The 72,089-nt window shown below is 40.4% G+C and overlaps 2 protein-coding genes across 2 annotated transcripts in view; one reads left to right on the plus strand and one right to left on the minus strand.

Annotated features, from left to right (window-relative positions):
• The first annotated feature begins 21,258 nt into the window (after nt 1-21,258).
• On the plus strand, nt 21,259-42,357 carry fam110d (family with sequence similarity 110 member D). The gene is made up of 2 exons (XM_075466750.1): nt 21,259-21,342; nt 37,697-42,357. Exon 2 carries the CDS (start codon nt 38,390-38,392, stop codon nt 39,743-39,745), a length of 1,356 nt encoding a protein of 451 aa, XP_075322865.1. The 5' UTR covers nt 21,259-21,342; nt 37,697-38,389; the 3' UTR covers nt 39,746-42,357.
• Nucleotides 42,358-67,957: 25,600 nt separating this feature from the next.
• Nucleotides 67,958-72,089, minus strand: part of LOC142380833 (uncharacterized protein C1orf232) — a 4,205-nt gene continuing 73 nt past the window's right edge. The window contains exons 1-4 of the mRNA XM_075466751.1: nt 71,777-72,089; nt 69,819-69,896; nt 69,443-69,549; nt 67,958-69,114 (exon numbers count right to left, since the gene is read on the minus strand). The exon at nt 71,777-72,089 is cut by the window's right edge and continues 73 nt beyond it. Coding sequence (XP_075322866.1) covers nt 68,769-69,114; nt 69,443-69,549; nt 69,819-69,896; nt 71,777-71,857 — 612 coding nt within the window. The 5' untranslated portion in view covers nt 71,858-72,089 and the 3' untranslated portion in view covers nt 67,958-68,768. The remainder of the gene's footprint in view (nt 69,115-69,442; nt 69,550-69,818; nt 69,897-71,776) is intronic.

A 72,089-nucleotide genomic window follows, 5' to 3' on the forward strand; every position in this document is an offset into this window, starting at 1 on the left:
TTTAACAATGTCCTGACTCAACCTCTGCTCGCTCAGTTGCTGAGCGCGAACACAAAGCTACCTCTACGTGCAGTCAGCCAGAGAGAGTTGCTTTAACAAGTATCTCGACATAGTGGCTCTGTATTTCACCACTGCAGTTTTCATGTTTAATTCAGCATCATAAGAAATTCCTCTTTCATGTTTTATTAAATAGAATAACCAGTTACTAGGACTGTTTTCACCGTATAATCATGTCCTCACAGAGCAGCTTCCTCTGAGAGATGTCATAATGTTTGAGTTCTCAGTGTGAAAATCTATTTATTCGTTAGTATTGAAAATAACACAAAAAGCCTGCAGATTCCACTTTGGTTACATGGCTATACTTCAACTTTATTCAACAAAGTACTGCACTCTAATACTGTTGCATAAGTGGCATTATCATATTATGATATATCTATATACAATTTACACTAAAATACTAATAATTTACACAACCTAATAAATAAGTCTATACACTAAGAATTTCTGTAGTTGTTAATACGTAGTGAAATGTCTCAGCCCAGTCTTACAGGAAAATGTTAAAAAGGAACGTTTGTGCACATGTTGAAAACAGCAGTGTCACAAATAGTGATGCAGAAGTTCTGACATGGTAATGTTTTACATTGGCTGCTGTTTTATATGTTACAGTGTTCATGTGACGTGGTGCCATCCCGTAACCATTTCTTTGATTTTAATATGCAAACCAAACCATGTGTGCAGTGCGCATGTTTGCAAGTATTATTGAAGTTAATTGAAGTGAACTGAAATTAAATTAATTTGATTAAATTGAATTTAACTGAATCAAATTGACTTTCATGCGTGAAAGGTCAAACTACTTCCACTGATTGCTAAGAGTGGCATGTTAACAGCACCTTAGAATATCAAACATAAGCTTTTATTTGGTTATTAGAAATAATCACTAATAATGCAAATAATCAGTTAAAAAGCTTGTACTTTGAATTGATTGCATTTTTACTGCAAAAAGCTTTGCATTTCAGTCAAGAAAGTAGCCAGAGCAAAATTATAGAGCAGGTTTATTTCAGAAATATTGGTTTGTGCTTTTTGACCAAGACAATTTGAGTTGCGTACTGCTATATTTTTTTTATATTCATCGCAATACAGTATAACCTGTTATCAACAAAGCAATGCTATGACGAATAGTTACTCTGGAGGGGAAAAAAAGTATATTGCTGAGAGTTGGTAAGAAGAAAGAATCTGAAAGCAACGTCCTGACCAGCGTCAGCAGAAGGGAAATGGTTATATGTTGCCTGAGAGGCTTAAAGGTAACATACTTTGAGAAAAATGATCATCATAATCCAGAGCCATAACTAAGGAAAGAAATAGACATAAATGTGTTGTTGTTTTGTTTTTTTTTAAATTGAAAAAACTTTTTTAATACCACTCCTGCTCTCTTCACATGACAATTTATCATCATCACAACAGACTGGCTGACAACATCTCATATGAGCAAAAAGAAAACAGCAGTTTTCATATTTTGCTGCCATCAAATGGAACCACTTGGACCAATTGCAACTGCTAATCCTCATAAGATGATCATACATTTTGATTACTTTCTGCATTATCGACTGTATATTGTACAATGAAGAATATGTACATAGAATAATTATTATATATGTGGCACATATACTGTATGACAATCAAATAATGGTCAATAAATATCAGTCTCTTGTAGCAGTGTGAGCTGTGACATTGTTAATGTCCTTTCAACTATGAGATGTGAGGACACATGGTTCCTTTATCATTGACAAATACGTTTGACTTGACATAAATAAGTCCCATTTGGTGAATGACCCACCAGCACACACTGTTGACCTTTCTGACAAGACTATGTCCTAACATTAGCCTTACAGATGAGCAAGGGGATTTTCATAAATGTCAAAACACTTTCACTCACAAAATAAGATCTTGTTTGTTCATTTACACACACACGCACACACACACACACACACACACACACACACACACACACACACACACACACACACGTATACACATACAGCAAAACACAAGTCTAAGAGTGAAAAAGATTAGAGAGGGAGTGACCTCGTAGCTGGCCATGACACCACTGTACAGCAGTGTAATGTCTTGGCTTCAGTCCCTCTGTTCCCAAAGGCATTTAGTTTTTCTTCTGCCCAACCTGAGATGCTTTCTGAGTGGGAAGACAGGCTGTAATTTCCATGGTGATGAGAATTTTTCTGACTGAAATTCTGGATCCTTGGTGATTGCACCATGGTACCAAACCTCTGTTTTTAAACACCGTCACTCTTTAGTAAGCAGTCATTTACTCTTGCTTTGCTAAATATGTCACCATACACCGCCACCCTCTTTAATCAGTCCAGCAGTTCTCAGTTTTAGCCACATATCAACTTTCTCTGTGCCATCCCAGGGTGACGAGTCAGTTCTGGAGTTTACTGCCTCTGCGACTCGTATGGAAACCACATGTGACCAGCACAGTGATTGTTGAGTCTATAAAAGGAGCAGCCCACTGCAGAGAAAGAACCGCAACTCCTTCTTCACTCCATTTTCAGTGCTGGGATGACAAAAATATATAGGTCCTCTCAATTATGCAGGGAATTATTTGCAGGAGAACGTCTTCTAAAGGGAGCTAAGGGACCTATTCAAGCGTACTAAAACTGGTTTACAGACTCAGTTCTACATTGTGATGCCTTGTTTTATGAGGGACAGAGAATGTGAAATAGTGTAACCCTGCCCCTGAACATATATATAGTTCACAGACAGAAGCAGGAAGAGCGAGCCAGCGCAGCACAGGACCGGCCACATCCTTCCTGGCTCTCTCTATATCTCTGTCCAAAATACTCTACATCTGAATTATGCTTCCTGAGCAGCAGTGGGAGCCGCTCCAGGAGATTAATGCTTATTGTTCATTCATTTCAAATTAGGCTTTTGCAATGCCATCTCTTAAAATATTGGAACAAGAGTGGACAGTAAGCAGCATTATCAAATGCAGTTAAGGGGATTGTACAGACAAACCATCTCACACAAATGCCTCTCAGAGCTGTTTGAGTATTGATAATTAAATTCTTATAAATTATTGATTTGTTTTGTTAACAGATTAAAAAGTAGTAGAAACCTCAAGGATGACATATTTTCCAATCACTTCAACCATCTTTAAATTAATATAAATGAAATTCAAGGATGAGCTATAGCCAGTCATGAAATATCCTGATATTTCGATGATATTAAAGGGGTCAATTTTCTGAGCTGTGTGAAGCTCTTATGAATGTAACTGCTGTCGTCTTACCTGCACCTGGCAGCAATCAGAGAGCTCTGAGTTTGAAGAATAAGAGGTTTTCCTGACAGGTGAGCTAAAGCCTAAAGCTATATAGAAAGGGGCCACCTTTGAAATTATTCAAACATAAAAGAATTCATTGCAGTTTAAGCAAAAGCTTTATTGTGTATATTTACACCTCTTCACTCCTGAATAGAACAACTGTTTACGCTTCCTCCAGCACAGATTGTCCTGGTAACAACACATTATGCGTCCATAAACAGTTTATGGACGTCCATAAACAATCCAGGTTGTTAAAGACATTCAAGACAGTGTGGTAGATATACTGTTAACATGAGATCAACTAACTCAGCTATCCCTTGAGCCTTTGGTTGTATCTTAACTTGCTAAGTTGTAACAGTGTGACCTATGTACAGGACCTCTGTGACATGAGAATACAGTATTGTATGGGGAGGGAAGATCATAACTTCCATCTTTGATCATGTCAGTCATCTCAAGCAATGTGTCATGTATCAGATTCCTTACCTTTGTGATGTGTTCAACAGCTCCAGTAAGAACTTGACAGTAAATGTTCATTAAATCAAAAATTAAGTGTTTACAACAATTTTGGGTTACTTTTCACTAAAATATCATTTTCAAGAGGGAGGTAATGTTGTAATGATATGGCCTAAACTATGTTTAATTTTACATTTAAACAGTCTATGGGCATTCTCTGTTATTAATAAATGTACAAAAACTTGGTCCCTAAAACAGGATACATGTGTTCACACATGCATACAGTACTTGAATGTTTGCCTCAAAGCACATGAGCTCATACATTAGCATTTGCCCATGTTCCTGCATGCGTGTTCACCTCTTTTGCCCTCAAGCAGCACAGATAATGTCAAGAGGCTGTGGAGGCTGCTTCTGTGTGGGGAGCATGACTCAGCATGGATGGTGATAGGGAAAGACAGCTTTGCAGCAGCCGGGCACGGTGCAACATCAGACACAGTCTGGATTTTAATATTGCATTAGAGAAGCGGAGCTGTCTTGGCCAAGCCATGGAATTCCATCCCAGCCCAATGCCTTATTCAGGGGAAATCAGCCACTGTATGCTGAGGTGTGTCTGTCTCTATAAATGTGATGACATGTTAGGTAGGTGTGAAGTGAAAAAAACTGAGCTCCTGTTTCTCAGTCTGTCCAAATAGTGGCTGACCACAGACCTGCATTATGGACCAAACCCAAAACCACAAAGCCCAATGTGTGAAGCACAGAGGCGTGTGGGTGCATACAGCCATAGGCTGGGCTTCACTCTGCAAGACTGCAGTGGAGGGATAACAATCTGCCTTTCAAAATAAGTCAAATGTTAGGAATTCCTGAGGGAACAAGAACATCGGTTTATTATATTCACATCCAAAAACAAGTGAACTTAAAGCCAAATTTCTAATGAAATTAGAAATATATCATGCTTTTGCTCTCAAAGTATGAAACAGAAAATGGAGAATTCAGCATCCTTTAACAGTAACAGAAACATGCCTGAGGCACGTGAGGAAGCTCAGCCAACATCATCCAACTCGACAAAAATTACCGCAAAACACAAGTACAAAGGCCAAGCTACAACAGATTAACCATTAACCACAGCAGGTATTGTGCAAAGTGCGACACTCACATATTATAAACCTTTCTAAAACAGCATTCTGTTCAGTGTTCATTTGAGTCACAGCTTTGAACAATGCCCACTGGCACGTTGGCTACCAGGGGAACAACACAAAAGACAAACAGTGCTCTGTAATCAGCCCTGCCCACTGATGAATTCCAAATAAAGATGTCATGCACTAGACAAGTCCATGTGGAAAATAAAATCTTGATAGGAACTTTGTCTGTTGTAAAAAAGAGGAAACGTTGCCTCAAGGTAGGAGAAACAGGCTTTTGAGTGGAGCCCTCCCAGCTGACTCAATCTGAACAGTGAAAGCGCATGATTAATCTCAGTTACAACAACACTCAATATGCTGTTGTGTATAGTTGTTAAACCTTAAAATCAGGGAAAGTCATAGAAAAAATGTTGTTTTCCTAATTCTCATTGGAAATTGAAAGGAGGTTCATCCAGATGTGTTCATTCTCTGCTGAAAGGGAGAAACACTTTTTTTTTTTTTTTACTATCTAAACCGCATCTTCTCCATTTTAAGACAAAAGGACAGATTCACAAGACCTTTTCTGAATGAGCCATTGTCTCGGGTCTCCGGGCCAAAGCAGCAACAACAATAAAAGAAGATGACAGAAAGAAACAACAATTGCACTGTTTTTGAAAGAGGAGAAAAAAAGGAGAGATTGTGGATGTTCTTCACATCAGCGTTCATAAGACAAAGAAACATGTCGCTTTGGGGAACTTCAACCGCAGACCTTAATACTGACGACAACAAGGAGACTGTGTGATGTGGTGTGTGTGCATGTGTTTGTTCTTTGTTGAGTGGAGTTGGGTGGAGGCGTGTGTGAGATTTTCGGTGTTCTGTATCTGTGGAAACACATTTATACATAATACGAACCATGTCACGTAAAAAAAGGAGCACTTAAACAACTTAATGGGCCCATGTTTGTGTTAAGGAAGACTGACAAAGATCACAAGGCTGCACTTTATCTCTACAGTACAAAACTCAGCTTCTCCAATTTAAGATCACTGCATGCTGTATATTGTATGATTTTACTGAGTTCTGGCCAAGATTTGAGCTCTCTATGTTATACTTTATTCACAAAGACTAACTTAGGGTTGAGCCCTTACACTAACAGCAGTGCATTATACATGCAAGCGCACAGAAAGCCCCACAGTTCCTAAATATTACATATATGGAGGAAAAAGATCCTTATCAGTGTCTAGTTTTACAGAAAAATAGTTTGACTGCTGACACTAGAGGAGTTTCTCTGTCTGGAATTACTGCCTGGATGGCTTCATTCCATAAAACAATGTGAAAAGTTCAAGTTTTTACACACAGAAATGATTTTATTACAGTCCTTCTAGATTATGAGATTTAATATGTAAACCACCGACTAAACAACTGAAAATAAAGGTAAACATAGACTGAATCCTAAAACACCATTTCAGAGTAAAGCCACTTTAATACATCGGTTTTTGGGCCAGAATCCAAACTCGATTGTTTCGTTTGACAGTTACGTGACCTCCAACTGCAGGCTTAGTCTCCTCTTAAATGTGATGCAACTGTTGTTCTGTGACATAGAACTTTAAATGTGATGATACTGTGCATGTATTTTAATTGTCCAAAGCTGGAAATGACATTGGTTGACATGGACTATCAAGCATTGCAGCCTGGAGTGAGCAGCAAGCTGTCAGCGCATGCTAACGCTAATGTTCGCAATTTGTTATTGGGATTTTTCTTACCCCCTGAGAATGCCTGAAATAGTACTTCACAGATGTCTTCGCAATGAAGGGAAGATTCAGAAATCAGGCTCTGAAAGCAGCTTTTTACCAAAAGCTGATTTGTTCTGATGTGTTTAACTGCTTTTGAGGGTCATATTATTTACTTATTAGCACAGTGAATGTAATAGATACAGCTCCAGTCCATGCATGTGTAGACGGTTACTGCAAAAATTAAAAGATTAATAGGTGCACATGATTTGTGTCATAAATTTTAAGTCAGAGCTGTGGGGAGAGATGTCATCTACAATTTGTTCTCAACCCAAAACAACAAGATTAGCGATTAGATTAGACTTAGATTTAGTCTACATCTATCCTGCTGGTGTTTATTTATGTGACATGAAACTGTAAATATTTGGCAAATAATTATGAAGCACATCTGTATTCAAGTTGTGTCTGAAATTTCTCAGCAGCTGGTCACTCCTTCCCCTACTGAGTCCTGTATACAGTGAACACTATGATGTCCACACACAGCTCGTGCTCCTCTCTGGAGTTATTTTTGTGTCCAGTAGCACAAAAACACTGCAAAAATCTCTTTAGTGGACATTAATGAATAGATTTAGATAAAGTTTTCATGACTGTTTCTTGTTTTGCTTTAATGTATTTTGGATGTTTTGACTGAGATAGGTTTCTACAAAGATGACACTGCTGTTGACACTCTCATTTTAGACAGTGAAGTCACATTATGGCTACAGTATACGTTGCAAAAAGAGACATGGCACTTTACAATATAAAGATTATTCCTGATAAAACCCAGAAAAGAGCCATTTCAGGGGGTTTAAATAGCTTGAATATATTTTAAAAATGCAGCTTTCAAAGAAATGAATGACAAGTTAAAAACGTTCTGGCTGTTTTCGATAAAGAATGAGTAAAAGAGAGCACCAGAGGGAACACGAAACTCTCTCTCACTCTCTCTCTGTAATTAGACTCAGAATGACTCATCAAAGTACAGATTACTAGATGCCTGACAGTCCTTACATCGGCCCACAAGGAGCTGTCAGTTTGAGGTATTTCATCATTCAAAAGAATAAGTCCCTTTAGCACTGACCTGCAGATACTCAGTCACTTGCTGTTACATGCAGAGGAAGACATACACTGATTCATTCATAAACTAACACACTTAAACAGAATCAAAACCGAAACATTCAACATACAAACCCATATTTACTCTGATATGTCAAATAAAACTCCAGGGACTAAGCAAAGTGGTGGACCAACACAAACACTTCTCCCCTTATCTCTTTTCATTCCCTTGCCTCCTTAACTCTGGTGTTTTGCTTTTCCAGGATTTTTCCAACTCCTGCTGACACAGCTGCGAGCCAGTCAGGTTGAACTCCCACTTGGGCGATCCTCGTCTGACTGTGGGTGTGTGTTTGGCCAAGTGATAGAGCTTTAAGACACAGTGTTTAGCTATAAAGAGACACAAATTCCTCTTGATAACAGAAGGAATTTGATCTTACATTTCTTATTTACTTTATTTTGTAAAGAACTCAAATCATCCGTTTTACCACCATCAGTGACAATAATTTTCCCAGGATTAAGTGACAAGGATATTTTGAGAAAATGTCCTGCACTGATTCACAAGTATTGTTAAGGCTCAAGTTATTGTCTTGATAACAAAATATCAGCTTAACAGTTAAAAAGAAATAACAACTCATGCAGCCAAAAGCTAACAAGGAATTGAAGCAATATCAGGACTGCCTTCCTCCTCAGTATTTACAAATGACCAGATTTCCACTAAAATCCGGCTCTTTTTTAGTTACTGTAAGTATGTTTCACAACCATTTGCATTCCACTTTTAAATCATTGAACTTTTTCAGGTGTGCTCGGTGAGGTCACTGTAAAACTTGCTGTAAATTTCCACTAACTGTGTCAACAAGTGGAGGATTAAAGTGTCAGGATGGTAAATAAGGCCCAATACATGATAGATGGTGAGGACATTTTCTGTGTGTGTTCTGGGTTGTGTCACTCAGTCCCTAAAATGGGCCTGTCTTTTCCTGGGAGCAATGAGACGAAACCAGTGAGGGTCTCTGCTTCCTGTTTATAGCTTCACTGTTGTTAATGCTTTGTCTCCTGAGACACAAACAAACTTCCAGCTGATAAAAGGAGCACTAGTAGGGTTAAGAATAACAAGAAGACAAACAGATTTGAAAATAAAGCGTATTTCTGACACAACTTATCTCTTATTAGTGATATCAGAACAGTAATCTTGTAGTGTTATCTGTAAACATGGTGCTACTTGTATTCCTGAAACTTTTTTTGGCCTGTTGTGTCAGTTTTGAAGACTATGAATGATTTCTTTTTAACTTTACAGAACAAAAAAAAAAGTTACAAGTGGATGAGATCAGCTGCAACGGAACGGAGAGATAGGCACACAAAATGTACTGCAACTATATTTTCTGAAGCAAAAAGAAATATACCTTTACTGGCAATAGTACAAGGGAAATTATGTGAAATGGTTCCAGCAGGAACAAGTACATAATAGCAATAAATAAGATAGAATTGTAATGCAGAAGGCACTGACCGACACTGATTTGTGACTTTTTGAAAACAACCTGCAAGTAGAAGGTCTGTAGCAAAAGGCAAATAGGAGGGTCAGGCTCCGTTTGACCATGTGTTGAGGGCATAAAGTTCACAGGTCTCGGACCAGGGCCTTACTATTTGGCCCCAAACAACATCAGATTGCCAGTTGAAAGATGATCAATACTCTCACTTGTGGAGTCAGTCCCACAGTCAGCTTAATGATGAAACAGGAACCCTCAAAACACTAAAACAGAACCAGTTTAGTCCATTCTCACTTACATACAAACGCTCATTCAAGACCCCTTGTTGTCAGACAGGTGAACCCTGTTATAACATGCAGGGCAACACAAGTGTTCCATGCAGATGTAAAATAAAAAGTTAGTGAATGTCTCAGAATGAGAGCATGCAGCCTGGTGGAGCATGATTCATCTTTGACTCATGCAGCTTCAACTGGCAATTTAAATGTTACTGTCAGCTGATTTTATTCCAACGCATAATTTGTATATTTAATTTGATCAAATAGTGATATCTGATTTCAAGATAAACTATCTTTCCATGTACTCCATGGCAGCTGCTGGGAAATATTTACATTTACTGCTGGACACTCTACACACACAACATGCAGCACAGTTAAGCCTCTGGTCAAGCGGCAGAGTGTTTTGTAGATTTATCGCTGCCTGCAAGCATTGTCCAACTTCCCCTTTGTGTCAACAACTGCACACTGGGCAATGGTCCTTATAATGGTCACGTAAAGGGTGTGAGTGTGTCAGATCCTGGCGTCAAAAGCAGCTGTGTCCAGTTTAACGCAGGCTCCTTGATTTAATGACCACATGACATTAGGCATGGGAGTACCCTGAGGTTATCAGTGGTTGGAGCCAGACTGTGAGTCTGCCAGCCAGGCCTCGCCCCCCCCCCCAAGTCTCACTCCTTAATGCTCTCTGCACCCCTCGGGGAAGCTTGGACTGGTCCTCCAGCTGCTGATTAGAGGTACTAAAGCTTTCTGCTGGAGCTCCGGTAGATCAAAGACCTCAGGATGGTGGGCAACTCAATTAAAAAGCCCGGCCTAATCAAAGCTAAATTCAGGAGATCCAAATTTCAACTCGCACCAATAGCTATAGACAATGTGATTTTGATTAAGATTGATGGAGCTGGGAAAATCCATTCTCCTCGAAACTCCACAGGGTCAGGAGCCCAATGGCCCTGTCACACTGTTGCGTATGAGAGAAGCGTATGAGTTGCGTATGAAAATTAATAATATAATTTTCATACGCACGAAAAGTCCTTGAAAATAAAGAATTGTGCGTATACTTACCGTATTGAACCTATGAGTAGCGTATGAGTAGCGTATGAGTAGCTTATGGTCAGCGTATGGCCAGCGTATGTCAGCGTATGAACAACGTATAACCAGCGTACTCTGCGTATGACTAGCGTATGAGTAGCATATGGACTGCGCATGCCCAGCGTACGTTTCAACGCGCCTATATCAGCAGCCTTTCCACATTGCTCCATTATTGCAGTAGACGACGCGCTATCAACATCTCTCGAGACATTCATCTCGATCATGCCCCCCAGGAAGCAATCGTCGTTTGCCCGGGTCCTGGGCCGAGGCCGAGGTCGAGGAAAAGGCAAAAAAACACAAGAATCATTCTCACCCAAACCTGCTGAAATGCCTGATGCACCTGCGGCTGATGAGTTACATGCTTCTGAGCGATCAACATCCCCAACTCCTCCTCCTGACCGCTCCCGTGAATCGTCGGTTGCCTCAGATATGTCACCTTACCATACACCTTCATGCCAACGTATGGCAACTTATGTCCAGCGTTCTCGACCTATCAGTAACGTACCTATATCGTACCTCTAGCGTATTCAGCGTATGCCTAGCGTGTGCTTAGCGTATTAACTATACGCTCGAATACGCACAAAAGTTTTGAGCATGTTCAAAAATTTATTTCTGCCTCAGCGTATGCCAACGTATGCCAGCGTGCTTGAAACGTATACAACCTATGCCTAACGTTCCCCTAGCGTATGTCAGCGAATACCAGCGTATGAGTGATAATTTTCATACGCTGGCAATACGCTAGTGCCATACGCAACACTGTGACAGGGTCATTAGACAACCTCAACGACTGACAGCCTTGAAATACTGGAGCTTAAAGACTGCCAGCATCAGGGTGACATTTGAACAAAACAGAGATCTATGAGTGTGGTGAGCTCTTGCAAGGTTGCAAACAACATCCCCAAATTGTTCCCTAATGGGACACATTATGAAAAGCTCTCTCTTTGTACCCACATGTACAAAGCGAACTAGTTAACATGAAACGTTTATTCGGGTGGAGACACATCTCTCAAGTGACTGTAAATTCGCTTGGCTAGGGCCACAAACTCATTAGCAACAGACAGTCGCTAAATGGAATTAACATCACATGAAGTTGTAAATTCAGATGGTGTGTCTGATAAATGGTTGTCATTTAAAATTGAACTCTACCAAATGGAAGAGTAGAACATTAAAGAGTAGCAAATCTGAGCCTTTGGCTTCTATCCATGACTTGTGGTTTTATGGTCATTTGGACACAGATTGAACAGCATCCGACGACTTGACACAGATGCTGTTTCCCTGTTACTGTCCTCATCAAACAGTCCAAAGACCACTTTGGCACTTGGGTGCCAAGCCTTTGGACTGGCAAAAAAAAACGTTGCTGCAATCCAGTTCTCATTAAGAGGAGCAACGTGTGGTGAACACATGGCCGATCCAAATGTTTGGAAGCCCACCATTCATTAAATATGAACCTTGTTCAACGACACCACATGTTTCAAATTAGATAATCATGCTTACTCGCTATCTTCCACTCCAAAACCATTTGAGTATGCAGCGCTCTGCTCCAAATGATCTCTTCACGTTTAAATCAACCACATGAAACATCTACGTGTGTGAAGCTGATCAGTTACAAACAAGACACCAGCGAACCGTGCCACGCCACCACAGCTCATGTCCCTACAAGGTGCGTCCACTTAGTCTCATGTTTTGGGACAAGATAGGTGTTGAGAAGCACTAGTTTACCCACATCCGACCACCTCACTGTTCAAAAAAGCAGTGCCGCTCAAAGGAGGTAAGAGCAAACCCACGCATGTCCCCACAGGTTGAAACCCCCCACATGCAAAAAGACCTGTGTCTCCTGTTGAAGGATGAGCACAAAGGAAGGCCAGACAACCATCCCTAAGGGGACAATGGGGCCTCTCACAGGGCTACTTATATTCCTCAACACCTCTGCCGCAGAACATGGGATGGGACCTCCGTCTTCCTGCTGGGTGAAGATAAATCAGAGAACTATTGGACCACAGAGAGACGAACAACATCCTCTTTTAGTTGGATTCATCCAGGGTTAAGTAACAACAGGAAAAGTTGTTGGAGCATGACTATCCTTAGATGGGACTTTGTTTAGCTTGTTCACTAACTGTGGGAACTTGACTCAGTCTGCAAACCATCTCTTCCAAATGACCTCTGCATAGCGTAGCTCGTTAGCTAGCATACAGGGGCCATATATCATCAGGCAACAGAAATACATGTGGAAACTATTTTCATTTTACCTGATATCTCTGCTGTAGCAGTAGCGATTAAGGTGGAAGTGGCCTGTTTAGGTGATGTTGAGCCCTCTGTAATGTTACTGACTGGTAGCGATAAAAGTCTGCACTTTTTCTGTGCCAGCTGTTAGACACATTTTGGTGACTTCTTGCTTTTGCAATCCAAACCTCTGAAGTCTGTCGGGTGTCCAATAAACTCTCGCTGTCTGAATTCATCCTCCTGTACAGGATGGAATATTTTCACGCATCCTGCAAAAACAGAACCACAGCGTGAATCAATCTTACGTGACTACTTTCCAAAGGTTTATAGCCTGAAATATAAAGGGCAAGCTATGCAATGCACTAACAGGTGTAAGAGTGGTGGTGGTGTGACACGATAGATGCATTAAAAATGTATCTTTTTTTTTTTAAATCTTTGTTTTCCCTTGATGTGTAGATTGCTTGTTTCTGTTAAAAAAAACATGGGGGAAGTTTAGATTTTGACAATACAATATATATGGAATCGTAACACGAACCTAAAGTTCGATTTACGGTTCTTCAGTGAATTAACACAAGACTTATGAAAAAGATGTACAACCATCAAACCAACCAGAGTTTTTTTTTTTAAAAAGGCACCCTGCTATTGATTAATTGGCTAAAAAACTTTATTTTGTTGTTTTGAGGGCCTTACATGCAATAACATCGCTGTGCAGCTGGACTGGCTGACAAAACAGGACAATAAAACTTGGGCTACAAATAAACAAAGTCAATTATTTCTCTCATGAAGCAGCAATTTCCTCAGTATATCTTTACATAATAAATATTTGTGTGATGCTCTGGGAAAGGTGTAAAAAAAATTGCATATCTTATATTTAAAGTTGCTTTCTGATACTAAATAAATTCAGAAACGGCATCGCTTTAATATCAGAGGATTTTTGTCTCTTTTGAGTCTGACACTCAAAGTACGATTGTCTAACTTTTGGCCTTCTTCCAACAAACACCTCAGTTTTTACAGTGTTAAGTGTTTTTGCAGGTGTCTGCGCTGCCAACCAGACACAACACTCTCTCCAGTCATGCAGCTGAAAGATTAATATAGGAACATTAAGCCTTTACTTTCCAGTATTTGTTTTCATAGAAAACCTGTAGAAAACGTGCTATCTGGGTTGTTTACGTGGAGCTCTTTTGGCTGGACTGACCTCTGAGTTTCACTTCAACATTCTTTTCATACTGCCAGCCCCTTCTCTGGTGAGGCCCATTGACGTCTGGTATTGTTACACCACAGGAGAGATTTTCTGCCAAAGGCTACGAATCCCAGAGCCAACTGGAAATACCAGGAGAATTTCTCCCTTTGAGATGAGACAGCGGCTGTTCACCGTTCCTTACACAAATATTGATCTTTAATTTTGGGAAATATTGCACACTTTGAATTCCTTACGTTTTCAGGCTATGTATTATGACTGTCCTCTTCTGCAAACAATACGACAGAGCCCTAAGCTGTCCAGAGGCATCTCAGCAAAGGGCTGAGATCTACAACACAGGGCTTTGCACCTTGCCAGAATTTGGGCAGACATCAATCATGGCAGTGGCATGCTGGAGCTTAAAGAAAACAAGGCTTTAATGTATGTCTAAACTGGCCAGGCGCCGGGTCAACAATTCTGACGCCTTCAAGACTGTTTTAACATCTTCCTCTCCTTCTTCTGCTCTCAGAAAGATAGTAAGCATTGAAGCAAAACAATGCCAGGACATGGCGCTACTCCACCAGATGTAAACCCCAAACAAAGGTGTCATAACTGACAGGACAGGGGTAGAGGTCAGCAAGAAGGGCTGAATAAACAGAGGTGGACATAGCAAGTGAGCACGGTGAGGGAAACCACCGGCTCAGGGCAAATAAGTCACGACACTCAAGTTGAGATCAGAAGAGGACGGAGAACCACGACCACCAAGATCTTGAGTTACTGAAAGCTTTATCAACCTGTGGTGGTGAACACGAAGTGTTGTCTTTTAGAAATCCTTTTGTAAATTCGCAGTCAATTTTATTGGATGAATAGTGCTGCCTAGGTTATTTTAAGTCATAACGGGGTAACATTTTATTTTAGGATGTTTTGCAATGTGTTTATGTCTGCTTGATCATGGAGAAAGTATCTTGATGGAGCAAATAAAAACTTTTGGATAAGGTTGGAAAAAGTTTGAGAACTTTGGCTGCACACTTAAGAGCAGTCAACACTGATTTGTCACAGGGTTGTGTGTGCTGACTATTTTACAAGTGATAATTAGATAATATTTTCCATATCTGTAATGTCTTTCTGAAGCTGCCAATTGATGACATTTGTGCTGAGGAGGCAGCAGACATTTGTTGCAGTCCAAAAAGAGGAGAGTAGTAAAAGTGAGCCTAAATGCTAAAGCTGCATGAGATTACCAAAACAACGGAAGAAGAGGCTTATTGTTTCCATTATAGAGGGCAAATGCAGATTTTTGGGAATAATTTCAATAATTTGAAGGTCATCCTCTAGGATTTCACCACTGAAAGTTAACGTTATCATGACAGATAGCTCACCCTTAATCAATATGAGAATTACCATATATGCAAATGTGATATATCAGGGTCATTAGCATAAATGTGACCTTTTTTTTTCTCTATGACATCCGAAAGAAGTCACAGATCAGATCAGAAATAATGTTACAGTAAATGCAAACTTAGTAAGCAATCATATATGGATTAGGAAAAAAATATACATAAATCTAAATCTATGTTGTTTGAGGAAAAGATGTATTGTGAGAAATTGGAAATAGTCACCATACAGCTTATTGTGACAGACAAGTCACTCACTGAGAGGTTGTGCCAATAAGAAGCAATGGATGACTCATCTCATGATCAAACTCGAGTTGTATTTTTCATTCCAAGACAAATGGCCCCTGTCATGTTCGAGCAATACCATAACAAGTTAAGGTGCCCTATTTTTTTAACTTACTCATCTACAGAAGACATAGTGCAGCTACATCAAATGGACACCTTAGACTATTACCTCTGGGCCTCCAAAATAGCCACCACATGGCTCAGAAAGCTCTCATCAGGCACAGCAATGCAAGCAAATGGTCCAAGATGGGCCGGGCAGGAAGCTGGCCAGAGTGTGGTTTTCTACCTTTGAAGTGTCATTAATCCTCAAGGCTGTGCATGTATGTGTGCGTGCGCGTTCTTGCGCCACTATCTTTATGAGAACCAACTTGAGTTTAAGAGTGAGGACGAGAAATTATGGGAACACCCCCCCCCCCTTCCATTTGCCTAATACAGTGTGTCCTCTGATGTCCCTTTAAAGCTCATAAGCTTTAAAAAGTGATACCAACATTTAACTTTTCCACAAATGAAGATGAATTTATTTTAAGCATCTGAAAGCACATTCATGTTATTATGGGATTGTAGATACAGAAATGCTACTGGGTGACACTGAAAGGTAGAAAGTACATGACAAGTCTGACAACCACACTTTTAATACCTCCATGTTTCATGGATATCAGTTTCCACAAGTTATATAAAACTAGCATAAACAGAAGCTGCAGCGAAGGTCCCGAGGGAACTAGTCTAAGGGTGACTTACGCAAAGATGCTTAGGTGCTCACAGCCCGTTCACTTTTAAATCTGTGGATAGACTTGAAAGGAGCATTAAATGCAAGTTGGCATCAGAAATTACACAACCAGATGTCTTTTTCTGGAGGAATGGGCAAAAATCATCCAAACAACATTTGAAAAACTCTTAACTTGCTATAAAGACACTGCCTTTTTCCTTTTTATGGTATTTAGAAGCTAAAAGAATGAAATAAACTAAAAAAATCTACCAATGAATTGTAAATGTGTCATCTTCAACTTTATGCATTTTGGGGATTGGGTCACCCTTTAACTACTTGCCTGTTCACAGGAACAAAACGTTTGCATCCAAAGATGATTTAATCACTTTGGTGGTGCTTCAATTGTCTTGAACTCTTAACGTAACTTTTCTTGGTACTTTGACAGAATAAGACTTTGGGTGGCTTAATAAAAGGTCAAATGTACCAATCAGATGTAGTTTGCAGGGAACATTTGTGAGAGGGTGGGGGTAGAGATGTTCTCTCAACTGCTTGGTGCCATCAACAACTACCAGTGTGATCTTTCACAGCATTGCAGATCCTTTTGGACGCTGGATGTAACCCTGTCATCTCTGACGACCTCTCAGTATGGGATGTTTCATAGCTTTTGTAGGATTATCACCCTGGGTTAACAGGGTGCCAGTCGGTCTTAAATTACTGACTGGCACCAGGAATCATGCCAAGAATTAGCCACGCTGGCCAACCACAACCCCGCAGAAGGAGAGAGATGGAGGATATGTTCTCCTGGAGGCAGGAGCGGCCACTTGCCACCTCACACACGACGCTCATCAGGAAGTGTGGCTTCCTTGCGTTGGGGCTGTTGGGGCAGAGGTCAGGGAACGGGATCAGTAGATCGTGTTACAGCTCCCAGATGTGGCAGAGGACAGGCACGGCTCCAGTCTTTCAGGTACCCCAAATGTAGCGTGACTGCCTACTCAGCCTTAGTTCAGAAAGTGGAATTTCTATTCCGAGAAATGCCGTTCCTCAGTTCACGGGTGTGTATTGATCTCTTTTTAAAAATCTGTATTACTTTAAGGCTTTGTTAGGCTTGTCTGCTATTTTTAAGCTTGACATTTCCATATTCTCCCACCTTGACTCACCAGTTTGATGCTTTCCTTGTAAGCTTTAAGAGCTGCTCTCTGGAGCTGTTTTGGTCTGTTAAATGTATCTCAAGGCCAATGCAGCAGAAAATACAGCAGGAGAAGACAGTTTGTGTATGATTTATGCTCCACGTACTATGGCTCATGTACGCCTTAGCCCGGCTCTGTTTTGGAGACTGTTTATATTCTCTGTAACATATTTCCAGTGGCTCTCGTGTGCTGTGCTTCCTCACTGGCCTGTCTGCGCTGTCAAGAGTGATGAGCTTGGGAATGAGAAACAGGTGTGTGTGAAATGCGGGGATCGCTCCTTTATCTTACCCTCTTCCCATCTCTCATGACCTTTCCGAGCCAGCAGCATGGAGCTATGTTATGGCAAAGATGGTGGAGGTAGGAGTGTGAGCAGAGAAAACAGAGGATGCTCAGAGTGAAAGAGCAAGCGATAGATCAGTTCACATTTGCTCACAGCACCCAACAAAAACAGCTATAAGGTGTTACAAGAGGTCAAGTATTTATAAAATCCCACTGCAAAGTTGACTAAGGGGACCAGAGAAGTGTTCCAAGCTCAGTAGATCATGTTTAAATAATGTTTTATTGTGATGCTATCATCACTGATTACATTAAAGGTTTAAAACTGCTCAGGTCCTGTGTGGTAAGTGGTTGTTGTGAGGCTATTAAAGCTTAAAGTCCATGACAATAGTGTGTGAATTGAACTGATCTATAAGCTAACAACAGAAGCACATTAATGATTAAAAGACAATAGGTCAGTTATTTAATAGGTTGCACAACCCGTCAGTGTTCATTCAAATTACTCTGACGATTAATCAGGGAAATGTATGGCTCTAACATAAAGAAATAAAGAAACCTAATAACATAGGTTCAGTAAAGAGTCTGACAGCTAGATGAGATCACATTTAAAGGTTGATTTCAAAACCTCACAGCTACTTGCTGGGTTTCCATTTCTGTTTTTGATTTGGATTGAGAAAAGGTAAACGAAAAGGGCCCTGAATAGGACGAAGTGGGTATGTTAAAGGGATAGTTCGGGATATTTGACATGAATCTGTATGGCATCACCATAACCAGTGTCGTGCATTCAAACTGACTTACCCCCGACAGTGTCCTGTGAGCCGAGTTCTTGTCCAGTGTTGGTCAAGGCGAAAGTAGTCCGGCTTGTTTGCTGGGGTCAAGAAATTAGCGCGTTTTTCTTCCCAAAACAGTACGTGTGCTAAAGAGTGATTTATTTCATCACAAAAACCGAAGCCGGCAAAAGTCACTCCTCGTTATCACTTGGGCCCTATACTGTCTCTCATTGTGTATCAGTGCGCACGTCATTCTGACCGCGAGCTGTGCGCACGAGTCTTTCTGTTCTTTGGCAGTGCTCAACACTGTCTTACTCTGCAGACAACTGGCCATCGGGTCCAGCTGGTCTGGGACGCCTCTTCCAGTTGATCTTGGGAACATGGAAAAAAGTTCTCAGACGCCTGCATTCAGGAGTGCAGGGAAGTCACCGTTATTTGTGATGCAGGCAGCAGCTGTCCCGCGGCCGCCGACATCCTCATCTATGGAAAGGTTTTGTATCTGGGGCATAACTAAATCCCACTCGTGGCAGCAGTAACATTCCACCTCTGTCTGCATTACTTCGCACTTCAAACAAGTGCACCAGGATTTGTCAGCCACCCTGGGTATCGCAGCTCCAGCAGTGGCTCCAGCAGTGGCTCCAGCTTCTGTTTCCATCACTTCTCTGTCCACCCTCTCTCTTTCTGCCCGATCTAAGTCCATTTGGCGAACTTCCTCCTCAGTATAAACGGGTTCATAAAGATACCCCCTTGGCTCTGAACGGAAGTCAATATGTTCCTCGTCGCTCTCGTTGTCAGACATCTTCCCGAGCAGTAAACAAAGTGAACTCGTGCGCACAGCTCGCGGTCAGAATGACGTGCGCACTGATACACAATGAGAGACAGTATAGGGCCCAAGTGATAACGAGGAGTGACTTTTGCCGGCTTCGGTTTTTGTGATGAAATAAATCACTCTTTAGCACACGTACTGTTTTGGGAAGAAAAACGCGCTAATTTCTTGACCCCAGCAAACAAGCCGGACTACTTTCGCCTTGACCAACACTGGACAAGAACTCGGCTCACAGGACACTGTCGGGGGTAAGTCAGTTTGAATGCACGACACTGGTTATGGTGATGCCATACAGATTCATGTCAAATATCCCGAACTATCCCTTTAAGTGAATGAATATCACTTGACGTGGTTTTTGCTTGTTTAGAAGACTTGATGCTCTTTGGGGGGAGATGGAAAACCTTTGCATTTGTATCTGACTAAGCAAATGGCACAGCTCACCAGCTCTTTCTAGTCTGAGCTGGCAAACAAAAACCAAAAGCCATTTTCACACATGAACACCAGAGATTTTCAGAGGGTCATGCAGAAGTTTGGTCTTGACTTTTCCAGGGATGTTGTTCACATGTGTTCATCACAGTAGTGTGAGTTTCTACTGGGGAGGTGCTGTCACAGTTACAAATGCAAGAGGCAGGATATGGGGGAACCCCTGTCTATAGCCCACAGGAGGCAGCAGGGGATGCAGCAATTAGGCTGTGGAAATCACTGTGCCCTTTTTTTTTTTTATAACAGCCCATGAGGAATAGCGGGTTAGGCTCCTTGTTGTGTTGATATTAATACCACATGTATCTTAAAGTATTCAACAATAGCAAGGAGAAAGTGGAAAGCAGTATTCAGGTCAGCAGAAAGGGGTTTGAAGAGGCAACTGTTCCCAACGTGCACACACCCTCACTCCTCTCCACACAGGTAGTAAATGCTCTGGCATATTTGCTGATATGTTTACATTTTGTTGCATCTACTGATATTCTAGATCTTTTATTTTGGGGTATGGGTGGAAAATCTCAACAAGAAGTCCAGAGCAAATGATCTGCGCATTCCACTGAACTGAAACATCTCTTAAACATTGTAGGACCCCAGTGCATGAGTGAAAACAGCTCTACGTGAATAAACATGATGTAAGATCCCTCATATTCACAGAAATAAAAGTATTGTAAGTACTAAATAAAAGAGCTCTTAGTTTTCCTATTGTGGATGTCCATCACAGTTTTTTCTTCCTAAAAGTTTCGATCGTGACTACTACTTCTTCTACTGAATTATAACCACTAGTATTTTAGCCTATAGCGCCACCCTCAGGTGACTCTGCGAAGCCAAGTTTGTTGGCTTCAAACCACCTGATATACATTTAACTTTTTGGCATCTATCAAACGATTTTCTTTGATTTGAATGGAAACTAGATTGTTATGTTTTCTACTTCAGTGGATAAGTTGCAGCCTTCCTCTGGAGGAATTTCCACAGAAACTCTCATAAGAGCATTCTTTAAAGATTATTAAACATTTCTTTTTATACATCAGATGTTCAAAGTTACCAAAACATGCCTGCAATGACAACAAACGTATTTCGTATCTTTTTTGCATTGTATCTTTTTGCATCACCCATTTACCAAAGTTCAGAGAGTAATTATAGCTACTGTAAAATGCAACTAATACTACTACAATCTAAAGGGTTGATTTATTATTCCCTTATCATTGTGTTATAGCTGTTTGTCACCTTCATCTCGACTGTAACGCCCAACCCCATACGGTTCCACTTTACAGCCCCTCATACCTGCCCACCCCCTCCGCTGTGAGGAGGTCGGGACTCCTTCTTTACTGCAGCTGCCGCGCAGCGCCCCGTCAGTGCCAGCAGTCCGCGCAGAGCGCAGCGCCACGCAGACCGTCTGCCACACGGAGGATCTCTGCACCTTTACTGGATTTGAAAGACAGACAAGAGTGGATAACCTGAACGTATACGGTGAGCACAGAGAGGACTGTCTTTCTTTAGTTGTCTGAGTTAGATGGCCAACGAAGACGTTTGAGCCAAAGCTGTTTTGTGATTTACGGATTGGGAAGTTTTTTCTGGATACTGATCACGGTGGTAAGAATTGATCCGTCCGCTCTGATCATATGTTATTATTTTTTGCACTTAAGTGTAGTCTGCTCCTAAAGTGTGACAGTTTTATTTTTATTATAATAGTAGTTCAGGGTGCTCACACTTTTCTCTTTTGCTCGGAGACTAAATGTCACTTCTGAGAGACTCATTGGTGATTTCCATGAAAGTAACAGGGAGCTACTTCAGTTCATTGAACTATAATTAAGTCCATTCCTAAATTGGCTAAATATACTCTCAGCTCTTTTTAGATGATTACCGCTGTTTGTCCTGTTAAGAGTCTTGTTTGAGATCTTTATGGTGTGTTTACGGCTTGCGCCCTATAAGGCAGTTTCTCCCTGTCACTATTACTGTGATGGATGGTTAACTGTAAGTCTTGACGAACAGCCCATAAACAACAGAGCAGGATTTTGATTTGAACCGAAACAGATTTTTGAGAAGTCGACAAGTGCGTCAATTCATCATCAGCAGTGTAAACTTATTTGTGGACCCCCTGCTTTAAATCAGCCTTGAAGCCCAGTTTAGCAGCATGGTATGAAGATAACTGACCCCTGAGCTGGAGTACAGTTGACATGAGGCAGCAGGTTTATGGCGTCTAATCTTTGATCTACAGTAGGCTAAATATCTTCATCTGGATGAAATTTGGCAAAATCTCCAAATGAGGCTCTGCTTCTCAAGCTATTAATCAGGAAGAAAAAGACAGGGAATCTTTATAAGTTAAGAATTATTTTTTTTTACCAGTTATAGCCTACTAATAAAAAAACAATTCAAGCTTGTTTTGAAGAGTAAGACAGTTGAGAACTTTCTAAAGAACAAAAGGGAGTAGAGGAGGGTTGTTATCGAACCTACCCACTCTAAACTGAAAAGACTGTCATGTCCCGAAGAGACAATCATGCGCCCTCAGGGTCAGCTCCACCTTGACCCACCTCTGCCCCTCCAGCGCTGCCTCTCTGTGTAAGCATCATGAGTTGGTTTCATCAGCAGTGGGGTCAGGAGCATAAACAACTTAGCAGACAGACTAAACAGACCACACATGTCCTCTAAACACATTTATCCTGACGTTCATAGGTGAGCACGTGTCAGTGTGGTGTGTGAGCAGCCGCGGGAGGTTTAATTCATGCTGTTTGATGCAGATCATGAGCTGGCAGAGCTTTATTCTCTCCTTCCAAAGAAAGAGGTGATCTTTTCGGGAGACACCTTGGAGGTAAAAAACAAAGACTGACAAAGCAGTCTCCCCACCAGGTCTTTTCAATAGCTGCCGAGGAGCTTTTGAACATCTTTAAGGGGCTTCAGTGATGGCAGGAGATAAATTGTTTCAACTTATTTTTCAGCATCGTCGTTTTTCAGGCTCTTGTTAAAATGATCTGTTGGGAGGTAGCGTTACCTCAGCTCTTGTTTGAGTCCCACATACCTTATCTGGCTCAGATCCACATCTGAAAGCTACAGTGAGTCAACATCAATCCTTCATATTGCACATGTTAGAGCACAGGATACAAGTGTCTGTCAGACTGTAGACCCACCTTCAAAAATTACAGTGTAGAGCGGTTGTAAACATTCCAATTTTCTAGCTAGCGTCATGTTGGTGTGTGCTAATTTTCCAGCAGTGCTGCATCTGTGTTTGATGCTGATCCCAGCGGAGCAAACAATAATACTTCCTCCGGTTACACAGCAAAGAGCCCAGAGGTGCAGAGCTGTTCGCTGCCGTCTCCACCTGGGGTGTCGACAGAAGTCCTGACATTAACATGATAAAATGAAACGCTATTTAGATTTTTTATGTTCTTGCTTGGTTTACAGCACCAGCAGGGATGCTGATGATGATGTTAGTGACGCAACGCTCAAGCAAGCTTGCAGAAACATGTTGATTTCATAACTTTTAAGACAGTCTGGTTGCATGTCCTACTCATTCACCTTCATGCTCACACCACATCATAACCATCTGAAAAGGAGCTCAGAATCTACCATGTCAGCGATGTCTGCGTGATCAAGTGTGGAGACAAGAATAGACTCCTCTTCTTTTAGTCCTCTATTTTCCTCTTTTCTAACATTTTTGTTATTCCCTACATTATTTTCTGAGGTTGTGCAAGTATATAATCTGATTTGTTTGAGCCACATCAGTGCCAAACGTAGAGAACAAGCGGAAGCCACAGGATATTTCATGGTTTTAGTTCACAATGGACAAGTCATGTGTTTCTTATCACTCAAAGTTCAACCCTACCACAGAAACTTTCAAGGCTTGGCTTTGCTTCGCTGAATTGTGCTGTCTTAAATTCACAGCCTTTTAGGGAACACATCAAACATTTGTTTTGTTAAGCCCCCTTTTTGTTGTAGGGCTACATGTAAAGACCCCCACGTTATGGCGGGAAGCTCGAGTTTCTAATTAGAGGGGAAAATGTACCCTGCTAATGACATCATCTCCCCTCTGGTACTAGGTGTATGAGTGTGTTGTTGCACAGCAGCTGGTTTTAGACATTTGACGTTCACAGCAGTGTGAGACTTCAAACACACACACACAAACCGTGAAGCTTATAATTTAACTTTACTGCCCCTTGTCGCCTTGTTTGGACCATTGTGCCAAAGATCTGTTGGAACGTCCTAAGTGACTGTTTTCAGGAGAAACTCTTTAAAAAAAAAGAGGAAGAGATTGTTAAAAACTCAGCTTCTCAGTCACTTCCAGCACCAGAACAATGCGTTCTAACAGGTACTCCATGATAAAGTAATGCCCACTCAGACAAACGACTGCTGGCTGAAAGGAGAAGTAAAACCAACCATCTACGCTACCACCTGGTATTTTCCTGTTTTTAAAGCACAGAGTAGAATCATTTTCACTGAAGTAACAACTTGATGAGCAAAGACTTGCGTTTTCAAAAAGGACGAGTCTCTTTTTGGGCTTGAACTTTCATGTGGCTTGTCTTCCTTGGAAGATCTACAATGCCTGCTTGCTCATTTGTTTCCAGAAATCCCAATCTCCTCCAAATGTTTGAATCTAACTTTGGAATCATAACTCAGATAATCATTGTCGTGATCCATCGTGTCATTCTCCGAGAACTGAGCCCAGCTTCTGCTGTTACATCATTTCCATCTCCATGGGCTTTTGACTCAATCCATAATTCATCAGAGGCAACGAAATCATGAAACATGATCTGACAGATCTCCATCTCCTGACAGTCCCCTGTGTGTGGGTGACAGCTGTGAGAGCAGCCCTTCCCGCCACAGCTCTCACATCACTGTAATTGTTCACAGCCCGACCGAGCGCCTCTGTAGCTCTGCCACATCCCATCACACTCAGCAGTGCCACGCTGTGTCCGCTCATCCGTGGAGAAGATGACACAGGCCTGGACGTTCCCTCTGACACGGGAGGAGATAGTGGATGCCCCTCCACAGACTCTTCCACTTGTTCTCTGATTCTGACAGAAGCAAAGGAGGAGAGGAGGGCCAAACGGAGGGGTCCCTCTCCGCAGCACTCGGGGGCTGTTAGTGGGAAAACAGGTCGGTTGATCAGTAATGAAAGAAGACAGCTGGCTGGTTCAGTGGAGGTTAACAGCTAAGCGTAAATGGCAGTGAGGAAAAACAGGAGGGCTTAGTTTAGGGTTTTTGTGTGGAGGGTTTTGGGTGAGTTCTTTTTTGTATTTTGAAGGTTCTGGGAGAAGTTAGGGCTTTTTGAGTGGGATATGGTTTGGGATAATTGAAAAAGATTAGTGCTGGATGTTGGTCTTTGGAATCCCACTGGATATTTGGTCTTTAATGGACCCTTTCTTGGTATTCTTTTTTTCAAATTTACATGAAAACTTCATTCCAAAAAAGTTGTGTAAAATGTGAAAAAATGTTAAGCTGTGCCTGAACCAGAATGCTATTATCTGAAACTCTCATAAACCAATGTTTTATTCACAATAAAACATAAAAATCATATAAAATGTTTAAAGTGAGACATTTTACTGTTTCATAAAAAGTTTGCTGGCAAAAACACTTCTCAAAAGAGTTGGGACAGACAAGGCCCTGTGTAGCATCTTCTCTTCTTTTAACAACAGTCTGTAAACATCTGGGAACTGGAAAGACCAGTTGCTGGATTTTTTGGAGAGGAAAAGTTGATTTTAGATTCTAGATCTTCAACGATCTTGGGCCTTCTTCTGTTTTTGCAGATTGCTGAACTTCTGCCCATTCATTTTAATTATAAAGACTCCACTTATAGGTGTTTCCAGTGTTTCCCATACATTGAGGAAACTATGGCGGCCCGCCATAGTTTCCTTTTGGCCGCCATAGTTTCCGAATCCCAATCGTTTGAAACACAGCGATTTTTTTTTTTTTTTTTTTTTGGAAACACAGCGATTTCCTCGAAAACCAACCAATATGACTATACAACAGGTGAACTAGTAATTAAACATGTCCTAAAGTGTGCAATGTCAGAGTTTTGAAGTTTAGTGGCAAAAAAGGTTTATGTGTTATTAGTCGCTGTCGGGGCGATTGACACACGTTATAGATTAGTGGGTGCGCGTGCATAAAGATCATGCTGTAATCATCGTGATTTCATTGACAAACATATTTTTTTGACCTATTTATATTCTGAGAAATAATGTGAAATTTGAGCAATGACGAGTACACTAGTATGTTGTCCGGTATGTTGCTTAAAAAAATAGTAAGCTCAATAGTTTCTGTTTAAAATAAGGTGTTTCATCCGTCCCGCATGTGTGGTTCAACCATCCCGACCAGGCGGAGCGGGGTGAAGTTGGTTTTATATTCGACATTCGCCTATTTTCCGGCTTTGTAATTGTAATAGCGTCACGAAAACCGCACAAATTAGCCTCAGGATGGTATTAATATTTACAGAAAACTAAGACTAACATACCACAGGCTTTATCAACTCACCAAAGTAAGCCTGAAAGATCAGAGTAACCGCACCGAATATACTTCTAAGTGAACTACGGCAGCCGGAGCGCTTAGGGACCGTCGCAAAAGTGCAACGCCTTTTTTTGTTCTCACTGGATATTCAACCAATGAACACCAAACCAATTCGGATGGGTTTGTGAACTCACTATAAAGCTTTCACAGTCTTTTAGTTTCCAGAAAAATCATTTTAGGTAGAACATTTACTCAGTGTGCATAGTTAATTCCATTTTAGATTTTTATTTTGTAATAGCTCTCTTGTTTTTAAAGATATCAACACCAAACCGCTTCTGATGTGTTCCTGAACTCATTGTGTACTTCCCACACCCTTTGTTATCAAGGAAAACCTTTTCAAGTTTCTCAAAAAGGCACAAGTCCTCACTGTATATGATCCATTCATATTTTTCATGAAGTTTAGTTTTAACCTGTAAATATTTTCTATTACAATTGTTATCATTGGGTTTTAATGACAAGATGAGGTTTCCTCATAAGCCCACAAGGGTTTCTGACATCTCCAGCACACATTCCTTTTTTTTAATTTGTTGTGTTTTATTGTGTATTTTTTTGTTATATTTGAATGAATGTGTGCAAATCAATCAAATAAAATAAAATCTGCAGTCGCACAAATTTACGCCGCACAAATTCACGCCGCGTGAATTTACCCCCCCCCCCCCCCCCCCCCCCCATAGTTTCCAAAAATTCTGTGGGAAACACTGTGTTTCTCTTCAAAACACTCAATCTTCTGGCCTTTTGTTGCCCCTGTCCCAACTTTTTTGAGAAATGTTTCTGCCATCAGTTTTGTTTTACTTTATGTATAGTAAAATGTCTCACTTTGTTTGAAATTAAGTGACATTTTTCCATCTTCTATTGTGAATAGATATTGTTTTGTAGGATCATTTAATCATTGCATTTTTAATCTCTTTGCTCATTTTCTAAGCTTCCTAACATTTTTAAAAATTTAGGTTGTAATAGATGTGGCAGTCCGCTAAACGTCACAGTGTCACACTGGCAGCCTCTGAAAGAGTCTGTTTTAACCCAAAACATGATTTTCTCCAAAACCTCTACACTAGTCAAACATCAACTGAGACTGTAAAGTGAGAGTCACAAAGTAACAGATTCACATTTATCTCAAATCCAGTCTCCTGGGTGAGAATCCAGCAAAAGTATTGTCCCACCACCAGCACATCCAGCTCTGCAGATGGAGTTTTCTTGGTATTCCTTTAAAACCTCGTATATATGTTTGTTTGTGTTTGGTTGTGTACCATTTAAGCCGAGGCCTTGCGAAATGAGATACTGTTGCGTGTTACTGTAGGGTAGGTCCACTGCACGCTTCGCTGTAATATCGCGTTGGTGGATGGAAATGCTTTTTCCCAGCGAGATCTATTTCTGTCCTAATTTCCTCGCAGCTTTCTGGAGACAGAACTCAGCTGTAAAATTTGAATAGTCATGGGGTTGTTTGCTTGTGTTTTCAGCTGTGTCAGTCCAATGTAATCCAACTATACTCACACATTCCTGATGCTGCAGGGGAGTTGCATTCGTTTTCTGACTGTGAAACTTTCAATAATTAATGACCATGCTTAGACTGCTTCTCTTCATTATTTTGTCATGATTATTTAATGTTTTAGAAAACCAGGGTGTTTCTAGGGCCGTCATCCATAACTCTTACACAAAAAAACTCTTTCGCTGCCAAAAAATGATGGAGTCGTACCTCACAAAAAACGACTGACTGACCATCTCTCATTTGCTTATCCATTCATGTGTAATTTAGATGTGTTCTTTACAGATGGCATTTTATATTTAGGCAGAAGTTGCTCTCATTAAGCATTGCTCTGTCGTGCAGATAATAAATCAATACTGACACATTTAAAGTGGTGCACAGTGTGTTGTTACACAGAACGAGGGGCTGGATGTGGTTTGGCACTACAATCACAGATGACCCGGTGTTTGGGGACATGGCACAGCTGGAGCAGCTTTAAGCCTTAACCTCCTCCAAACAGACCTGTCACAAATACTCACAAGTCAGTGCTAACCTTTTACTGCTCACATCAGCAGCATGTGTTAAGAATAACTCTGCAAATGTGGTGTGAGTGTCCTTTTGGCAAGCTGGTGTGTCTGTGTGAGGTAAGGGAGGGATTATGGTGATGTTACACAAGTTTAACCTCCTTTTAGCCGTCACGAGAGGAGGAACACACAGGTGTATGCCTTTACACCGCTGACTGTTTTGGCATTTTAGTTGCTCATTGGAGCCATCATCCATCGAATCTGCACCTTTTATACCTCTGTTTAGGCAGACATATGTCTGGCAGTGTGAAAAATGTGCCGACTTAGTAAAATAAAACATCTGGCGGTATGCCAGACAAAGCTGTCTCTCAGAGCATTCACACCAGCTGAGAGCTTAATGAGGGTTCACAGTGTGAGAACAGAGCTTCATAATTTAAGACTCTGGGAGATTGAGGGATGTGCCCAGATTTATGCCTCTGTACTGCACTGTATAAACAGACAGCCTGTTTTTGGGGAGGGGTCTGTGTTACCCTGAGCTGCACAGTGCATTCCCGGTTCAGGGCTTTGCTGTAACCACACACACACACACACACACTCAGCAGGTCACTGTGGTTTGTATTGCTGGTCACATAAGCCAGGCTGCCATGTGGAGGGAGTAGTAGTGGTGGTCATAATTAACAAAACAATGCCGTCCAGAGCTGCGGTGCCTGCTTGATGCATGCCAGATCTGGGGGCTTATTGTACAAACTTAGCTCATCTCTATACTCTCTCCTCCAACAGGCAAGTGATTCATGCACAAAAGTCTTCAACCAAAGACATCATTCACATGATAGAAATAAACGTCTAAAATATTTGCAAACACTCAGTTGTATCAGATAAAGCTGCAGCTAAGGGCTTTTGTATACCAAGATTACTAAAGGCTCCCTGCTGGGTGTCCTCGCATCTCCAGCGATACATCAAACAAAACAGCACTTGAACACACTAACAAAGATGACTTCACACTGCCAGCCAGGACGTCCAGCCTATGCCTGTGCAAGAAGACAGTATCTATGTTATATAATGAGGGAAATGTAAAAAAAAAACGTGTAAATTTAGAAAGAGAAAAAAAGTCAACATGACCGCATGTGCTTTGTGTTTTTCAGTAATGTCAAACAGAATCCCTCTGGAGTCATATTTATCATTTTGCATTCAGTTTCTTCATTCCATGTGGACGTGTTGTTTTGAAACTTGTTTTTGAGGAATGAAGATGACAAATTAGAAGAGATCGTGTGCGACATATTATGATAGATATTTGCCTCCTATTATCACTGATGCTTCTCTTCTTGTGCCCTCATTCGCTACACTGAACAGCCAATCAGAGGGGGGTTGACAAAGTTCGATAATGATGCACATACCAAAAATACAAGAGATGTGCTCCTGACAGCCCTGACAGTTGATTGTCAGTTGTTGGGCCCTTAACGCGTTTTCTTTTTCAGTTAATCTGCCAGTTTTTTCTCAAACAAAATAACAAATTCTGCAAGTTGTTTGATAAAGTTTCCATCACAGTTTCCATGAGCATTCAACACAATCTAAAACCCCAATACATTTTTATATATTATCGGAGGACTAAAACAGGAAATATTCACATCTTGTGTGTCAAACTGAGAGGTATATGTACTGTATCAGTGCATGTGCTTGATGAGCAGCTTCAACAAATGAGTACAGTTCTTATATAACAGGTCTATGCTCAAACAAAGTGTGCTGTTAAATATGTGTCCTCACTAAAGACTGTTTGTCTGTATTACTGTGCTAGTAAGACTAATCTATAACTGGTTGTTCTGTGCTGAATAAGCCATAAAAACGCTCATGAATAATTTGACAAAACAGAATAAAAAGAGGAGAAGCCCCACTGAGAACTCTTGTAAAAAGGTGTCTGCAATTTGTCTTTTTGGAACCTCTGCTGAGCTGTCTTGGTGTTTTCCTCTGATCATACATTTTCTTTATGGTTCTTAAATGAGGATCCAGATACTCCTATCTCACTGTGAGCACATGAAATCATCCATCAGCAGCTCAGTCATCTGCGGTGGCGTCAGCACAGCTTAACATTCCTGTACATGCAGGCAGGTTCAGGTGTCTTTGCTACAGTGTGGATTGTTTGATCTCCATTCACACAGCAGCTGGAGCAGAGCTAAATTTAAATCCAAAATTCAAAATGACACTGGAGCTGCTAATATACTTTGAATCAACTCAAGGTGTTATTTCATGAAAAATAAGTCTTATTTTGGTAGTTTGAGTCCAAACTTGTGTGCTGCTCCTTTTTTTCCCTTTAAAAGCTGCAGCTAAAAAAGCAAACAGTGACTCATAAAACTTTATAAGTCAGCGCCTTTTATTAATCAGCAACAAAAGAACCCTTCCTGAGCCTTACGGAAATAGAAACTTGCCCAGTTTGTTGATAAAGGGAAGACTGAACGTGAACGTGTCATCTCTAAGCTTATCTCTGCAAGCACCACCTGGATGTTACAGCACCGACAAAGTAACTGAGTGTGTAATCAGTGTAAAACTGCAGATTTACAACATCACAAGTTGAAGCAGTTACGGAAATCTTACAGCGATAATTCTCTTGATTATTACCTCAGCTTTGAAATGAAAATAAGGAATGAAAATAAACTTTCGTTGAATAAAATTATGTTGCAATTTTGTTACTGAACCTTCAACTGTTACAAGTGTTAAAAGGTATGGAACAGATTATATATTTACCATTTAAGTACTTAATAACTCTTATAGTTAAAGGTCTCCAAATAAAGTGACGACTGAGTTTTTCACCTATGGCCTTCATCCTTATATACTTCACATAGAGTTGTATAATCGCAATCAGTGTTCAAGTGCACGCTTTGGTGTTGTGACCCAGTGCTCGACTGTCCCTGCGAGGATTTGTTTTGAATGACAAAGGAGCTGCAGTAGTGAGTTAAGAGCCCATCTTGTCCATTTTATGGTTTTGGGAGGAGGCTCATTCAGGTCGGGGTCCCTTAAGACGTCCCGGGTGGCTTTAAAAACCCTGGTGGCTAATGGAGCTGAAGGCCTCATTGATGATAGGATTTAGAATTGGCTACCAGGCTTTGTTTCTGATGGGGGCAGTACCTTATGTACCCCATGGCACCATCTCTTACATTATATCATCACCATGTTGTCCTTTTCCCTCTCTAGCTAATGAGGCAGAGCAGCCAGGTCAACACTTATCTCTAGACCTGGAGGAGGACCATTGTTGTGGGCCATTAATAATGCAAAGAAAGGCCAGCATGTCTCTTTGTTTGGAGGATAAACGAGGACACCTCCCCTTCTTTCACCCATCTCCATCACAGACTTATTGAGTTCTCTGTCTGTAAAGTTAGATAGCACTCATAGTCATGAATCATAGCAAGTTAGTGAGAGACGCTTTTATTCACACTGTAGAGAATCAGTGTACAGATGCTTCATTGAAACATAAAGACGTCTCTGAATGAGCTTTGGTTAAAGTTTGAGCTCTGAGAAATTGGAGGCAATTAGTGCTAATTGTTGTACTGTCATCCTTAATAGCTGTGCCAGATGTAAGAAGAAAATGGTGGAGAAAGAGAGGAATGCTGTTAAAGGTGGCCGGTTGGTTCCTTGTCTCATCTGTCCAAAGATTAATTTGACTGGTAAGCGTGCTGAATACACTCCCAAGAGCTTCAAATGTGGTCCCTGTGAATTTATTACCCTCTTATCTCGTGTTTACCTCACTGAATACATAATTCACTGCGGAACTTCCTTTAACCTTCCAAAGCCGGCTGATTCTTCTTTGGTTACACCCAACAAGGTTCGATGAGTTTATTTTTCTGTGGGTTGTGAACCAAACAAACGCTTCCCAGAATTTATTTATGTTTTTGCAGTTTTCTGGTTTATTTCTGGGGCACGACTTTCTCATTAAAAAAAAAAAAAAGAGGAGCTGCATGCTTTTACCTGACAGTAGATGTAAACATTGTCTGGTTTGTTCTCCCAGGGGATCAAATCTATGTGGCACAAACAATGCAGCTGATTAAAAAGAAACACTAAGTCCACGCTCCCTCCCCATGTCCGAGCGTCTTGATGCAGGATGGTGCAAAACATCTGGTTCCTGTTAGCTGAAATGGGGCAGCAAAGCCTCCCCTGCAGCCTGGGCCATCACAGAGAGGACAAGTGGGAGGGAGGAAAAGAAAAAAGCGGACAGACAGACAGATTAGTTTTAATGAAGAACTCAGAAACTGAAGGCTTAAGACAGAGGCCACACACTTAAAAGATGAATGGAGCATCCGAGAGTTAGTGTCCAGAAACTGGTCGAAAATCAGCCCATTAGGACTACATGTCAACTCACAGTTGCTTGAAGCATTTCCGGACAATTGCTCTGCACTAATAGAATCCTGATTTTATAACCACAGAGTCATCTGACAAAATCCCCATTTCAGTAACTTAAAGACGTCTGGGCAGTGAATTCAGCTGTACTTACATGTATGATTATCTTTTATGGAAAAAGCTAAAAGTGGCAGAATGTCTTGAACATTTTCTCACTAAATCCACAGTGTCAGACATACTTAGTTAATAACTTGATTCTGCTGCTGTGCATGCATACTGGGACACAGACAGTGGTCCAGTTAGATTGGCTTGTCAAACTCTAACCGTAGCTTTTCTCAACGGTGCATGTAAATATACTGGCTGAAAAAACATTTTACATTTCAAGTGACAGCCGTCTTGACAAATAGCCATCAGCTCAGATTTCAGGTGGCGAATGCAATTTTCTGGAAAAAAAACAGGTCTTAGGCATTATTCCTGGTGCATCGATAGCAAAGTGTAAGATTCTTCTTGAATATTGACTTATTTTCTGCAGTATGGACTGAAATAAGTCTACCTGAACTGGTTAAACACACCACTTTCCCATCCGTTATCATGAGCACAACCTGTAGGTCTTTCAAGAGTAAAGTTTCAAAAGTTTGCATTCTTATAGCCATCTGTGTCATTATCATATCTCTTTTTCTCCCCAAAAAGTCATGAATTGGCTTTAAGTCTCTGAATTACGACCAGTTGTCCTTAATAGTGTCTAATGTGTCTCCCGTAGAAGCAATCCTCTCCTTGACTTGTGAAGAAGTTAGCAATTCTGTTCTGTTTTGTTCATCATATTGTGACCCTTAAGATTTGCAATCCCTTCACACATTGGGAACTGCTCATCTGTTTATGTTATTACCTAATATATAAATAATTAAATAAATAAAAAATAAATAAGCACTTCTCAAACATAAAGCTTTTTTTCTCTTTTTAAAGTTAACACAATGCACGTTGGCCCGAGCTGGACCAAAGCTTTTGAAGATTGCACTCAGATACTGAGAGCAACATTAAATGGAGCCACAGACAGAGGTCAGACATGTGTATACAACAAGGGAGGGAAATGAAAGGGTAGTGAAGCAACAGACTACAGGGAAAGAAGGCTCGGTAGCATCAGGAAGGAGAAGGTGGAGCGGTGTTGGCTGTAGAGATGAGAGAAAGAAGGAAGGGTTCAGAGGTTAATTACAACCTAGAGTGAGAGACGAAGGAGGTCATGAAAGACAAAAGAAACTCTAAAGCCATCTCACGGTTTTCACAAGCAGGAGAAGGTGCTGAGTACTAATTTGGCTATGGTCAATGGAACTAAGTACGGCTTTTGTTCTCCAATTGTGTGTGTGTGTGTGTGTGTCTTACTCAGTTTTGATTTATGTTAAGCTAAATTCATAATGCATCAGTGCATTAATGTGTGCATTTTGCAACATTTTTCATGAAGACACTGTGTCCCAAAGAACCAAAAACTAGCACTGTGACTCAGATTTAGTCATGTGATCTCTAAGATAGCACTCAGAGCCAGAGATAACCCCTGGAAGCGTCTGGTTCCATTTAAGCTCTTAATGTCAGATTCAGTGATTGCACTGAAGCATTACAAGTAGAGCCCTGGACATGTATCAGAAGTAGGGCAAATACGGATATTGCCTATATTTTCGCAGGGTATTAAGGTTATGATCTCTGTGGGGATTAGTTCCTTTATTCATATTGTTGTTTGCATTCTTCATGATATTTTTTGTGGTTTTAACCCCATCTCCTCTCCGACATCTATATTAATAACTTTGTTTAGACTCTTGGGGCGATCATCTCCTCTAACCCCTCAATAGCCTTAGCCCTTCACTTTTCATTTTGAAATCAGTTGGGGAACGGATTGTTCACGCACTGTAACCCCCATTACTACTTCCTCTTCATTTTCCACACATTTATCTTGCCTAGTGCCCACTTTAGACTCTTTTTTTTTACTTCCACACCTGTTGTGGGACATTTTTCCCGGAACCCTACCTAAACAATGGTTGGCCTTCCCAAACTCCAACATCTGGAAAGCTAACCAGTGTGCCAGAGCCCCCCCTTCCTCAGGTGATTTATACTAATATGCCATTTGGCATGCTCTGTGAGAAGTGTGGAGATTGAATGAAGTAAAACATAGTGAAACGTTAGCTCACCTTCTAAAGTATCAGCAATAATTTAGTATTTAGTAGTAGCTGTAGGACTGATATGAACAGAGCAGTAATACAGAGCCCAGTAAGAATAAGGGAGTATTTTAAGAAGTTTGAATTCTATTAATCTAACTGACCATCTTATTTTATGGAGAAAATTAAAGTAAAAGTAAACTTTTACAAGGGACTTTTAATAATTTCCATAAAATAATGTCTACGCTCTGTGCTTGTAAACTGCTGATCAACAGATGAGCTCAGACTCCCATAAACTTTGGCTGTACCAAAGCAGAATAAGCAATGCAAAATGGGATTCTTATCCTCATCAGTAGGAAGCAAGGCACAGAGTGGAATTATCTCACCCAAGTAGTGAGAGCTGTTAGTAATGTAGTGCAGGTGGGACTCAGTGTATGCCAGAAAGTGAAGATTTTTAACATGCAGTAGATGTTGTGTTTATTTTCAAGTGATACTTCAGGTTTTTTAGAGTAAAGTTGTATGTTGCACTTATGAGTAGTTATTGCAGAAAACAGCAGTCGACCTCTTGGTTTGGAGAATCAGGGAGGAAAGTACAGCTACTCAGAACAAGGCCATCAGAGGAACAAATTTTCTCCATTTAAAACAAAGCGACTTAATCTAAAGCTATTTTGTGGAGTTGTACACTGTGTCACTTTTGCATCAGACAGTTATGTCACTAATTTCTCAACTGAAGAACATCTTGGTTCTTGTCAGACTTCTTGGATAATTTACTGCCTGGCATTAGTTTTGCAAAGAAGATGACACACATGTGTGCTTCTTCAGGCTTTTCACTCATTTTCGCAGTCATGTAGTTGTTTTTTTGGGATCAGACCAGCAGAACTGTCAGCCACAGCTGACAATTCAAAAATACAAAATATCCCTTTAAGCCAGGCCATGATGTCTTACTACACTTAAACTAATAGTTTTTAATGCCCAAACCTAACCAAACAGTGAAACTAAAGATCAAATCAAATTGAAGCGTAGACATTATTTAGTCGAATGGGAAACTAACTTTGTTCTCCTGGATGACAGTCATGTATGTAGTTCTACATCCACAACCTACAGCCTCCTACAAGCCCTGGCAAAAAATACAGAATCACCATTCTTGGCCAGCTTTTTTTATTTTGTAGAAAATGAAAAACATACAGATATGGTATTTATTTAGAGGGTGATCATTCTGGCTTTGTTTCAAATAAATGTATTAAAATGTGAAAAAGTTGAATAAAAATCATAGCAAATATTTTGTTGCACTTTCTCTGGCTTTCATGACAGATGAAATTTGAGAAGTAGACCTCAGCAAGGCTTCATTGCCCTTTAAAAGTACTAATCGCGTCTTTGATGACAGTTTCATGAACTGCATAGCCTGTAATCCTATATGCAGTTATTTTTTATGTTAATGCAGGTTGAAATAAGAGAGTTTTGTCCCAAAGGACAAATGGGTAGATTATGTTTCATGATAGTTTCACAATCCACTGTAAGACTTTATTCCAATTGACTAGGAAAAGCTAAAATAGCATTTGATAACACTTGAACCCGACCTGAGGGAACAATAAGCCCAACATAACACCCTCCTGCTGTCTAGCACAGCACAATGAGCATTTATCACCCCAGACAGACCACGAACCACCTGTGCCTCTGGGTATTTATGACAGCTTCAAGTTTTTAAAACCTGTTTTTTTCTTTTTGTATGTGTCGTTTCCACACAGCAGACTGCTTTTGAAAAAGATGCAGAGTATCAAAGAGGAGCTTTTTTTTTTACTTTGTGCTGACAAACACATTATGCTCATGGGCACAGGCACAAAACAAGAGCAGACACACAAAAAAACCCTGACTGTATGCAGATATATACACATATGCACATGTACATAGACACATGAGAACTCCGCTGGGATGTTTTCAATCTAAATATACTCCCCTTATAGAGCCTAGCCTGTTATAGGCAAATGTGCTCCCTCTTTACCCTCCAAATCCTCGTACTGCATGAAAACATAATAGACAAAAAGAAAATTCTATAAAAAACACAAAACACAATAAATAACAAACATGGCAACAGATGTCATGGTGACAGGAGAACTGTTTGGCTTAAAGTGATATTAAACTTTTGTAGCCGCTTGTTAATTTGGAGAGCTGTGGCTATAAAAACGTGCATTAGTTCATTTAAGAACAACTTTAGTGGGTTTGATTTAAAACTGACAGATGGGTGTTTAAGTTAGCAGCTACACCAGTCTGAACAAATTTCTGATAGATTTCTGCCTCTTTGGTAACTCTTCATGTTATGTCAATGCAGAGGCTGTGACTGACCAATGGATTAGTACTAAATCAGATGGTTTTTAGTGGTGCTAAAGAAAAAAAATAGAAATTTAGTTTTTAGTATTTAGTATTTTGAAATAATCTGCTTCCCACATTTTTTTCCAGTAATTAATAAGATAGGATGTTGTAATTGCTTCATGCCACAAAGCTGAAACAACAGGCCTCACTGAAGATGAAAATGAGTCTTACTGCCTTCCTGTGCAGAAATTAGATGGAAGCAGACATGTCATCATCCTGTCTGGTCAACAGACAATGTCTTATTGGTTTTTTCATCTGATAGTCAGTGGACTTTGTGAGTGACTTTTCTCATATATGTATAAACTAGATTGTAAGTAAATGCTCAAACATGTCAGCTCTGTATTTCTGCCTGCTCTGGACATGCAGCTCCCTCTTGCTTTAAAAAGTCGCAATCAGAGCTGAGCTTTAGATGCCGCTGTCCTTTCTGCCATCTGGTCTGGGCTGCCTGCCCTAAAGAGCATCACATCAAACTAAAACCACTCTTTCTCTTTCTATCTGTCTTTCCTAAGGGTCTGCACAGGTGAGGTGAGGACGCGACCTGCTTCTCTGCCATCTGTCCATCAGCGGACCGAGTGCCTTGGTGCCGGCCACCCTCAGGTCAACTCATCCGGGACGGGTGCCAAACAATAAAAGTCTTGACCTGGCGTCCCTTAAAAGGCCTGCACAGAACAAATATTTGAGGCCATTATATCTAATTTCTCCAGGCAGCCGTCACTGAAAAAATCAGCAGTGAAGGGCGTTTGGAGACAGAAAGGAAAGCAAAAGCGGGGGAGGAAGAAGTAATCCTTTCAAAGTGCACCCTGCCTGCTATTTCTGCTGCACTGTGGGCAGGGAGCATCTCATTTTGGAGTACTGCTGGCTGACAAAAAAAGGACTTCCCTGTTTCCTGCCTATCTGAATGCCTGTATAAATACTGGATAGATATCAATTTGCCTGGGCTCCTACTCCACCCTACAGAGAGACTGTAAGCTATCTATAGAAAACATCACAACAAAGTTGGACTCTGTGGTCTCCTGAATTGCTACTTGTCTATTACCCTTCATAAAGATTTAAGAGCTGTGAGAACAGGAATGAGAGCGGCCGCAGCTCTCTCCTCTTAGAGCCCTCTCCAAAACCAGCAGCAGCTCTCAGTGGGAGACCGGAAGCTGCGAGTCAGTTCAGGGGCTGCAGTTTTGATGTCTTTCCCAGCTTAGTGAAGAAACATGAAACCCCTAACACCAATCGGATCCCCGTCTCCATTGAGGCTCCTCAACAAGGGTCCAGACTACCTGCGCAGGCAGATTGATGGAGGAGGTCACGGCCGCTCCATCAGCGCCGTGGAGAGGCTCGAGGCTGACAAAGCCAAATATGTCAAGAGCCAGCAGGTGATCAACACCAAACAAGAGCCTGTGCTTGTTCCCTGCACCACCCCACCACCACAACCACGGCGAGCAATTTCAGTCCCTGGCAGCCTGACTCCGCGTCTCCCCCCACGCCGCTCATCCAACACCCCCTTCTCTACACTCTCTGGCTCCTTCACCTCCAAAGATGAAAATGAAAATGATGATGCCAGAAAGGAGAACAGACGGACTTCTGTTGATATTGAAGCACGTAACAGGAGTAATGTGAACTATGTGATGCTTCCCAGCCCCAGGACACCTGGAATAAACACCTTGGTAGCACCACACAGTGCCCCCGTACTGAGACGGAGTACAGGTAAGCGGATGCTGAGACCCGACTCTCTCGTCATCTACCGTCAGAAGAAAGAGTGCAAAAGCCCCAACGGTGCTACGGTGGGAGAAAACAATAGCATAGAGGTGAAGGGCTACAGTTTTGTCCGCCGCCTCTTCCAGGGATCCATGAGAGAGAAGAGTAGTGGAGGGGAGGGCAGAATCCAGAAGATGGTGATTGGTGAAGAGAAAGCACCGTCACGGGATGGCGACTCACGCATGTCTTGGACCAACGATAAAGATGCTATGGATGGTGGACCAGGTAGCAGGAGGTCAAGTAAAACTGACCAACGAAGCCCAGATTCTATCCCCAGCCCTGGGTTCAGCTGCACACTTGAACACTCAAAGAACAGGTTTACAAATGGCGCCAGGGACCAAGTAAACAGTGGCATCACCAACGGCAACCACTCAGGTAACCATCATAATGAAGATGACCCGTGGAAGCGTGCGTCGCCACCCGCACCCAGAAGGAAGTTTGGGGAGTTGCAGCGTTCCAAGTCAGAGCTACGTCTGCGCTGCTCTGTAGCATTATCAGAGCAGGATAACTTCTTTGACTTCTGTGGGCTGGACATGGACATGATAGAGCGTCTGGGTCGGGAGAACTTCCTCTCTGGTGCCAGCTCTATAGACACGCTGTCATTGGCGCTTCGCAGTGTGGGCGGAGACGGTTGTGGTGGCTCAGAGCCCAGTGAGTTCTCCCGCCGCTCAGGAGATGGACTGTTTCAGGAGGAGCTAGCTGAGCAGCTGCCCACAGGTGTGTCAATCATTGAGAGAAACGCTCGTGTCATCAAGTGGCTTTATGGGTGTAAGAACGCAGCGCGGGAAGGACCCAAAGAGTCAACAGTTTAGTATGGGGACAAGGATCTATATGCCATGGAGTGCTGAGTGTCTGCAGAGTTTACTGATATCTTTCCACATAAAAACATTTTTACCAAGCGAGAGGGAGCTTTTCAGTTAAATCAACAGGTGTAAAAGCTGGTTGTGCAGGTTGTAAATATGCTACACCACAAACCAAGAATCAGGTGACCAAAGAAATTGTAGAATTTCACTAGAATTTTAAGTGCATTTACAGACAATTGCTTTATATTTACAGTGGATTGTCAACACTATATTACTCTATTTCATGATATTCACAGTTCCTGTTGAATTAACATACATATAAATTGACAGTAGATAACTAATTTATTAGCATAAAATGGTATTTCTTGACAAACCAAACTCTCGTTTACAGACACCATGAGTGTGGAGGTTTGCAGGGTTGATGGCAATCTCTGTTAGTTTAAATAAGTGTGTTTCCGAAAAAGGAGGTTTGGGATTGAAAAGCAGAAGTACGATGTGTTTGGATTGGACAGCAGAAGAACAGCCCAAACACAGCCATAATCTGCTCAGCAAACTTCAATCTCAGTAGAGTTCCTGTTTCTACAACCAAAGTTGGTTCAAGTCAGAAAGTGATAAAGCAGTGCAGAAAGGTTTAATGATGTTCATGATAATTATTGGAAATATTTAGATTCCTTACTAATATGCAAAGAATTGGTGTTTTGATGACTGGTTAGGGTTTTTTTTGTGATACTCCAAAAACTGCTCTTGGTTTTGTACTTTTTTTTTTATCTATTTATGGGGATTTGTACAAAACAGATAAATAAATAAAAAAGAGACACAATTTATTTAATTCTCTAAATGAACAAAAACAAGTTGGTAGATATTATAAAATTATATAAAACCTATTGTCACTCTACTCTGGAATACTGTAATTTAATGTAAATGACAGTAAGTGCACTGCAAAATAACAGTAAACTTACTTTTACTGGTGTCTCTGCTTCCAGCATATTGCTTTTATTTTAAGACGTAATTGGTTGCAGTGTACTCAGTTCTGTTTTTTTTTACTTCAAGCAGCAGTACAAACCAAAACAGCAGTCTCATTATAACAAGCTGCAGCCTTCAAAATGTTACTTTTCTGTTTAATTTCAGATTATGGTCTGCATGTAGGATTAGCATTTCATGGCATATACGATTCCCTTTTGTTCCAGGTCTCCAAAGACACTGTTTCTTCAAAGTAGAACAGCAACTGCTAATAGTTATATCCTGTCAGAGTGATATGTTGTATTTATAGATCCTATGGAAATGTTGCATCAGTATAGACTGTTCTTACTGCTAAATGGAGCGGTTTCTCCCAGCATAATGTGTTGGTATCTGTGAGTGTGTGTGAGTGTGTGTGAGTGAGTGGAATGGACATGAAGCCCTGTCCATTTTAGATCCTTGTCCGTCAATGACAGAACTGGATTTCGACCTGATTTCAAATCCCCTTAGAAAGTGTATGAGAGTATGTTTATCTGACACGTGCATTCAGGTTAGGACACCAACACTCCCCTTTAATGATTAATTTAAAATGGAAAACCACTAAGCTATGTTTTTTTTTTTAAACTGGGAAACTGTTGTTTGAGTGTGAAGTGAACCATAAGTACCTCATTCGAATCTGTCCCAGTTTAGTTTGTGTGAGTGTTTTTGTTTTTTTTGTACTCCTTAAACGCAGGCGTTGGAACAAACATGCGAGGCACCCCTGTGGGGTTGTTAATGCACTGAACTGGACAGAGGGAGAGAGAAAAAATATATAGAAATTTAGCTGTTTAACACTGAGCTGGATTGAAAGGAGCATCTGCTCCCTGGACAACAAGAAGCCATGCTTGGCCAGTAATTTTTGTCATTTTTATTTCATTTCTTCAACCCCTTTGTGAGGGTCAGTGTTCAAGAGTCATTTGCGACAGAGTCACTGAGTTTCATGCCTCTGAGAAAGTCACTGCTGTGCAACTTTAATCTTTCACAAAAATGATAAACAGGGAAATACAGATTGTTAATGGGCAGTGAAGCAGTTTTAATCTCCAAAAAAATTTGTTCAAGATTTTAAAAAATTCTCACAAAATAGTAAATTTGTGCCTTTATGCAGAGAAGCTCAAGCTGTAAAATGTTTAAAGGATTCGCTTTCACCATCTGGCAGTTTAAAGATGTTTAACCTCCCCAGCTGTGCCATCAAAACAAGCAGGGGAGGCTGCAGCCGCCCTCCTCTCACTGATAACCAAAGATCCTACCTCACTTCATCTATTTTTCACTGGCTCTAACTTTATCTCAATGAAAGGTCATTTCCATTGCTTGCCCTGGCGGATGCCACTGAAACGTGTACAGGGCAGAGGTATGTGGGGGTGAGACTGGGGGGCTTTGTGGGGTGAGTGTTGCCAAACTCATGGGCACTGTAAATGTATACATGTGATAGATTAACACAATGCAGCCTTGATGTTATTTTCTGTATTTATGACAGGCATGAAACACTTCCCAAACAACTTCCACCTGGACTTTTTTTCATTTTTTCTGTCCTGTTACAAACTGTTTGGTTGCATGTTTACAAAGTGGCTCAGTAACTTCTGATTCTCTTTTTTATTTGATGTATATGAGAGGTTTAATTTTTATTCCAAAGAGATTTGTGTCTGATGTACACAGCAAATAAACACAAATAAGGAAATGTCTGTGTTGTTATGTCTGTGATTTATTTTGGAGCACAGAATCCAAATTCAGCATTCCCCTACGGCAGCAATCAAAGAAGAAGGAAAAAAACCAAACATGGTCTCGTCCTTGACTTTTTCTAAAGCCTCCCACCACCTCATTACATCTCATTTTTCACATTATCTCAAGTGGCTATGCGCTAATCCTTTTAGCATTCCCTGCATAGCACGCTCTTGAGAGAGCTGCAACAGGTTGTGTTAGTAGACAAGGGGGCCTCTGTGTGGCCCGGTGCTATGTCTACGGCATCTGGGAGCAGACCCCCCCCCCCCCTCCCTGTCGGCAGCCTCCTCCTGATACTCTTTGTCTCATCTCTGAGTCAGCATTTGTTTTCATACGTTGCAGCTCACAATGGCTCGAAAACACAAGGGGAGGATATAAAACTTTTTTTTTAGCTTGTTTTTAATTTGTGCTGACTTTGTGAACTGATATTCAAAAACAAAATTATTACCAGGTGACACTCTGAGAGCTATCAAACTGGGGAGTGACTCTTTGACAACCTCTTTTCTGCAGAATTTAGTTTTCACAGTAGTTTTACAAATATGCAACTAGTAGTTTGTACATGTAGCCAAACATAAACAATGTATATTACATGCAGAGTCTAGGAAAGTACTCTCATGACATCATTTGCGATGTGAAATGGGCCAACGCAGACCCAATAAAACGTTTTAGGCGCATAAATGAAGCATCTGTTTCACAAAAGCTATTTGCAAGATCTGTTTATAGGCAGGTTGCATATCGTGCCAACATGGTGCGGTTTCACAGACAATAATCACTTTGAAATTGCAAATAAATCGCAAGCTCTGCAGTGCTTCCCATGCTCAGCCATGGCTTTTCAAGTATTCTGTTTCCCATAATGAGTTAAAAGCATCAAAATTAACACAGGAGAAGATGATCTCATGTTGCAAGCCAGATTAAATGAGATGGGCCCAGGCCAGCAGTTTCCACTAAGCATTTTGTAATTACTCCATGATGGAAGAGGAAAAACAGCCAGCGCGTCTCTCTATGGCAACAAAATCCACCATCAAGCACCTACAAAGCTCCAAGTGCGTAATTTACTTTTATGCACACTATAGAGAATGATGGATTTTAATTAGTCTCAGCAAAAAAATTAAAGATCATTGTCCACAGAGCAGCTTCAGCATTTGTCTGACGATGAGACAATTTCAGCAGTTTACAGGCGATACTCAAATTCTCCAAAGGACACATAAAACCTGTGTTACGCAGAATAGTTTATGATGGTTTGTTAGCTTCAAATAGCAACAGAGAGTGCGTAGCTGCACACCCAACATGCACATCTTTTTTCTTTCTTCTCTTATACCACACTTTCCTCTCTCCCCCTCCTCTATCTTTCCCAGAGCAGAACAAAACAATAGCCCTCCTGTGTGCCTGCGCCTCAGTCAGTTACTCTGACCGGAGGGCCTGCTGTGACATCCTGTTTTGGGTTCATAGGACAAGGTTTAAACATATGGTCATGTTTTGGGTTCTGCCTTTCTTCCTCAGTCTGCCTGGAAACAAACAGACAACAGCTGGCAGAGGACAATTTAGATCTGATTATTACAGGGCTGACATGGTTTAGGTTTTTTTTTCGTCTGGTGCTGAGCAAGCGAAGTTTTCAGAGGGGGAAAGTCGAGCTGGTATACCTGTTTAAGGCTTCAGTGCGCTCGCAAAAACCATCCGGTTGTTTGAAAAGAGGACGATAAACTAGCAGGAATCCACCACTGCAGGCTTTGATGCTGCAGATGGGGTTTTTTCATTAGCTTAGAAAACACCCAAGGAGGCCCAGAGGCCTCCTGTTTTACACTTTTGCCCACCAGCAAATCCTATTCAGTGACGTTTGACCCAATTATGACTTGATAAAGATGATATTTTACTGAATGAAAGCATCTCTTGTAACTTCCTAAAAGTTTTCTTTGCCATTTAATGAGCAGCAAATGTAAATTGATTGTGAATTACTCACACTCTTGTGGGCTTCTTTGTTGTTTCTTTATTCAAAGGCATTTACAACCCCTAAAGCATAACAGACTTATTTCTCAGACAGCGGGTCTGAAAATCTGAAAAATGTTTTTTCAGCAGATTCAAACATAGTATTTTCTCGTTACTCACAAGATTTTTTTTTCCATGTAAAAAAAAAACACAGAAAGGCAGAATATAAGGTTCTCTTCAAGTAAACCCTTCAAATCATGTGTTTGAAAAGAGCTCAAATGAAATGCTACAATTTTGTGTCAGGGTGGCCTCCATTTGTGATGCATTTATAGCTCGGTTGTTCCTCTGAGCTCTGAGCAGGAATAATGTGTGTCAGACTTGTGAAGTGTGTCAAATCTGGCCTAGTTCTCCTGTGCCAGCAGCCTCGGCAGACTGCGGATGTCTGCGCTTCAGAGAAGCTCAGTTCATGACTCAGGGACATGCATATAGAATCACGCAGGAGTCAAGCTGAGGGAACATTTAACTATTCTAGTCAATTAACAGCTGTTACCGAGGCACCCTTTCATTAGAGATGTGTTCAGAATGTCAAAAAGTGACACGCAAAGGGGGCTTGTTTGTTGCAGTGGTGGAGACGAAAGCTCTGGTCATGCAACATACTGATTCTGACACCTTTTATATTTCTTTTAGACAAAAAGTGGCCTTTCTGTCAACTTTTTTTTTATATCAATGCTCATATTATGCTTCTTGGGTTTTCCCTTTTGTAAAGCATTTTTGTACATACACAGACTTGCAAAGTTGCAAAGACCAAAGTCCACACCAAAACATAAGCTGCTGTTTTAGCAGGACACCTGGCATCTCTAATCCACACAGAAGGTAGGCTTTGATGGCAGTATTGAATACAAACAGCATTTATATGCTGGTTTATGGTTATGAAGCCATGGATTACAAACCTAACCGTGATCTTCCCCATCTTTTAGGTTCATAAACCTAACCAAGTAGTTGTGATGTCTAAACGTAAACGGTGAGTGAAACAGCAAATGATACAAAACAAAAAGAGAATAAATGAAAATGGGGAGAAAAAAAACAAGCTAATGAAATGAAACATGCCAGTTAAAGCATGTTTACATTCAGTGTGTTGAGGGCGAGCGTGTATGTCTGCCTCAGAGCATGAAGGGATGGTATAACACTGCATCTTTTAGGATGTATTGGAAAAGAATTTCAAACCACAACTTTTTTTGGTAATTAGGATATTATTTTTGACCTGATCACAGACGTCAGCCCCACACAGTGGGACTGAGAGTGAGCTGATCGATCTCTTCTGTTTCTGTCCATGAATTATTGCTGTCAGTTTTAGAGCTCCCTTATAAGACATTATGTGTTTCTGTAAGGAAAGGCTGAGCTGTACCCACTGTTGCATCATTGAGAGCAACGCCCCCTCGTTGAAAAAATGTATGAAGGCAATAAACAAAACTGCTGCAGAGTCATTTCACACAGGCAATTTCCCATTTCATCAAATATCCAAATCTTTGCAGGTGCGAGAAGATTTTCTGCCCAGTGTTAAACTGGCTTCAGTGTTGTAATTCTCCACACTTCCCCTCTTTCTGCCTCATTAGGACCTTGTTGCTTGTTCATGAATAAATATTTAATGATTCCCTTGGAATGAGAACAAGTTGGATATTCTTACCCCCTAATAACACGATTCCTGAACTACTTGAAACGCCTAATTTGTACTCCAACTTTTCTTCTTTTACAAAGTTTGTTTGCCATGACACATATCTGCATAATCAACACCAGTTCCAAAAAAAGGCTAGGATGCTTACCTCTCTTTCAGAATTCAGAATAAAACTAAAACATCATTAGAAGCGCTTTCCACATTGTTTGACATATTTTAGTGATTTTGTTTAACCAAATTTAAAGTAAACTATGGCTAGTGTAACTCACAGGCTGCCTAGCTCCCTCTTACTTCTTAAAAATACCAAACTTCTCAGCTGTAAGACCATTAATTCCTGTTTTGTTTGTGAAAACAAATACTTCCTTCAGCAGTCACATCAGTTCACTCTACAGGAAAGGCTGCTTGAATATGAAAATGTGATGCAAGTTCCAAATATAGGCAATGACCAGGGAAACCAAATGAATAAATCAGTTGTTATTAATGTGCTGAGTTGTGGGGTCAAAAGGATTATACTATCAAAGTGAAAGCAAGTGTGCAAGAAAGTGATCATTTGATTAATTACTTCTTTGCATTTGAAGTAAAAAGAGAAGAAATACAATGACTTTCTGGTATGGGTGTTGAAAAGATTTTTTTCCTGATCAGATATGAGATGGGTTAAAGGAGAAACCCATACACAAAGCACACAGCTCATTTCTAGAAAAGTAGGGCAAACAACAAGTGTTGCTTTCTTAGCTTTAACTAGAGGTTGTGCTCAAGAATACTACTTGGCCGAATTATATTTTATTAATGGTGTTGTTGTTGGAGAGCATGTTTAAACTCCACTTCAGGAGCTGATGAGTGGCTAACGTCTCCTTGATGATTCCCATAATGCATCAAACTGCTCTGAACTTTTAAATCTGTGAAGGTGTATTCAGAAAAAGCAAATAATCTGTAGTTGACAGGTTAATGTTTAGCAAAGTAATTTTTTTACATAAAACAATAATATAACATCCAGAGTCAGCATGTCAAACCTGATGGGAGTTGCCATTTTTGTGCAACCATGACACCTAAATCCGGAAAATTTCAGTAGCTTTATTACTCCCTGAATGAAGACAGAGCAATAAGTGTTAAATATTTAGTTCTGGTTGATCCCAGTATTCAGTCAGTCTCTGTTCTTGTACAACAATGAGGGTCAAGCGACCTTGCAGCCCGCTGAAAGGACAACACATAGAAACTCCTGTAAACTTCAGTTAGTGTTGAAGCAGAGGCCCTCAGGCAACCCTGCCGTTGTTCTTCTGCAGTCCTTCCTGACGTCAGTCTGTTATTTGAAGAGGATCCTGGTCAGGTTTCCCACAGGGCCGAGACTCAGTCCTTCTCGCTGACCCTCCGGGGAGCAGGGTCATGCATCAGAGAGGGGAATGAAAAGGAGCCACTCCTCTGATTTATGACCCAACGTAGTTATAGGATACCCTCAGCTCAGGGAAGGTTCTTGTTACAGAAGAGCGGGTACACCAAAGCTGATTCCCAGAGCACCTCCAGCAGACGTTGGTTTTAAATTCCAGCCATCTAAGGGGAGAAGTTCGGCACTCTGCTGACAGTTGGAGCTGACTTTGGAAATGTCTTTGGAGTCCGTCAGGACAATAAGCAGGTAAAGCCCTGTTGGCATTTGGGTTGCTTTCACAGATGTGAGCCAGCTGTTGTGTTTGGACCAGCATTACATAACAGATTCATCTGCTGCCCTGTTGAATCATTCCAGTCATTCCTTGCCCTCCGTTTTGAGGATTTAATCTTAGTCGGTCAGAGGACGTGTCAATAAGAAGTTCCTGTGTCTGTATCAAATCACACCGAGGAGTCACATTCTGGTGCTCAGCAGGCTCATGGCCAAGAACGTCTGCTGCTGTTTGAAATCCCATAGTTTATTTTATTTCAAATACAACCCATACAGGTTCATCATAAACCATGAAGCTGAGTTGATGTTGGTGCCATGATTTTTAGTTCGTCTAAATGACAAACTAATGGCCCTCTTGCAGGTAGCCTGCAGCTAAATACTGTGTTATTACCCACATGCCTCCACATGCTGTAAATTTAGCATTGCCAAGAGAAAACAGAATGTTTTCACCAACATTAAATACTTGTTTTCCATGCTGCTGGGGCTTTGTCATTACCATTCTCAATTTGTTCCAGCTCTTTTGCTTTGTGACAGCAGAACACTAAAAATACTATAAAAACACTTAAAGTTACTGTTTTTTCTTCTGTACTTTATGGATGTGTTAGCTGTCTTTTTAAAGGATGAACTTAAAGACTTCATGTTATCCTCCTTTAGTAATATTCTACGATCCATGTGCAAAAGGAAATTTTGGGCTTCAAAACCAAACATTTTGGGGAACACCATCCGGGCTGAATAATTTTCCCTTACTCCAACTTTAATGCTTATACAGTATGTGGACCAGAGTCTGGGTTTTTGGCTTGTAAAAAATATGTACAAATATCGGTACAGCAGACCGAGCCAAAATAGAGCTGCTGCTAACCTCACAAACTACACTTTTTTGCATGTTTGCACATACATGTACATGCCATGTACATGTAGAAGCCGACAATAAGGAACACAGGCATCAAAATGTAACTCACTGTAACCTCGGTTTTGGACCAGACCCAGTGAGACCTCGAGTTGTTGAGACAACTTTGAGAACGAGATGGTTTCCGCTAAAGAATGCCGACTTTTTTCTATGCGTCGCTGTTGCATGTGACCGAGCTGCTTTGCCTGTAAAAATGAAGGGCAGGAAAGAGTTATAAGATCATCTGTCAGTTCTGTCAAAAAGAGTTGCATACGCACTGTTTTTTTTTCCACATGGATGAGTGTTTTGGGGGCGGGGGTCTCGAACTACCCATGTTTTTTTTGCATTCAGCCCAAGTTGTCAACATCTTCCTCCAGCTGTTTCTTTCTAGTACCACTTACATTTCCAGTACATTCCTTTCGTTGCCCCTGTCCCAACTTCTTGTGACATGTTGTTGCCATCAAATTCAAGATGAGCTGATATTTTTCATGAAATTTGATATGTGACTCCATGTTCTGTTGTCAAGAAAATATTGGTCTATGAGATTTCCAAATGATTGCATTCTGTTTACTAATTAATCTGGGTTGTATGATGTTTTGAATGTTTGCATAGCAGTGAGGTTTATGAATTAAGAGTCCAGTCATCGCAGAAGTTTGCACTCTTAGAGTAGATGTTCCTTAAAAATCAGAAGTAAACAGATTTATAATGAAACTATAGAAATAAATCAGAGAAATAAGGTTAGCCACATGACATCTTTGACCAGTTGCAGATGATGATGTGGGTGAACCAGGGGCAAGGCTGCATACTGATCAAAGCCAAATTTATTCCAGTCACAAACCAAAATTATGGTTCAAAGAATTTTTCAAAGATTCAAAGTGTGGAATTAAAACAATTTGTTCAAACTCAAACTCGACTGTTTTGATTCAACAAAGTAGTAAAACTATAGGTTTGTCGAATTTTATCTTTAAGAAATATGTTGCATTGAGCATCATAAACCGTCACCTTGACAACAGGATTACAGACAGCTGCTGCAGATAGACTACTCTTCTGATGTTCCATCCCAAAACAATCTAAAAACAGAATATTTTTTATCAATCCTACATCGTCATTGTGACTTAGGGCAATGTGTTCCTTACTGTGAAGCCATGTAAGGTCACTGTGTAGAGAGAAAACAACCTAATCACATAGTCTATTCCTGGTCATGTGGGAACAAGGGAACATCAGGTCAACAGCTGGCTCTCGCTTCGCGTCTGCATCCATGAAAGTCATCCACACTTCATATTTGACAGTTCATAAACCAAACTCCCCAATTCAATTTCTTTACTGGCACCTTTATTACACCTTCTTTCACTTTCAGTTCTCAATTATCTTTTTCTTTTTTTTTTTTCACAAAACACGTTAGGTGTCTCCTTGGACCATATGTTCACAATATGGTTCAAGGCCCAGCTACATCAAATGACAGGCTCCTTCCTTTTTAGGTGGCAGCTTTGATGTGTCCCACAGCCAGTTTGTTTGGGAAAATGTACGCTTAAAAGGACAAATAATCCACAGCTTCATATAATCTCCCTCAGCCTCTCCTCATGTTCTACTTACCTCGCACAACCCTTCAGAAACAGAAAGGCCCTCAAGCCTCACCGTTTTACTTTTAGGTCAAAGCACAAAGGTTTTGTTCCCTCATAAATGTCAGAGGATGCTGCAAAGCTCACCCAGCGCACTTTGGCAGTTTTAGTAAATGTTGCTTCTACTGGAGATGCCAATCCTGCACAGTTTTGATGGCAGCATGATGTCCATTGTGCAAGTGACAGTATAGATTTATGTGGTCAATAAGTGCATATGAGGACCCAAAAGCGAGAACTAAATTATGTACATATACATTTTGTATACAATATGTTGATTTATACGTGGGATTTTATTTATCAGGGCACAAAGTTTCAAGTCCAACCCTTGATATCTTTTTAATTTAGAAATATTCTGCCAAAACTTTCAATGTTTTTCATGATTTTAGATTTACCACAGCTCACTGGGTTTGGTAGAGTTGTGGTTTCTGAAATACAGATCATTTTACTTTGACTGAAAAACACTAAAACATTTAAAGTTACTGTCTTTTTAAAGACTTTTATATTATGGCTCCAGGGGCGCTTGGCCGGCTGCCAAAACTGCTGAAATACAAAACTGTACCAGTTTTACAAACTAACAACCCTTACATATAATGTTATACATGTTGTTCATCGATGGCAACCTTTGTATTTACCATGAAACCCAGAATGTAAAAACAAATCTTTATTTCAATGTCATTTAATGTCTTAAAACATGATGTACCCAGTGTTTGAACTGTCTTTGTTGTATTTTTAAGCAACCAAAGTGGAAATATTTTTTATAAACAGAGGTCAACTGCTACTAGTTCAATTATTTTTGCCTTCATTCTCTTTTTCATCTTCTTTACTTTTTGTGCGGCAGATTAAATTATGAGCAGAGCTACGCTGCAGACAGACTGAGTCCAGGCTTAGACAGCAGCCCTCCGGCTGCAGTGAGAGAAGAAGAAGCTGCTCTGCCTCACAACACGACAAGACATAGAACAGAGGAGTAAATCAATCTCTGGTGCTCATGTCTCTTTCTGAACCACTAACTGACAGCTCACAAAACTCAGCTCCCTTTAGGTGCTGCTTCTTCCTCTGTCAAACTTTCTCCTGTCAAACAATGGCGTTTAAAGTGATAGTGATGGACAGCATCTTTACCAAGTAGAAGTTTTTTTTTATTAACCTTACTGCTCATAACTTCAAAATGTACATATGGACAAATACTTTACCTTGGAGAACCAGTCAGATAATGCAAGTTTCATACACACAACTATAGTTAGAATTATTTTCACAGTCCAGCCAGATTAAACTGTGAAGACGGGGTCAAAATTCCTGGAACACACACAAAAACTTGAATTGACTAATTGGGTGGATTTGTTTTACAAGATGACCAAGCTCAATGTACAACTACAAACTTTTAAAATGCTTGCAAGCTTTTTATTTCACAAGATCACAAATACTTTAGACATTTTAATTTGTGCCAATAAACTGATGTTGAGCAGGTTAGTGTGAAAAGGACGTTATTCTCTGCACGACATGAACTTGATCAGCGATAATATTCAAAGTAAAGTGAGGAACACTCCTCATCTTGACAAAGTGCAGTGTGCTACTTGCTTAGATTTTACTTTGACATTCACCACCTACCTAAACATTTATGCAGATCAGTCACACCCCACATGGTAACAGCACTCCTCTTTAGCAGCAGCCACTCCCAGCAGGATAGCAAAGGAATCCTGCAAAAAATGCCTTATAAAAGGGACAATGAAGCCAACAATGAGCTGGTGTTGACTTGATCTCCATACTCCAAGCACCGTCCACAGAGCTTCTAACTTTACTATACACCATATCAGAGCAGCCCAACTTACATAATTAATCTGTTGGTCCTGTATTAAACTCTTTTCTGCAGGTCCTGTTTAGGTCTGAAAGTTGAGTTACTCACAAAGACATGCTAACGAAAATTAGAACAGATACATGCAATTTAGAAACATTCCTTTCTCTGTTTGTTTTAATTTTCCAGGGGCAATGAACAATATTGTGCTAATAACTTTTTAGGCTGTAATGTATCTCCCCTATTAGAATCTTTATCCCCGTGTGTATTTTGTATCCACTGCAGGGATTTGAGGGCTATTTTTGTTACGACTGAAGGAATTGCCAACAATTACCTTTTTCATGGTCCCTTTTTTAAGACCCTTGAAAAGTAACTACTCCAAGTTCAGTGCTTCTGTGCGACCCTGAAAAACTGCTCTGCGTGGCTTGAGGCTTGAGAGTTGGTTATTCAAACTCAAAAGATTGAAACAAGTGCCAATTTCTAAAAACCTTCAAGTGGCAGTCTGCTCCAGGCCCAAGTTCGTGCAGTTAAAAGGCACCTTACGTGGTGAAATCCAAAGCTTGAAATTATGATAATGACTATGGAGGATGAATCCAGACTGGAAAATTGTTGTTTCAATGAAATATTTGTCAAACAGCTACTTGCACCTGAATCTTTCACCAAGCAGGACTCCTGTAAAAGAATCGACGGCATAAAAACATTGCAAACCATTATAAAAAGATGTTTGTGTCTACCGCCCCTGTTGGCTGCAGTCACGTTACCCTCCATACATGCACCAGTAAGGAGCAACGTTAGAGATCAGCAGCAGTCAAACCCTCCTCGGCCTGATTGCCGCAGATGAAGAGAATCTGTCTGTTGCGCTCTTCAACTTCCACCATCATCAAAGCAAACCAGAGCACTTGACCTCGCCCTGGTCTTCACCACAGTTCTGGGGTTAGCCTTTCCTAATTTAACCCCGGTCTGGTTGCTAGGGCGAGGAAAGGCCCCTCATCATGGCGCCACACTGGGCAGGACCTCCCCTGAGGATTCTGCTCGTGACAGCCCTAAAAAAACCTCAGAGGATCCCCACCTGACATATCATCCTCTGATATGATTTAATCCTATAAAGGAGAACAGCTGCCAGTTATAAGCGGGTTTGAAATGTTCAAAAAGTTTTTCTTGGTAAATTCTCCCATAAGATATTTAGAGCACTGAGAGTATTGGAAAAAAAAGATAAATAAATAAAACAATAACACACTGGTCATTAAAGTTAGTATTGACACAGTATTGGTAAAAGCAAGATAGAATCTTGACTGAGAGATGAAAGCTTCAGAAATATATTTCAAAATATTTCAACTTCCTGTGATAATGACTTCTGAAGGTGAGCATCCCCCATACTGATCATAACTGGCAGAATAAAAACTTGAAAACAAATTTTCTGTCAACCGATTACCTGATTTGCCTGTTGACCTACTAAAGACTAATGTGATCTAATGCAGTCTGTTTCCTCTAATTACTTCCTTCAGTCTGTTGGCATGATCTCTCATGACCTGCTGTCAAGATTTTCAAGTGCTGTGCACAGAGAGGAATGCAGTGCTATGATGCACATACAGCTGAATATCCGAGTTACATAAAGACAGAGTCATTAAGAAGGAAAACAAAGGCAAAAACAAGCTCTGCATCACTTGATGCTTTTGTGCAGCTAATTTTAGTCATTAACTCAAGAAATAATAACAGGGACCAGCAAGATTCCTGACACATACCAATTAACAGTAATTCTAGTTCTGTCGCTATAAAAAATGAGCCCTGGTGCACAATTTCAAGTCAAACAAGCAGAGGAAATGTGCTGGCCTGAAGTCATTTAGCTTCTGCAAGAGAAATATTTTCATGCAGTAGAGCGCTCTCCTTCTGAAAAGCTGTAAAAAACACGAATCTCTATAACGTCCCCAGACAGTGCAGGTCACAGCTGAATCTGAATTAAACTGTATGTATCTGACACCTGGCTTTTGGAGCAGGTCATGATCAAAAACATCTGTGTTTCCTACAGGTGGAAGCAGAGTGATCCAGGTGTCTAATTGCACCATTATTGTGTCACTCAGGTGGAAAAGTTCTCAGATTAAACAGTTGTTCACTGTGTTACAGAAACTATCCTGGTGTCCACAGGTGCTTCATGACACTAACTGTAATCTTCTTTGATTCTCAAACCACGCTGCCCACACACCAAGTACTGCAGTCACAAAAGGTTAAAGATGAAAGAAAGCAACTTTACACTTCCCTTCGTAAAACTCTCTATTGAAAGAGACATGGGCTTTTTTCTTAACCTCTACATCAAAATTGATATTTGAAAAGAGGTTCATTGAGACTACTTTTGGATTTATTTGGCAACAATTTAACAGTTGGTTGATCCACTTTGTGAGCTATACACTTTAGGGATCTAAAACATTCCCAAAGACTTTCAATGATACACTTCTAACTTTCACCAAAGCAGCCGGATCAGGAGTTATCAAATCCATGTTTTGATTATATTGTCAGCAGCAAGTGGTTAAAGGATCCAAATGCAAATACTCAAGAGGTAGATAAATACAGAACACAGGAATTATGCAATATTATGCAATGAATGCTGTTTATCTGTTATCAGAATGTTTGAAAACAGCTGTCTGAGGTGGAGAATCCAGTCAGCCCTAAGTTTGGAGTGCGCCCACTTTCATGCTAAATTAATTTAAGGGGAAACTGCTTACATCCAGCTTTATATTTCCTTTTCCTCCACTCTACAAAGACAACTCTTGCAGTATGAGAACAGAAATTATATTCTTTATTGAAGAGCAGCTAAATAAATTTTTATTGGACCAACGAAATCCACAGTCTGCTGCAGATTTGACAAAGTCTGTGCAAAAATGTCTGATTTCAGTTTAAAATGTTAACACAAAGTATATACTATAGCCAATATTACACATGAAAACAAGATTAATTAACTCTTTCTTCAACGCAGTCACACACATTAATACACCGATGGATGCATCTGTAGGCAGCGTGGGGTTAAAGAGGCTTTGACATGTGGCCCAGGGAAGCTTGGAGTCAAATCACTGACCTTCTAAAGCCAACCCACAATGTTGGAATGTTGCAATATTATCTTCTTTGCAGATTTCACTGTTACAATTGTGACGTTATTCTTGTGCCTTTTTTTCTGTGAAGCACTTTGTTCAACCTTGGTTCTTTTAAATGTTTTTTATAAATAAAGATGACTTGACAACTGAAAAAACATTGAATAATTCTTGCTCATTTTGCATCTGTTCCGTTAACCCCCAACAGAGATTCAAACACTGTTTAAGTCACAGACAGTTTGTTGCTACCTCTGGATGTAGGTTACCCTCCTCAGTGAACAAGTGACCATCACAGCCATCCCAGCAGGTTTCTGGGTTAAAGGCACGAGTGGTCGAATCAATCTTCACCATCTCATTTTCCGGCATTAGCCTGTTAATTAGCATAATGGAGAGCAGCTAGCTCCAACTAGGACATGGTGTCCGACAACTCTCAGTAGCCTTATTTAGCCTTTTTTTTTACCAACTTGAACCCCTGGACATGCATAATCACAACATATCTGAGCCCAATGTCGTTCCCTCCCGATCACATGGCTCTGAAAGTTTTACACCAAACCATGATTCTTCTCCTAACCCTAACCATGTACTTTCAATACAATAAGGAGAACACAAAAGTAAAAGAGTAAAACAAAATCTCATGTCTAACAGACTCAGATGCAAACCATGGTGTTCAAAGCTAAACAAACTCCAGTCGCACAGATGACGGTCTGCTGCAGGCTTGTTTACTTGTTTATAAGTCATGCGCTTGTAGGCTACATGAAGCTGAGAAATGTTTTGTATGCATCTGTGTAATGTCTGTATTTTACTGACTTAAACCTATGGCATGGTATATTTGACATAAAAGCGACTGCACACTGTAGAGGCTCTTCAACTGCTCTTTCTTTTTCCATTTTCAAGATACATAATAAATAAATTCATCACATTTACCCAAATACATCATAGCCGCATGTGACTGACTGCTTGTTTGAATGATTTCACATCTTCACGTCTAAGTCCTTGTAAACGTCAACTTCAACCAACAGCCTTGTCCCACAATAGCTCTACCTCCTGACAGCCTCCATCAACTGCTTATCAAGGTCCTCCCTCCCCTCTCCTGCACCCAGACAGGCTGTGACACCCCGGATTCTCATGTCCAAAATAGAGATGGACAGAAGGAGGACAACGACTCAGAGGAGAAGCAACGTGCAACGGAGAGCAGGAATTTCTGTTTGGAGGGGGGCAAAAGACTGACCAGTTGAAGTAGAGACAGAGGGGGCTTTAATGACGTCTTGATGACAGGCTGGATGGGGGTTTGCCCGGCTCCTGCAGGACAGGAGGAAGAGACGGTTGTAAGACGAACCATATGGGCTCGTACAGCCTTGAATGGATGTCTGCTCTTTTACGCTGTGAACTCAGCGTGTCCCCATACCTACACTGTTCAAACATGATGAGAAACAGGAGCAGTGAAATTTCCAGCTGTGCATCAGTGTGTGATTTCCTACATGTTCGTTTTGTTACGGGCCACTGATTCCCGCAGGCTCAATTTGCTGGGCATGGATGCATGATCAGTCGGTGGTGTAGGACGACTGTTTCCTATGTGGCGGAAAAAAAGTATTTGTATTGAATACATTAAAAATTCCAGAACTCACTGTGTGAAGACTGTTTTATTTTTAAATGCTGCGCAGTAAATGTGTGGATGAAGCCCACAGATGATTATCATAGCTTAGTCTCACATGTCCGTATGCATATCTCCACAGAACTGTGTTAGTGATGGAGAATGACGTGGCTGCACTGGGTGTAACATGATGGGAGAAGGAAAAACACTGTTTCACACAGTCTCACAAAATTTACGAGACTTTCACTAAATGTAATCTCAGAAACAAATTATATGTGCATGTTGACACAAAAATAACTGCAAATACAGCTCAGTCTCAGACATTTTGAAAAAGGAATTTGTCCACACGTCCAAAGCGTAGTAGTTTCACAGTACAGGCTTAAAAATGGTGACATGTCGAGTCATGTGACGTTAACTGTGATCGATGACCAACAGCAACAATGCTGTCCCGACCGTGTACTTTAAACTCCTAACACTAACCATTTATGGGTGGGAGCCAAGCAGAAATGTAAGTTATCTCGGAAGTTGAAAAGCGACTGTGAAAAGACTTTAAAGGATGGGATTTGAACCAGGAATCTCTTATTTGTAGAATAGCAGTTTAAAGCTACCCACCATCCCCTTATACAGCGCTGTTGTCCCAGTCAAGACTGGCAGCTGTTGACATCATTACGTCACGGACATGAGCGTTGTCATGTCGTGCAGGAGTTAAGATATCACCATGTTCTCTCCATGGACTATGTGACAGTTAGTGAAACTCTCAAGAAAGGAGCGTCAATATGTGAAAAAGTGCTTTAGCTGTGTGCTTTATCAACCAGGAGTCACTCAAGTGCTTTCTGCATTTAGATTCCCTTTTCAGTCGTTCACTCGTATCTTTTTGCTTTGGTTTAGGAATTAAAAACAAGGGGGTTAGGATTAGAAGGACACCATGCAAAGGAGACATTCTCATAATGTCTACAGCATGTTACAAATGTTTATGTCCAAGCGCAGAGTGTTCTCTCTTTTGCAAAAGACGCAAACCTGTTGCAGACACAAGAGGAACCTCCCACTGTGAGAAATTACTGTGAAAGTTGCCTTGAGAGTAAAAAGAGAAAACTACAGCTGACCTTGTGACACAACATGTGCTACTTGGATTGGTCCACTTGGCAAAATGTCGCAGTCTGAAATAAAACAAGTCAAATATGAAATAGGCCCAAAAATGTACTATGACTTCATTTTCATTGCAATACTTGAGCAGATGCTGTACTTCGAGGCAATTTACAAGAGAGGAACACAATGGGAGGGATAATTTGACATGCCGACTGGGGAGTTGGGAATAGAGAATTATCTCTTCTTCTATACGGAGATGCAGCTTTTGTTATTTGTTCAGCACTTATCCACGTTCTTGCCATGTGATGACATTCACCTGCCGCATGTTTCTTCTGTATCTATCAACATACATGGATTACATGCTGTTGAGTTGTTAGCTTATAATATGAAGGATGTGTGTTGGGTGGTATTAAGTTGCTGATTTTCACGCGAGAGACCTGTCCATCAAAGAATTGACCACATTCCTTTCAAGTCTCTACTTCTCACTCACTTCCAACTTCCTCACATTTCTATTATGTTGGCACTCGTGAATAGTTTGAGTGACAAGTTCAAAGGAAACTGTTATAGTAAGAATTAACATACAGGGTTAGGTTTACATATTATAATAAAATACATGGTTAGGGTTAGAAAAATGTTTATGGATCGCTATTATGTTCACGTGAACACTCTGCTCCACAAAACCACAGGCTACGCATATGTAGCCATCATTTCATTTTAAGCTGTGAATTGTGACAGTAGGACATTTTGAACATGTCAACAAACAATTACCAATTACTCACTATCTGGTGAGGCAAAGATGCAGTGGTGGAATGTTAGTAAAAGGATGTAATTTTTTTGTTTTGGTAGAAGAGGTTCCCAAACATGCAAGCATGTCCCCAAAAATATGGTACACATATTCTTTGTGGGCTAAAACTGGTAACTGGAAGGAGGGAGCCTCTCTTATAACACAGTTTAATCATTTTCAAAATGTAGATTGCAGCACAGAGACTGGTGTTTCCTGTGGCAAACGACCTTCTGAAAACAGTAACCCACGGTAAGCGGAAGAAGAGGAGAATGCCCCTTATTTCCTGTTTGTAGCCTTGGCTTCTGTTTCATTTTTTTCTTTCTAAGTTTAATCTTTTTTGTGTGTTTTCACTCTTCTTATCAAGCTCTTGAGTAAAAAGAAGGACTTTTCCAAAACAGCTGCTTTGATATCACTACACACCTTATAAGTCATTGTGTGAAGTTGGCCTAATGGATTATCTGTTTTGGAAAGCATGCAGAGTGTTAGAAGATTAAACAAGCACTATGAAGCATTCTTGCGGTTCAGGAATGAACCAGCGTTCTCGTAAGAAGCAGTAGTTTTAGATATTTTATGAAACGGACGAGTTTTTGTCCCATCATTCTTCAAAATACATTTTTCGAATGCCTTCTCACTGCCTTGCTGGAGTCGGCTGGTTCTCACGGTGAGCTTCGTGCACACATGTGTTTGTGTAAGTGCGTGTGTGTTTAGGCTTAGAGGTTGTAGCTGCAGGTCGGGAGCAAAAGCAAAGAACAACAACCCCAAACAGCTGTAGAAACAGTAACTTGAGCCTGACAGAGACAGAGAAGAATAAGGAATCGATTTGCATCCCAGCAACAACAATGCCAGAGCAGCACAATGTAATGATATCACACAAAGCAGCACTTTTGGTGTGTGAGTGACCAAAATGACGAGTTGTTCATATTGACAACGTGATATTCCAGCATTAGAAAGCAAAATGACAGATGAAATTGTGCCTCAACCTCCTCAAACTAACGTATCAGCTGCTCAGTTATATTTTCTATGTCACGCATTGGAAATACCAGAGCTCATGTTGGACGGTGGTGGGTGATCAGTGTGACGTGAAAATAATCAATACAGCGGACAAATGAAAAAACGGACTGATGCAAAAAAAAACACACACATATTGACTTAAATTATATTGAACTGTGTTCATAGGAAAATCCTTTAAGCCCTGAGCTCTTGTTAGTTACTGTCAATGACTGTAAAAAAAAAATCAATGCGTTTAGAGCTCAAAGAGACAGACCTACATTTGGAGATCAGATTTCAACAGATACAAATGGGAAGGTGCCAGGACATGTGTGAGTGTTGAGCATTTGTGGGGGGGGGGGGGTTTGTGGGTTGTGGTTTGAACAGGGGGTGTTTTAGCAGACAGATTACCGCTCTGCTGGGAAATAGGGGTGAGAGAAGGTTTTCTTTTCAACGGGGTGGCCAAAGAGCCGTGAGGTTACAAAAGTGACATTGAGCCTGCGTATTACAGGGATTAAACATTCTGTGAGAAGCTCCATCATGTGAGGTGATGGACAGTGGAAGAGACTATGAATTTGTTGTTTATTTGTATTTGTTACTGGGGCCTTTACATAATTTCTTCACAGACCTTTGTATGTGTTAGCTTTTTAGGCTGCAGAAGCAATAGGCTGTGGTCATGTCTTCACACAAACAGGGTTTTTCCCTCCCTTGTCACCTCCTCCACGTCCACCGGAGCACCGTTTTCAAAAAAAATCCATCGGCATGAAAATGCTCAGATCTGCATGCAGCTTTTTTGACAGGACTGACTGGTGATGTTATAACAGTTTCCTGCTATCGAATGAGCTGGTTGTGGCTCAGCCAAATGCAAAAGGGATTTCCTGGACATGTGAAAATTCTTACGCCATTCTTCAGCGAAAAACCACCTCCTTGTCAAAGTTCTCCCACCAAGTCAAGCTCCAACTAGGTCTAGTTTCAGACCATGACTTTAGCATTTCTGTGTCACTGGAGTGTTGTTTTATGTCACAGAGCACACTCCATAATGCTTTCTGACACCTCTGTTCCTTAATATTGTCCAAAGTCTAGCATGGACTAACTTTTTTAGTTTGAATTTTTGTGTAGCTTCACTCATTCTATCAAATCAGGGTCCAATGTGATTTTACTTATGGCTTGTGCTATTCCAAAACCAGGTCCAGTCAAACTCATTAAGAGGCCAGACCATTTGAATCTATAGTAAACCCATCATGACCCAACAAAAATGTCATTTTTTACTGGCTTTTCAAATCGCTGGAGATGGATCAGAACAACATTTAGTCTTCAGTGTTACAGTCTGTGATGGTGTGTTGGAGGAAATGCAGAAATGCAGTAAATGCAGAAATGCAGTACAAACAGCCAGCAGGAACTAAAAGCACTGCGGGAGCAGAAAAAATAGTTAATTTTAGTTGGAGAAAAGTAATGAATACATGAAATAATAAATGAATAAAAACACTAATCCTTAACTAAGAAGTAAGGTAGACACGAGGAGGACGGGGCAACCAGGAGGAATGACAAACACAATGATCTGGTAACGATCAAAGGAATCTGGGAAGAATATATCCTGATGGAAGATGATGAGAAATTCAAAACAACTGGACAGCAAATAGTAACTAAAACTAAGATGGTGGGATGCAAAAGATGAACAGGGATGAACAAGGGAGACAAGTACGAGAGAATAAATAAGGAAAAGATGCGTACAAAATAAAATAGAAATCCAGCTGACCGGAGTTCTCAACATGGGAACATGGCAAATACTAAACCCAGAGGAGGATCTTGATTAAAGCAATGAACACAAGAAACCAAGACAAATCCAAAAAAAGAAGATCTAACAAAAACTAGGATCCATAGACCATGACACAAAGGGGTTAAGTATAATGTTATTTGATCTTTTATATGTTTTTTTCTATACTTTAACTAGTTTAATTTTTGTGTCATTTTAAAGATTTGTATTACATTTTATTAAATAAAAAACATTTGCAGAGATTAATTTCCACATGCCTGAATATTACAAGGAAATAATTTGGTGAAGTGTGACTTCTTTGAAATGATCACACTAATATTTTGTCTCAGGCGTCCACACATTATCACATGAGGGTTGACAAAGGTTACAGGTTGAAAGAGAAAGGTCATAGTAACCCTGCAGTGGGTTAGTCTTCAAAAATCACGTTGCCTACTTCTTATCTCTGTAGACACATTGCAAACAGTGGAGATAAACACTGCAAACTGCTGTGCCTGCATGTTTGTTTGGTGGATCTCCTGCTTTTAGCTGATAAAACTATCAGAGAGGTGTCTACAGCGAAGTTACAGCCGATCTCTCAGTTCTCTGTCTGAAAATGACGTCTGTGCAGCTTTGTTTGACATGGCCACTCACTTGAATATGACCACAGTACTTTTGGGACATTAGCGTAATTACTACAAACAAGACAGACAATTAGAAAGAGATTTGTAGCTTCTGAGGGTATTTAATTTTGACTGTTGCAGGGTTTAGTTTTACTCTGAATCTCCTGGAAATAATTGGACATTACTTTGAAATATAGCACTTACTGAAATTAAAATAACCACTGAATGAAAATAAAAGACAGTAATGTGTAAAAGAAGCACTCACAAGGTCTTGATATTAGATAAATACAACCTCAGATGAAACACTGTCATTACTTATTTAATGAAAATGAAACCACAGAAGTAGTAGAACCACTTTTAGCAGCAATAATTTGAAATGATAGCATTGAGGAGTCAGAGATAATGAAAATTTCAACCTTGCTTATGATATAACCAGAGAAATTGTTCCTTTTATTAGATTTTCATTAAAAAAAAATCAACCCTTTGACATGTGAATGTAAATGTGAAAGAGTGTGCATACATGCATAGATAGATTCATAGAGAGCAGTTAAAAGGCAGTTTGCTGGTGCTCAATTAATCACAAGTGCATATATTCTTGACTGTATGGAAACAGTAAAGGTTTGATTTTCCAGGTCATTTTCCACACACTGTATCTGCATTTTGGCTCAGTTTTTGTGAAAAAATACTGACACAGTGTAATGTTTTACATTTTGTTGCTCATCTGACATTGTGTTTACCTACTTTAAGTCCAGTTTTATTTTAATTTTCTTGTCATCTATGGATTAGACTCATGGACTCATGACCAGGAATCACATTTTTCAATTCATATAAATTCTTTTTATAAATTCATAGACATTCAATTCTAACAAAAGAGACAAATCAATGAAAAGTGTCTTACTCTCTCTCACTTTTTATAGACCATACATTATATACAGTGTGTGGGTTGGTGTGAGCACTTTCCTCAGACAAGATTCCGCCCTCTTGCCTGAAGCAGGTATGGAAGCTGTAGGTAAGTCACTGAAAAGGAGCTCAGACAGTGTTTTGTGAGGACATCTTTTCTCCCGCAGGTCGGTTTCCAGATGGGACTGCTACTGGTGTGTGTGAGTCACCGTGTCTGGTGAGGCGCCCGCCACAATTTTGTCATACCTGAGTGCTACCAGACATGTCTGTCTGGGTGTGAGGGCTCTCTTGAAAGAGGGGTCTATTTTCCTCTTTGCTTTTACAACCATAATTTCATGTGTAAATCTTCTCTCTGACTGACTTTTCACATTATCCCTTATTTTACAGACAAAACACGCCTGCAATGAGAGGACAGAGAAATCCTTAATGCATATTTGTCTCTGACTAATACGGTTTTATCACCTCAACAAACCCCAGACCTTGAGCTTTAATCTTGAATGTAAACCGCCTCAGATCTATCTCAGTGCCATCACTTTTCCTCAAAGGGACAGACTAAAGATATGCAACAATCTACATGGTTATGTCAGAGTAATTATACATTTAAAACAGATCAGCTAAACTCATGCGATGCTTTTTTTAAAACTTCTTCAGCATGCCATGTCCATAAAGAATCACATTTTTTTAAGGCACACAAAGAGAATGTGTCTGTATACAATACAAATCTATTTTTACTCACTTTTGTGTTTCAGCTCGTGTAAACTTATTTTAAGCTCACAATTAAATTGACAGTATAAAGGGTTCATTTGAAAGAGTTTAAAAGTCTGACTTATCTTAGCCCTTGTAGTTGTAACCTAATTACCATGCAGGATTGCCAGACACCATTATAACTGCAAAAGTAATCCTACCACAAAAGTAATCCCACCACAAAAGACAGTCTTGAATATAACTGGATTAACCTGTTATCTCCTCCAAACATTTCCTGTCCAGATGTGCCAGAAAGGAGCACAACAAGCATTGTGGGTTTTTAGCAGCAATTAACACATGCTTGTACATCTTTGTGGGCTGGTTCAGCCCTTTTTCTGACATAATTACAGTTTACGGAACAAAGATGACGGCAAGGTGTGAAGTCAATGTTGTTCATCCGCAGAAAAAAGAAAAAACTATGTCACTATGAACTGTATGAGGAAATGGGGATAACTTTGCACATCTCTGAGGGCCAAAGGTCAACCAAATGGCAAAAGAAACTGAGCGAGTGGGGCGGTCACACACCTGTTTGACAAGACTGCAAGCGATGTATTAGAATGACTGCAAGAGAAAGTTTGATTTATGGGTCTGTTGTATGATCCACAGGCCTCTCAGATTCTGTTGCAGTGTCCTTAATTGAACCCTTGATATAATAATTGATTGCACAACTATCAGAATATTTTTGTTTTCATTTTCTGCAAGTGACAAATTTATATCCAAAGATGCAGCCAGTCACCATCCAACCCCCTTTGCCATGTTGCCCTGCCATGTTACTACAGTACCGTAATGAAGGTAATGTTCATTACTGACTTTTGGTCTTGGAGGTCACATGAGTAATATGTTAAATGACGAGGCACAAACAAATTGTCATATGTTTTATTGAATGTGTGTATTGACAACGTGTGTGTGCGGATCCTGTGCTGCCCTCAGCAGGGAATGAGGGGGGACCAGGCCTGTAAAGGGGAAACATCCAGTTTGTTAGTAGCCTGAAGGCTCTGTGATAAGTATACATTTAGCTAAAGGATGTGATAAACTGTGACTATGCTGCCTGGTAATTGAAATGTGTGTGTGAAGTCACTCCCCTATGTCTCCTCTCCAGGTTGCTCGGGCAAAAGAGTCCCTACATTTAGTCTGCAGCGTTTGAAGGTTCCGGGTCATACCATGTGCTGATTGGTGTAGGGGGGAGTGCACCAGAATCAGTTATGGGAAGTCTTTTTTAGATTTAGTACTATGGTTTAGACATGCTAGGAAGTATAATTGATTGATTTTATAATAGAGGGTAAATGTATTTTAAGGTTTTTGTGTGTTGTTGTTATGGGGATGTATAATGGGAGGAGCAGGAACACCCTAGGGGTGTGGTTGGTAGAGCCAGAGTAGAATATAAGGCTGCCAGTTGTTCCACACGCCAGAGTTGTTTTTTTTTTTGTTTTTTTTCCTGTTGCTAGTAATGCTGCTAGGACCACAGTGCTCCTGGGCCGCAGTATGTGTCTATGTCAAAGTCTGTCTGATGTAAATGTTGGTGAATAAAACACCCGGTTGGTTCATCACTACCTCTGCCGCAAGCCTCCTACCTTGCGTATCCAGCCGCTACATGTCCATCCTAACAAGTACCTAATAAGGTACAAACCAAACACTGGCTTTAGAGTGAGCTTTTCGTCTCTTAGTTTATAGATAAGAAGAGGGTGTGGTTTGTGCTGATAGGTATTGCCACATCCTATGCACGAATAAAAATTTCACACTTTTTAGGGCCAATTAATCAAAGAAGAAGCCATCATTTTATATTTTAATTTTATCGCTTACCCCAAGTCAAATGATGCAGACATAAGTCATGATTATCAATGTGGAGGTGACCTGAGTTTGCAAGTAAATGTGAATCATTTGGTGGGAATCATCAAAAAAATGACCTCTAATGTCTTTCCTTGAACACTTTTAAAGGCCAAGAAAAGATGGGCAGCTGAAATCTGAGTTACTTAAAGGCAGGTCACCTCCACTTGTGTGCGAGGCCTGTGTTAGGTAAATATGTTGATCTGCCAGGTCCCACTACACAGGTGTGCAGCCCAAATAACTGAATACACTGACTTCATGTACACCTGGATCAGTGTGCATTCAGTAAAAAAATAAAACCTGCCGGACCAAGAAGATAAAGAGCAGAAGAACAGCATGGATGCTTGTTTTGAGGAGAGACTTTGCAGGAGAACTGCTCTTATGCCCACCTCTATGATGTGCTGTAGACAGTTACATGCATGGGAAGCAGCGACACGGCTCACCCATAAGGAAATATGTGTTGGACCTCATACACGTCTGCAGAGTCCCAAACAGTTTGCACACGTGGTTGCAGAAAACATGAGCCCTGCCCCAGGAAAAGATACATTTACTGCCAAGAAAATCAGAGCAAGCTTTAAATCAGCTGCCTCATTCTTACCTCAAGGAATTGTGGGATGGGCCTTAAGCTGTTTTAATGTTATCCCCTCAAGAATTTCAGCTTAGATCAAAGCTGAATCAGTGACTTTACAATAAGGTGAGAAAATTGCTGTATGTGAAAACCCTGAAGTATCTGAATTTGGTTTAATTCTGTCTCTGCTTGTGAACCAAGTAAAATTTATCCCCACTGGCGATAAACTAAATTATTTTAGAGCTCCCTGAGATGCATTTTGAATTAAATAGCCTGACATGTTACCCAGTTTTGGAACTGCAACAGTCTCCCCCCGTGCAAGCTGCCATCCACTGTTAAGTTTCTGATGCTTTCATGCTCTACAAACCCCATGTCCACAAAGCATTACTGACTGTGTCATAAAACTGTAATATCAACCACAGCACATCATTTGTGGGGCTGATTTTCCCCTGATCATGTTTTATGTTGGAGACAGACTGAAAATAAAATCTAAACTTGAGAACATGGAGCTGAGTTTAAAGTGGGAAAGGTCTGATCTGACTGTGACATTGACTGCATGGAGGCCGAACAGAGCTGCTGAGACTCACTGAGTTTCACAACGTCTGTCACGACAGCCTGAAATCTGACTGACACTGGACATGGCAAATGGAGGCTGGTCAGCTTTAAAAAAGGCATCAAGCTGAGCTTTTAGTGCTTTTGCTCTTTGCAATTTTCACCTTTTATTATGGGGAGTTGTCCAATTCAAATGGAAACATCAACTAAGGTTTCAAATTGTAAAGGAAGTAGTTTTGTATCTGAGGAAACAGTTAGACAGGAAATGGGTGTTAAAATAAACAGGAAATGAATGAGAAAAAGGAAACCAGAGATGAAGGGAAATCTGAAGTATGTTTGACAGGGGATGCAAACACAATGTTGCCTGTTTTATGAAACAAGGTTGTTGCATGCAGTGAAGAAAAAGGCAGTAAAAAGTATGATTAGTAGAGGGGGTGATGTTTTTTTTTCTGACAAATTAGAAGTGAAGGGAGCCCTCTGCTGGTGGGAGTTTTGGGTTTCAGTGGCAAATATCATCACATGAAAAGCCACCTAAAAATATACTAAAACTAAAATAAATCATAAATTAAAAGTGGGTATTCTAAACAGGGCAACACTAAACTCAAAAACAGCAGGTGAAGGGAAGCGAAAGCTCCAAAATAATGATAAAAAAGACAAACTAAGAAGGTAGTCATTCAGCTCATGTGCACTTTGTTTGTCATATCTGTAATGGGACAGAGAATGCCATATCTGTGAATAACAAAAGTATCAATCTCCACAATCATCAGTTAATATGCAGGTGAAATTAGAGTCAGGTGTCTGCAGTCAGTTGGAGCATTAAGGTGTGAGTGGATGCCCTGTTTTATTTAAAGAACAGCATCACAACAAACTTCACAGCATTCATTTTTTAAACTATATCGTGGAATGAAAAAAGCAGACTTGGAGGATCTCAAAACTGGAGTTTCACTCGACAAAATTAGGAAATTCAAAAGCATGGTTAGCCTTCACTGGAGTGGTCAACCAACAATGATCACTCCAGAAGCTATACGAATTAGTTTGAACAACAATGGTGTGCGTGGCAGAGCTCCAAGGAAAACACTGCTGCCTCCTGAAAGAAAAGAGCCGCCTGTGTGCAGTTTACTGAAGATTATATGAACAAGCGAGAAGACTGTTGGAAAAATGCTTTGTTGATGGATGAGAGCAAATTAAAGCTTTCTGGTTTAAATGAGAAGTTATGTCTGGGGAAAGGACAATGCTGCAATTCAACATGAGAACCTTATCCATTCTGTGAAACTTTGTGGAGGTTGCATTGTGGTTTGGGGCCTGTTTTGCTGCAACTGACCCCAGATGGTTTCCCATCATTATTCGAAGCAATGAGTTCTGAATTATACCAGCAAAATGTATGGTAAAGGTCAGGACATCTGTCTGTCAGTCTCAACAGAAAGTGGGTCATGCAGCAGGATTATGATCCAAAGAGAAAACGTCTTCATTTTTTACACAAGCTGTAAGGAATGATCTGAATATTTTGTTGGGAATGAGAAAATGCATAGTGTTTTTTTTGATGCTTCAAAACTTTTAGTCTTTATTATATCATTCCAGAATAAAATCCAAGTCAAAACCAAAAAGGACAGGATATGATCATGTTGTAAGATGCTTTTTTTTTTCTTAAACATGTCACACATTGCACATTTCAAGTCTCAGTCACAGAATATTCAAGTCATCTTTTCTGGTGACATTACCTCAACAGACACACATTCATAATCCATACATTTCATATAAATATCTGAGGAAAACTTGATTAGTATCATTTTCTAAATGCTTGCAGATTGTTATGTAATGGTTTTTGCTGAACTGCCAGGTCTGTTAGCTGTAATCCTCTGCCCTCTGAACAGGTTAAGTGAACTAATCCTCACCTAATCCAGCTATCACTGCCTCTAATCTCTTAATCCAGTTTATACTGAACTACAGATTATCTAAAGTTTGCTGACAGGTATGAAGATTCCTTTTCAAGGTTTGAGAAGGACTTTGGGTGAGGAAATTCACCACACAACCCCAACGGAAGCTCTTTAAATATGTAGTTGTAGTTTCACTGCTGACTTCTTCTTGAAAAGTGAATACAAATAAACAAATGGGTCCTAAACAGAGTAATGACAAAGTAAAAGTTGACAAGTAAACCTGGTTTATTGCAACTTTTTGTGGTTGTGAACTGACTAATAGTTCAGAATATGATGAATATGAGCTTATACAGTATGTGACCCCTTGTTTAAAATATACTCTCCTTCTAAGCTTCCTCCATACTTCTTAATGTTGTATATATTCTAATTGGTCTTAGTTGCATTCTTGGTCTTCAGCTCAGCGAGCTTGTTGGTAACAAAGTTCCACTTTAAGGATGCGTCCTCGCTGCGTCCTCCCAACGAGACATATTTTGAGAAGCTGTTGTTGCTCCTTCCTCCTCCTTCACTCTCTTCTCCCTCCGCGACGTGCGCATCCTGCCGTTCCTCCCCTCCGACCTCTGTCACCCCTTCCTCGCCCTGCTCTGCTGCCCCCTCGTTTGCAGCCGCTGCTTCGGCCTGTTTCTTTGCAGCCCAGTTGGTTGCAAAGCCATCCCAGAATCCTGTGCGCCTGTTAGATCGAGGAGGCTCCTCAGGTTTTATGGCGAGAGGACTGAGAATTGAGAAAAATCAGTGAATGTGTGTTTTGGTTTTGCATTCACGATGACTGCATTTCACATTGGCATTTTACTCAGTTATATTAACTGATAATAAACAGACTGAATATTAAATTGTTCATGTTATGTTCAAGTGCTCAGTTATCTAAACTGTCAAGGTTGCTTATAATTCCTCTATAAAAAAAAACTTCAAGCGCTTTTTTTCATGTTAAATTGGAAAATACTGAACTGTATACATAAATATCTCATAGTTCCTCAATCAATCAAAGACAAAATCATCTGATTAGGAGTAAAAGAAGACAAATGTCAAATTTTTCCACGTACTGGTCAGCGACTGGCGGGCTCTCAGTCTCCTCCAGAAGCTGGTGCTCATCATCTTTGTTGAAGAGAGTTGAAAATCTGTTCCAGCTTTTAGCTCCTGCTCCCTGCACCTGGACACGCACACAACCACACACAGGGTCAAAGGTCAAAGCGGGCTAACCTGTGGTGCTTTTACACAAGGGTCCTTTCTCATGCTTATAGAGGAAGATCCAGTCCCTTGTATTTGATGACATGTGAAATTAAAGACACACAGTATCTGCCCCATTTCTGTAAAGTTTCTGCTGTTAGGATTCATTTTAATGTAAAAAATATTTTGTTCTTAAAATTTTCTGCATATAAATATCGTAAAAGTTTTAAAGTGTTGTGAGCGATCACCTACTTTTCTGGCCAGCTGGGAGACGCCGGTTGGCCCCTCATCATCCTGCACAGGACTCATATCATTCTCCACCTCTGTGACCTGCAACAGCGGCAAAATGAAAAGAATGAGTGAACAATACCTGCCTAAACTCCGATGTGCTATCAGATATCAATGCAGATGCACAGGATTTATGTGCAAGTCGCTATCTAGCGTGAAATATGGATACTGCAACTTGTAGGAAACCCAGTACAAAACCTAACTAACCAAAAGAATTACAGTTTACAAGTCAAGTATAACTTAACATTATATTTGAACATCAGCATGTGTTTTATCACGTGAAAATATTGTCGATTTAAATTTAATTTATCTCATAGTTCATACAAGAATGTTAAGCAATGGAAGAGAGAGCGCAAGGCTGAAGATGTCAGCTGGCTGATCTGAGCACACCATGAGGACATGGCTATCTGTCTCCCTGTCAGTCAGTCACTCGAAGGCCAACTAATCCGTTCGCTCAGCTCCTGCGCGGGATCAGGTTTCTCTGCTCTGCAGAGATCTGGGTCAATGCAACATTGTCTGTTTCACTACCAATTCCTGCACGGACTAAAGGTGTTCCAATGGGGTGATGGACATTATGAGAATTATTTTATCAAGCAAAAGTACTGACACAGCAACGTGAAAATACTCGAGCCCTGCATCTAACATGCTGCTCAGGTTAATTACTTTATTTATGTGTTTAGTGTAACTAAGCAGATGTAGTAGATTAGTGATAACAAATTTAGGAGATAATGCCTGTAAAGCTTCTCATGATATACAGGATAAACCAACAAAGATAAACCAACAAAGCGGCTTTTTCCAAATCTTCTTTTTATGTTTGAATGTTGGGAATGTTCACCTCAATTAAGACCCCAACTAGGCACAAACATTTTGTTCTAGAAAGTGCAGAAATAGCAGAATCTCAAAAAGTCCAATGTTTTCAAGTGAAATGTAACATATTTAACACTACTTAACATCGGTATAAACTGATATTCAGATATTAACTGAGTGACTTTGTCCTAAAACTGAGAATATTTATTTACATTTGATTTAGTCAGGCACAAAAAATGTTGTTGAAACTTTCAACAGGTTGAAATGGGTTTTTTTCGGGGGGGGTTTTGTAAATAAAAAGATATATTTTTTTTTATCTTAAAGCTTATAATGATGGCTTTTTGATACATTTGTTTGAATGAATTGTGCTCATTTAAAGACAGTAGGATGAAGGGCTTAAATACTTTAAACCCATTCAGTTATTTATTTATATATATATATATATATGTATATATATATATATATATATATATGTATATATATATATATATATATATATTTATATATATATATTTACATATATCATTGTTTCTGTCACATTCAAGGAAAAATAAATGACCAAAACTATCAGTATCTGCTATCAGCCATCAGGCAAATCATTATTCTAAACATTGATATTTTGCTCTTGAATGTCAATATTGATGCATCCAAAATACTCTAAACTACTAATGACTGCATAAAGTTTGTAATGTTGCCTTGGTTTCAGTTAAGTTTAATTGTTGATGTGAATGCATGTTTCTTGTCACGTAAAGTAACATGAAAAATATTTTAACATGAAATGCATTTGAAATCAAATGTGATGTTTTAAATTATTTAGATTTTCATAGCAGTGATCTTTTACACTGGGTCATTAGTCAATAACTAGTTTTATATCGTAGGAGGAGGAAAAACCAACTGTGGGCCTAAATTCTGACTTGAAGTTCCCATCAGACAGAATGTAATACTGCCTCAAAGCTCATCTAACCCCATGATGAATAAGAAATGATCGGCTGATTTTCTGACTTCAGTACCAACAAGACTAAACTTTCTTACCAATAAACTTTCTCAGACTTCTCATACATCAGTAGATGAATCACTAAGATAAACAGATGTGGAGAAAAGTCGACATTCTGTACCTCTTCAGCAGTATCCTCCTCATACTCAGGATTCAGAGTCTTCATCACTTTGCTTTTATAAATCTTCCACATTGGATTCATATTTGCACAAACGGATGCTCAACAATCAGAGGCAAGACCTGTTTTTCCTCAGTCCACCCTCCACCAAGTCACTTCCAGCTTCAGCTAGTCTCAGTTGGGCCTCAACAGACCTGTTTCCATGCAGAACGCTCTCAGCAGATTTTAAAAAACGTGAGGAACTTGTTCAGAACTGAGGCCGGATTGTTCTCATACCGCTTCTTCTGCTCAGATTATGTTTGTCTCATCAAGCCAA

This window comes from Odontesthes bonariensis, chromosome 5 (genome assembly GCF_027942865.1).
Source record: "Odontesthes bonariensis isolate fOdoBon6 chromosome 5, fOdoBon6.hap1, whole genome shotgun sequence".
Lineage (NCBI taxonomy): Eukaryota > Metazoa > Chordata > Actinopteri > Atheriniformes > Atherinopsidae > Odontesthes > Odontesthes bonariensis.

Excerpts from the sequence above, each read along its gene's own strand:
- fam110d (XM_075466750.1), top strand. The coding sequence starts at position 38,390 with ATGAAACCCCTAACACCAATCGGATCCCCGTCTCCATTGAGGCTCCTC.